This window comes from Somniosus microcephalus, chromosome 8 (genome assembly GCF_052327205.1).
Source record: "Somniosus microcephalus isolate GS21.2 chromosome 8, FLI_Smic_1.0, whole genome shotgun sequence".
Taxonomy (NCBI): Eukaryota; Metazoa; Chordata; class Chondrichthyes; order Squaliformes; family Somniosidae; genus Somniosus; species Somniosus microcephalus.
The window spans coordinates 241,916,658-241,987,870 of NC_140994.1; the positions used below are offsets into that span (position 1 = coordinate 241,916,658).

The following is a 71,213-nucleotide window of genomic DNA, read 5'->3' on the forward strand; positions in this document are numbered from 1 at the left end:
GGGAACTACTTTAGGTGTGGCACTATTTGTTTGGCTTCTGTATACTGTAATACCGATAGTGACCACACCAGTATATAAGTGTTGTAGCAGGATTGCTGGGGCAGATTCGCCCGGACCTTCGAATAGTAAAGACCTGTTTGTTTGTTACTTCTGAAGTCTGTGTATTTATTAACTGCACAACCCACAGACTTTACAGGGACCTGTACAAGTCGGACAGGTAGCACCTGAACCAGAATGGGACCAACATCCTTGCGGGGAGGTTTGCTTGTACTTTTGGGGGGGTTAAACTAACTTGGCAGGGGGATGAGACACGGAGTGGAGCTGTAGTAGAGGGTGATGCACAGCCAAATATAGAGGAAAAAACAAGTCAGCCTGGAAGGCAGAGCAAATATGTAATGGCACAAGGGAGTATGGCAAGGCTGGATGACATTTATTTTAATGCAAGGAGTCTTGCGAGTAAGGCAGATGAATTGAAGGTGTTGATGAACACATGGGAGTATGATATTGTTGCTATCACAGGGACATGGTTGAGGGAGGGGCAGGACTGGCAGCTCAATATTCCGAGGTATAGAATCTTCAGGCGAGACAGAGGGGGGGTGTAAAAGAGGGGTTGTCACAATATTAATCAAGGAGTCAATTACTGCTGTAAGGAGGGATGGTATCTTAGCAGGTTCCTCTAATGAGGCCATATGGGTAGAACTTAAAAACAAAAAGGGGGCAAGCACATTGCTGGGAGTGTATTATAGGCCCCAAAACAGTCAGGGGTAGATAGAGGAGCAGATATGTAGGCAAATCTCAGAAGTGTAGAAATAATAGGGTAATAATTGTAGGGGATTTCAACTTCCCTAATATTAACTGGGATAGTCAGAGTGTGAAAGGCTTAGAGGGTGCAGAATTCTTAAAGTGCATCCAGGAGAGCTTTTTGAGCCAGCATGTAGAAAGTCCTACAAGAGAGGGGGCAGTACTGGACCTAATTCTAGGGAATGTAGCCAGGCAAGTGGTAGAAGAGTCAGTAGGAGAGCATTTTGGTGACAGTGACCATAATTCAGGGAGATTTAAGGTAGTCATGGAAAAGGACAAAGATGGACCGGAAATAAAGGTTCTAAATAGGGGGAAGGCCGATTTTAATATGATAAGGCAGGATCTGGCCAAAGTGGACTGGGATCAGCTACTTGTAAGAAAATCCACACCAGAACAGTGGGAGTCTTTCAGAAAGGAAATAGAGAGAGTACAATGCCAACATGTTCTCGCAAAGGTCAAGGGTGGGACCAACAAACCCAGGGAACCCTGGATGTCAAGGGATATACAAGAATGGATTAGGAAAAAAAGGGAGGCTTTTGACAGATACAAAGGACTAAAAACAGTGGAAGCCCTAGGGGAGTATAGAAAATCCAGGGGGGTACTTAAAAAAGAAATGCGGAGAGTGAAGAGGGGGCATGAAAAAACACTGGCGGGCAAAATAAGGGAAAATCCCAAGATATTTTATAAGTATGTTAAGGGCAAGAGGATAACCAGGGAAAGAGTAGGGCCCATTAGGGACCAAAGTGGCAATCTGTGTGTAGAGTCGGAAGATGTAGGTGAGGTTTTAAATGAATATTTTGCATCTGTGTTCACTATGGAGAAGGACGATGTAGGTATAGAAATCAAGTTAGGGGATTGTGATATACTTGAACAAATTAGTCTTGAGGGAGGATGTACTAGCGGTTATAGTGGGCTTAAAATTGGATAAATCCCCAGGCCCTGACGAGATGTATCCCAGGCTGCTGTGTGAGGCAAGGGAGGAGATTGCAGGGGCTCTGACACAAATTTTAACAACCTCTCTGGCCACAGTGGAGGTGCCAGAGGACTGGAGGACAGCTAACATAGTACCATTATTCAAGAAAAGTGTAGTAGGGATAAACTAGGGAATTACAGGCCAGTGAGCCTATCATCAGTGGTAGGGACATTATTGGAAAAAATTCTGAGGGACAGAATTAGTCTCCACTTGGAGAGGCAATGATTAATCAAGGATAGTCAGCATGGCTTTGTCAGGGGGAGATCAAGTCTAACCAATTTGATTGAATTTTTTGAGGGGGTGACTCGGTGCGTGGATGAGGGTAGTGCAGTTGATGTAGTCTACATGGACTTCAGTAAGGCTTTTGACAGTCCCGCATGGGAGACTGGTCAAGAAGGTAAGAGCCCATGGGATCCAGGGCAATTTGGCACATTGGATCCAAAATTGGCTTAGTGGCAGGAGGCAGAGGGTGATAGTTGAAGGTTGTTTTGGTGACTGGAAGCCTGTGTCCAGTGGTGTACCGCAGGGATCGGTGTTGGGTCCTTTGCTGTTTGTAGTGTACATTAATGATTTAGATACGAATGTAGGAGTTATGATCAGTAAGTTCGCAGATGACACAAAATTGGTGGAGTGGTAAATAACGAGGAGGGAAGCCTCAGGCTACAGGATGTTATGGACGAGTTGGTCAGATTGGCAGAACAGTGGCAAATGGAATTTAAACCGGAAAAGTGTCAGGTGATGCATTTTGGGAGGACTAACAAGGCAAGGGAATACACAATGAATGGTAGGACCCTAGGAAGGACAGAGGATCAGAGGGACCTTGGTGTGCATGTACATAGATCCCTGAAGGCAGCAGGACAGGTAGATAAGGTGGTTAAAAAGGCATATGGGATACTTGCCTTCATTAGCCGAGGCATAGAATATAAGAGCAGGGAGGTTATGATGGAGCTGTACAAAACGCTAGTTAGGCCACAGCTGGAATACTGTGTGCAGTTCTGGTCGCCACACGATAGGAGGGATGTGATTGCATTGGAGAGGGTGCAGAGGAGATTCACCAGGATGTTACCTGGGCTGGAGCACTTCAGCTATGAAGAGAGACTGGACAGGCTGGGATTGTTTTCCTTTGAGCAGAGAAGGCTGAGGGGGGACCTGATTGAGGTGTACAAAATTATGAGGGGCATAGGTAGGGTAGATAGAAAGGAACTTTTCCCCTTAGTAGAGGAGTCAATAACCAGGGGGCAGAGTTTCACGGTAAGGGGCAGCAGGTTTATAGGGGATTTGAGGAAAAACTTTTTCACCCAGAGGGTGGTTGGAATCTGGAACTCACTGCCTGAAAGGGTGGTAGAGGCAGGAACCCTCACAACATTCAAGAAGCATTTAGATGAGCACATGAAATGCCACAGCATACAAGGCTACGGACCAAGTGCTGGAAAATTGGTTTAGAATAGACAGGGCTTGATGGCCGGCGTGGACACGATGGGCCGAAGGGCCTCATTCTGTGCTGTATGACTCTATGACTCTTTACTGTTTAATCAGTGGTAAGATCAACAAGGCTTTAAACATTTCTAACTAATTGGTTTTATTAACGTTAAAATACAAGTAGTTTTCCAGAGAGAGATTCATACAAGCTTTAAGTCAGTAGTAGAACTCAACTCAGAATGGTCAATTCTTCTGCTACGGGAGACTGAGAGGTTAATTCTCCATCGGCATCCTGTGTGGTGATCTTCTGGTCTGTCTCATGGACTGTCTCCTTCCATCTTACTAAAATGGCTGGTTTATACGCTTCTTGCTGGCAAAATCACACAGTTGGTACTTTTCCACTCTCTCTCTTTCCCACGGTTAAAAACAAGTTGATACGACAGCATCTGATGTTTACAGCAGTTTCTCAGACCATCAAGGTCACGCGGCTCTGACCTTTAACCTTCTAGACAGTCTGCTGAATAAGACTTTCCCAATGTGGCCAACCTTCCCAGCATACCCCTCAACAGGCAGCTTAACAATTCCTTGGCTGAATTCATACTGTTAAACAAACTCAGCTCCTTTAACAGGAAATTAATAACTGGGATTTAGAATTCCAAAATCCATCAGTCCTCCCTCAGTGAGTGTAAGAGATCAAACAACTCCCTTTAAATCATTCATGGAATCTGAATTGTGCTCACCACAATCGGGCCCCGCCCACAGCATCACCAGGGGGAGGGGCCTGAGAACCCAGACCACAGCATCACCAGGGGGAGGGGCCTGGGAGAGCCCCACCCACAGCATCACCAGGGGGCGGGGCCTGAGCGAGCCCCGCCCACTGCATCACCAGGGGAGGGGCCTGAGAGAGCCCCACCCACAGCATCACCAGGGGGAGGGGCCTGAGAGAGCCCTGCCCACAGCATCACCAGGGGGAGGGGCCTGAGAGAGCCCGGCCCACAGCATCACCAGGGGGAGGGGTCTGAGAGAGGCCTGCCCACAGCATTGCCAGGGGGCGGGGCCTGAGAGCCCTGCCCACAACATCACTAGTGGGAGGGGCCTGAGAGAGCCCCGCCCACATCACCATCAGGGGGAGGGGCCTGAGAGAGCCCTGCCCACCACATCACCGGGGGGAACATAAGAAGTAGGAGCAGGAGTAGGTCATTTGGCCCCTCGAGCCTGCTCCGCCATTCAATATGATCATGGCTGATCTGATCTTGGCCTCAACTCCACTTCCCTGCCCGCTCCCCATAACCCTTGACTCAGTTAGCATTCAAAACTCTGTCTATCTCCACCCTAAATATATTCAATGACCAGCCTCCACAGCTCTCTGGGGAAGAGAATTCCAAAGGTTCACGACCCTCTGAGAAGAAATTCCTCCTCATTTCCGTTTTAAATGGGTGCCCCCTTATTCAGAAATTATGCCCCCTCGTTCTCGATTCCCCCATGAGGGGAAACATCCGTTCTCTCATTCATTCCTCCCCAGTTTGTGTTTCTCTCTCTCTCTTACCCAGTTACTCTCTCAGGACTTGGAGTTTCCCGGTGAACTTCATTGGCCCTGATGTCGTCATCTTCATAACTGGCAATGAAGCGGTGTTTCCAGATAACGGGGGTGTCAGCAGGGCTCAGGCATCGGCGACTGGTTACAAGCCACGGTAGCCAGGGTACTGTGCAAACAATAAATAAAACACTGTGCAAACAGGGGCCCTTTCACCCGAGTCACCAGCAGGAGCACTCGGGAAAACAATTGCCTATCCCAGTAGACTCCCACCAAAAACGGGAGGGTTGGGAACCCTACTCCTGGTCCAGCGATGCGTCGAATTTAAAATTCTCATCCTTGTTTTCTCATCTCTTCATTGCTTCACCTCTCCCCATCTCTGTAGCTTCCTCCAGCCCTACAACCCTGCAAGAACTCTGACCTCCTCAACTCTGACCTCCCAGGTATCCCCCACTTCCCACATCTCACCATTGGCAGCCATGCCTTCAGCCATCTAGGCCCCAACCTCTGGAATTCCCTTCCTAAACCTTTCTGCTGCTCCACTTCTCGCTCTTCCTTGAAGACCCTTTTCAAAATCTACCTCTTATGACCAAGCTTTTAGTCACCTCTAGTAATAGCTGCTTCTTTAGCTCAGTGTCACTGTTTGCCTGATTACTATTCTGTGAAGCAGCTTGGTACGTTTTCCTGCATTAAAGACACAAAATAAATGTAAGTTTTTTTGGGGTTTTACCTCCACCTGAACAGGCAAACTAGTTTAATCTCTCATTCGAAGAATGAATTCAACTGAACCCAAATTCGAGGTAATAGTCATTAGTATCTTCCCCAAACCCTCATAAGATTGCCCGCAAACAATTTCTATCTGTAGCTAATGGGTCCACTAGAAGGCCCAACACAGCTTGTTAATAATAAGGTAATGAATAACGCCGAGGTGTCTTACCGCCCCTCCACAGTTATGTCAATACCAGATGCCCTGTAGTCAGACGCTTCAGATTTTACTGTGTGAGGAGAGGTAAGTTGTACTAATTACTCATCAGACACAACTAATGAGCTACCCACTGAATCTCAAGCTGTGAATGAGAGCTAGATGCTGAAGCAAGTTACTGGCAGCAATTGAGATCATTATGTCACGACATGTCCTCTTTTGTCACCATGGAGACAGTAATCAGTTCACAGAGCATTTTATCAGTAAGATTGTAAACATCAGCTTTTTGAAATGGTCGGTAAAGTTCATGCAGTCAAATCTGCTTCTGTAATAACATGATCTCACCTCACTCAGGCATGTCAGATGTACAGTGCATCGCAGCAATTATCATTGAATGGATTTACCAGAATCAGTGCACCAACAATTTATAGGTTATTGATACTTACTTTGATTTTACAGAGGACCCTGCTATGAAAGTACAGTTCCACAAAAGCCTCTGGGTATTTAAGGAGTATAACACAAATTAATATATTTAACAGGTTTGCATTTTCTAATAGCAAGATGTCTTATTAAAAACAAATCATCCACACTGACAAGGCTTAATTAAAGTGCTTAAATATTCTTCGAAATACAGATTAAGAGATGAAAAGCAGTGAGCGTATCTCTGATCATAATTTTTCAGAATGTAACACAAACATATTAAAATTTGCATTAAAATAGTCCCTCTTCACCTCAGAAAGTTTCTTTCTGCAGTGCAGCAATGCTTATGTAGCTGGACAGCATTATTAGAACACTAAAACACTAATGGACAATTAAAATACTGCAAAAGAAATAGCCCACAGCATCACCGGGGGAGGGGCCTGAGAGAGCCCCGCCCACAGCATCACCAGGGGGAGGGGCCAGAGAGAGCCCCACCCACAGCATCACCGGGGAGGGGCCTGAGAGAGAGCCCTGCCCACAGCATCACCGGGGAGGGGCCTGAGACATTCCCACCCACAGCATCACTGGGGGAGGGGCCTCAGAGAGCACCGCCCACAGCATCCACAGGGGGAGGGGCCTAACAGAGAGCCCCACCCACAGCATCACCGGGGGGGGGCCTGAGAGAGAGCCCCGCCCACAGCAACACCAGGGGAGGGGCTTGAGAGAGAGCCCCACCCACTGCTTCACCAGGGGAGGGGACTGAGAGAGATCCCCGCCCACAGCATCACAGGGGGAGGGCCTGAGAGAGCCCCGCCCACAGCATCACCAGGGGGGGGCCAGAGAGAGAGCCCCGCCCACTGCAGCACCAGGGGAGGGCTGGAGGTAGAGCCCCGCCCACAGCATCACCAGGGGAGCGGCCTCAGAGGGAGACCCGCCCACAGCATCACCAGGGGAGGGGCCTGAGAGAGTCCCGCCCACAGCATCACCAGGGTAGGGGCCTCAGAGGGAGCCCTGCCCACAGCATCACCAGGGGAGGGGCCTGAGAGAGAGCCCCACCCACAGCATCACCAGGGGAGTGGCCTGAGAGAGCCCCGCACACAGCATCACCAGGGGAGGGGCCTCAGAGGGAGCCCTGCCCACAGCATCACCAGGGGTGGGGTCTTAGAGGGAGCCCCGCCCACAGCATCACCGGGGGGGGGAGGGTGCAGAGAGAGCACCACCCACAGGAGCACCAGGGGGCGGGGCCTGAGAGAGAGCCTCATCCACAGCAAAACCAGGGGAGGGGCCTGAGAGCCCCGCCCACAGCATCACCAGGGGGAGGGGCCTGAGGGAGAGCCCCGCCCACAGCATCTCCAGTGGGAGTGGCCAGAGAGCCCCGCCCACAGAGTCACCAGGAGGAGTGGCCAGAGAGAGAGCCCCGCCCACGACCTCACCAGGGTGTAGACCAGGAAGTGACATCAACAAGGAACCCCCAACCCACCAGGAAGTTATCACTGCCCCAACCAGGAAGTGACATCAGAGACATTTCCGAGGCCCCGCCCCAAACAAGTGACGTCACCCGATTCCCGGAGCCGGAAGTGATGTCGCCGAGTCTCAGTTATGGGGCTTAATTTACCAGGGGGAGGGGTCTGAGAGAGCCCCGCCCACAGCATCACCAGGGGAAGGGCCTGAGAGAGAGCCCCACACAGCATCACCAGGGGGAGGGGCCTCAGAGGGAGCCCCACCCACAGCATCACCAGGGGGCGGGGCCTCAGAGAGAGCCCCACCCACAGCATCATCAGGGGCGGGGCCTGAGAGAGCCCCGCCCACAGCATCACCAGGGTGCAGACCAGTAAGTGACATCATCATTGACCCCAGCCAGGAAATGACATAATCAGTGCCCTAGCCAGGAAGTGACATCATAGACCCGTTTCAGAGGCCCCACCCCAAAGCAGAAGTGACGTCACCCGATTCCCGGAGCCAGAAGGATGTCGCCGAGTCTCTGATATCGGGATTCATTTAACAGCTTTAGGGATTTGTTCACACAATTAAATGCTGGAAACACGGGTTCAGTGAATGTGGTTTGAAATGTGTGTAAATGTGTCAGTGAGTCAGTGACCTGGTGAAATGACACAGTCCCAGCCTCGCAGTCCAACTGAACTCGGATCCTGATCCCAGGCCCGAACCGTCCGAGGTGAGTGAACTGGGAATTGTGCCGGGCCCTGAGAGAACCAGAATCACAATATAAACCCCAGGATTTACTGTTGTACCCAATGAGAGAGTTTACCCCTGCCCTCTCGACGCTCCCACACACAATCCCGATTATCCAGTTATTCCCATCAGTCTCCACATCCCAGGAATGGGATCCTGAGGAGAAGCTCTGGGAGCAGAGGACTTGGGGCCGGTCTTTCAACCTCTCTGGGTGAGGTGGGTAGGGCTGTTTCTGTTCAGTCCGTGTCACTGATCTCAGATCATCAGACAGAACCAAGTTCCAGTTTGCTGTCTTTGGATCCAGGCTCATCGGTGAGCTTTGCCCTAGAGAGGAGAGAAGAGATTGGTCAGACAGGGCTATTCCACTCAGATCAAGGGTAGGAGTGTCAGTATTTCCCAGACAGTGTCAGCCCCATATTACCGGTTAGACTGGATTCTTCCCATGTTAAATCAATGGCCTTCAATCAGAATCCCTGTTCAATAGCAGTGTGTGGGCCCCAGTGCTGTACACTCAGAGCAAACACTGCAGTGAGACACGCAGTAGCAGTCAGTTTAATCACACAAGCCCCTGGCACTGTGCACACGTTCTCCCAGACACAATGGAGGAGATTCACCGGCACACAACACACCCAACAGCCTCACAGTTACAGCCCCACAATCTCAGCACTGGCTGTACTGGGAACGCACAGCTCACAGGAGTGTGCCCGGGGCTCACTCCCTCCTGTTACTGTTTATCCTGACTACAGGAATGTTCCTGGGCTCCCTTCCTAATGTTACTGTTCATCCAGAATACAGGAGTGTGCTCTGGGCTCTCTCCCTCCTGTTACTGTTCATCCTGAATACAGGAGTGTGCCCGGGGCTCTCTCCCTCCTGTTACTGTCCCATCCTGAATACAGGAGTGTGCCCGGGGCTCTCTCCCTCCTGTTACTGTTCATCCTGAATACAGGAGTGTGCCCTGGGCTCTCTCCCTCCTGTTACTGTCCCATCCTGAATACAGGAGTGTGCCCTGGGCTCTCTCCCTCCTGTTACTGTCCCATCCTGAACACAGGTGTGTGCCCGGGGCTCTCTCCCTCCTGTTACTGTTTATCCTGAATACAGGAGTGTGCTCTGGGCTCTCTCCCTCCTGTTACTGTTCATCCTGAATACAGGAGTGTGCTCTGGGCTCTCTCCCTCCTGTTACTGTCCCATCCTCTATACAGGAGTGTGCCCTGGGCTCTCTCCCTCCTGTTAGTGCCTTATCCTGAACACAGGTGTGTGCCCTGGGCTCTCTCCCTCCTGTTACTGTCCCATCCTGATTTCAGCTTTATTAAAGCCTCCACCATTTTACACACAGCAGTGAGGATTCAGTTGTGAATTGAGATGAATCTGAGGACCCTTCTGTACATTAAACTGTTGCTCCCTGTTCACTCTGAATTCACCAACACCCCCTCGGCCCCAGGTTCTGAGACTCTGTGAGGAGGGAACAGGTGCAGGAACTTGACCCTCAAATCCCTCACACTGAACCCTGACTGACGAAACAACACAGAAAGACAAAGGGTTAAATAGAAATTTAAAACTGTCAGAGTGATCCCCGTTTCAGATTCTAAACACACATTGGGATACTCCCTCTCTCCCCCTGATCCCAGTCTGTGGCGCTCTGTGGGACAGGGGCTGCCCCAGAGGAGCTGTGTGGGGGAGGAGTTACGTTCGATGGGCCCCTGTATTCGGTGGAAGCTGGCACTGTAAACAATTGCAGACGGTGATTGGGAATTGTGACACAGCGAGGTCCCGATTCCTTCATATTACTCGATGGGGGGGTTATATATTCCATACTTAGATATTCTGACATTACAACTGTGACTACACCTCAAAAATAGAACTTCATTGGCTGTAAAGCACTTTGGGACCTCCTGAGGTTGTGAAAGGCGCTATATAAATGCAAGACTTCCTTTTTACTTTACTCTTCAATAATACTGACGGCCCTGTGAGGAACGGTGCCCCTTTAATGGACACTCTGATTAACCATAAGAACATAAGAATTTGGAGCAGGACTAGCCCCTACGGGCCTTCGAGCCTGCTCCGCCATTCAATAAGATCATTGCTGAACTTCGACCATTTGGGGTAGAGAATTCCAAAGATTCACAACTCTGAGTGTCGAAATTCCTCCTCATCTCAGACTTAAATCCTGAGATTATGCCCCCTAGTTCTAGACTCTCCAGCCAGGGGAAACAACCTCTCCTATATGTTTCAATGAGATCCCCTTTCATTCCTCTAAACTCCAGAGAGAATAGGCCCAATCTACTCAATCCCTCCTCTCATCCCAGGGATCAATCGAGTGAACATTCGTTGCACCTCCTCTAAGACATGTATGTCCTTTCTCAGATAAGGACAACAAAACTGTGCACAGTACTCCCGGTGTGGTCTCACCAAAGCCCGATACAATTGTAGGAAGACTTCCTGACTCTTGTACTTCAACCCACTTGTAATAAAGGCCAACATGCCATTTGCCTTCCTAATTGCTTGCTGTATCTGCATGCTAACTTTCTGTTTTCCCTGTACGAGGACACCTAAATCTCTCTGATCACCAACATTTAATTGTTTCTCACCTTTTAAAAAATATTCTGTTTTTCTATTCTTCCTACCAAAGTGAATAACCTCACATTTCCTCACATTATACTCCATCTGCCACCTTATTGCCCACTCATTTAACCTGTCTCTCTCCCTTTGCAGGCACTTTGTGTCCTCCTCACAGCTTACTTTCCCACCTAGCTTTGTATCATCAGCAAACTTGGATACATTGCACTCGGTCCCTTCATCCAAGTCGTTAAAATAGATTGTAAATAGCTGAGGCCCAAGCAATGATCCTTGTGGCACCACACTAGTTATAACATGCCAACTGGAAAATGACCCGTTTATCCCTACTCTCTGTTTTCTGTCCTTTAACCAATCGTCTATCCATCCCAATAAATTGCCCCCAACCCCATGAGCCCTTATCTTGTGTAGTAAACTTCTATGTGGCAACTTATCGAATGCCTTTTGGAAATCCAAATATACTACATCCACTGGTTCCCCTTTATCTACCCAGCTAGTTGCATCCTCATAAAACACTAATACATTTGTTAACCATGATTTCCCTTTCATAAAACCATGTTGACTCTGCCTAATCATACTATGACTTTCTAAGTGCCCCATTATCACTTCCTTAATAATAGATACCAGCATTTTCCTGATGACTGATGTCAGACTAACTGGCCTGTATTTCCCTGTTTTCTCTCTCCCTCCTTTCTTGAATAGCGGGGTTACATTTGCTACCTTCCAATCTGCTGGGACCGTTCTAGAATCGAGGGAATTTTGGACGATCACAACCAATGCATCCACTATCTCTGCAGCCACCTCTTTTAGAACCCTAGGATGTCGGCCATCAGGTCCAGGGGATTTGTCGGATTTTAGTCCCATTAGTTTCTCAAGTACTTTTTGTTCACTGATATTAATGACTTTAAGCTCCTCACTCTTATCAGTCTCTTGGTTCCTCACTATTTGGGGTATGCTTGGCAGAGTATAGCCCGCCCCTACCTGGCCCATGGGGGGTGAAGCTCTGGCCCATTACAGTGAGGAATGTTTAAAGCAGGTGTTACTGGGGGCTGAGGATTAATCTCAGGCTCCTGATCCACAGACACAGGGAGCTGATATTAAAGTTCAGGATATTCACTGTCTGAACACAACTAACCCGACCTGCTCCCAGTCCCTTATATTGGAGAAAAGCTGCATGTTCTTACTGATGATTCCCAATATGTCTGAGTGGTACTTTTCCCATCCATTCAGCCTCTTCTGGATAAGTTGAGATATATTGGACAGGTTGAGGGTGAGCGCTGGAACATCTGGGTCTGTGATTCTCTGAGTCTCAGTCACTCTAGAATGAAAGAGGAGAGAATGTTTTTATCAGTGGGGACATTTCGATCAGAAACCCAAAGGGGAACGAGTGATCAGTGCAACAGCCTGCAGCCCTTCTAATGCTCGTACTGACATCCTGCAGCAACCCATCCTGAAAATGGCAGAATCCCGGGATTGTCAGTCTCCCTGCATTCACACTGATCTCCACACGTGCAGTGGGATCCTGCTTTGCTGCCACTTCAGCTCAGTTTGTGATTTTCAAAGCTGTCTGTGTTCAGTCCAGTGTCTCTGTACTGGAGCCTCATCTTTCCATTATTAATTATTATTATTATCCCGAGGGTCTCCAGTCCGTGCTCCCCCTCGCTGCAGGAACACACTCACGACAATCACGTGAAGTGAGGAGAGGAGAAGGAACAGCCTCCCAGGGACCTGGGATCGGTGGGTTTCCCTCAAAGACGTCTCGATTTTAATCCCCTCACACCCCGATGGGCGGGAGAGGGTCGGGGGTTAAAACATCCAGATCGAGTAACCCGACCCCAGCCCGACCCCGTTCCCAGCTATTTCAATTTAAACAAACACAAATCAGGCCATCGACGAGGCTCCTGCGAAAGGCAGGCGGGGCCTCATTAACATTCGAAAGTCACGGCCTGATGTCATAATCAGGGTGGTGAGTGAAATGTGAGTGTGGGTCAGGGGGAGGCCGGCGCTGTCGGCTGCCCCACAGCAGATCTGAGGCGGGAGGAGCCGACTGGCCAAGGTAAGTGCGAAAGATCAGATCATTTTAGCACTCCTTGTGGGCCAGGAGGAGCAGGAGACCCCCAGGCCTCACAAGGAAGCATTGGGCCTGCCCCAGCCCCAATCTTTCAGTCTTCGTCCCCAGCCCCCCGCACCTCCCTCCCAGTGGGCCCCCGGTCCCTCTCCTCTCCCCCCCTCCCTTCCCTCTCCCAATGGGCCCCCGGAGCCTCTCCTCTCCCACCCTCCCCCTCCCTTCCCCCCCCGCAGTGGGCCCCGGAGCTTCTGCTTCCCTCTCTGAGTGACGGGGAACGCCCCCACGGGCCCCCGGCTGCAGCCTCCTGTCGCTTGTTTTGCTCCTGTCCGCCGGCCAGGCCGTCAATCAATAGGGCCTCCATGTCCCCGGCATTCCCACGTTAACGGCCTCCCCCGCACCCACCCCACCTCCCCGTTAATATCAGGGTCATAGTGTCCAGTGACACTGACATTCCTGGGAAATCTCAGCACCCACTCATTTCTCTGTTAGTGGATAGAATGAGCCAATCACAACACATTTTACTGTTACTCTGACACTAGGACCAGCTCCTCTCCTCATTCTCCATGGGCTGTTTGACAGAACAAGCCAATCACACAGCACTTAATGACCCAATGGAATAAAGATGTCACTGACACACATGGAGCCTTTAGGAAGCCTCGGTTAGATACAGGTCACTGCAGCTTTAACTCTCTCTCACTTCCTGTCTAACAGGTTCCTGAGAAGCTCAACACACCGATGGAACAGCTCATGTCACTCAACAACAACAACGTGCTTTCATATCGTGCCTTTAATGTAGTAAAACATCCCAAGGCACTTTACAGGAGCTTGGTCAAAGAGGTAGGTTTTAAGGAGCATCTTAAAGGAGAAGAGAGGCGGAGAGGTTTAGGGAGGGAATTCCAGAGCTTGGGGACCAGGCAGCTGAAGGGGCGGCGGACAATGGTGGGGCGAAGGAAATCGGGGATGTACAAGATGCCAGAATTGGAGGAACGCAGAGATCTCGAAGGGCTGTAGGGCTGGAGGAGGTTACAGAGATAGGGAGGGGCGAAGCCATGGAGGGATTTGTAACACAAGGATGAGAATTTTAAATTCAAGGTGTTGCTGAACCAGTGGTCAATGTAGGTCAGCGAGCACAGGGGTGATGGGTGAACAGGACTTGGTGCGAGTTAGGATACAGGAAGAGTTTTGGATGAGCTGAAGTTTATGGAGGTTGGAAGATGGGAGGCCGGCCAGAAGAACATTGGAATAGTCAGCTCAGGGTCACACAGGACACTGAGGTTACAAACAGTCTGGTTCAGCCTCAGACAGTGAGCAGGGAGGGGGGATGGAATTGGTGGCCAGGGAACGGAGTTTGTGGCGGGGACTAAAAGACAATGGCTTCAATCTTCCCAATGTTTCATTGGAGGAAAGTTTGGCTCATCGGAGACTGGATCTCGGTCAGGCAGCGTAACCAGACAGATGCAGTGGAGGGGTGGAGAGAGGTGGTGGTGAGGTAGAGCTGGGAGTCCTCAGTAGACATGTAGAATCTCCCATTTCCCACAGGCTGCCTGAGCCAATAACCCCTCAAACCCCAGTTACACATCACTCAATATTCCCACCATTGGAAAGCTCCTTATCTGGGAAGGTTTCCAAGCCGTGATTCTACTTTCACTCTTCTCCCAGATACAGCTGAAGGTTCCCTATCAGCAGCAGCTACTGTATGACTGAGAGGAACTTACCTGGAAAGGAGCTGCTTCGAGTTCTGTGAATAAAGACAGGAGATCAAATCAGTCAATGAACAAACCAACACCCAATGGACCCAAACCGTGAATTTGGGATTGAGAGTAAAGAGTTCAGTGTGGGACAGTAGGTGGGGCCAGTCACAAGAATGGGGACTAATCCCACATTTCACTGCACTCCATCCTGGGGCAGCACCAACACTCCGAGGGCAGGGCTGAGGGGCACCAACACTCCGAGGGCAGGGCTGAGGGGGCCCCAACACTCCGAGGGCAGGGCTGAGGGGCACCAACACTCCGAGGGCAGGGCTGAGGGGCACCAACACTCCGAGGGCAGGGCTGAGGGGCACCAACACTCCGAGGGCAGGGCTGAGGGGGCACCAACACTCCGAGGGCAGGGCGGAGGGGGCACCAACACTCCGAGGGCAGGGCTGAGGGGCACCAACACTCCGAGGGCAGGGCTGAGGGGCACCAACACTCCGAGGGCAGGGCTGAGGGGCACCAACACTCCGAGGGCAGGGCTGAGGGGCACCAACACTCCGAGGGCAGGGCTGAGGGGCACCAACACTCCGAGGGCAGGGCTGAGGGGCACCAACACTCCGAGGGCAGGGCGGAGGGGGGCCACCAACACTCCGAGGGCAGGGCGGAGGGGGCAGCACCAATGCTGGGTCCCACCAACAATCTTCAAACAATTCAGCCCTCACACCAGCCTCACACAAACGCCCCATTCCCCAGCCATGGCCCTGTTTATATTGAAGATGTACCTGAATAAAGGAGAGAGGGTCCCTCTGTACCAGACTCTGGGTTTCTCCATCTATTAATGAAATCTGTTCCATCCTCTTGTTTAATGCTTCAGAACAGCTTCTAATCTGTGAGAGAGCTCGGAGCCCCTCCTCATCGATCAGTTTCAGTGCGTATTCTTCATCTTCTTCCAGCTGTCTCCTCCATTCAGAGAAGCTCTTCGATAGCTTTCCTTTCAGCTCATTGATTCGTGTCTGAAACCCAAACCAACTCTCATTACAAACGTCCCTTCCACACAGCTGTTACCCTGAGCACACGGCACTCTCCAGGGACGGGACAGTTTGTTTAGATCACAACTCGATCACCCGTTAAAGATAGACAAGCAGTGGAGGGTGTCTACTGGGAGAGAAAACAGAGTTTAACCAGAGTTACCGTGAGCCTTCTTAAAAAAAAACCTGCAAAGGAGTTAACCCTTTCCACTGACAGCTGTTTAAGTTCACCAAGCAGCAACTTTAGTGTTGCTGAATGAAATTTAAAGATATTGGACATTATTAAATTTAAGTTTCTTAATTTTAAGTTAATATTTCCCAACAATGAATGAAGGAAAATTATGATTTGATAAATTAACCCCTTGGGTTCTTAAGCAGAGCCACAATGGATTCTCTGCTTTCTTTTGTTATCTGGAAGTCACCTTGTAAACTAATTGTAGCACTTCTGTCTCTAATGATCAAACTCGGTGTAAACCACCTAGCCTGGGAATCACTGGTTTCTGAAATTGGAGTTAAGATAAATTGATAGAAATGAAATTGAACATTGACAGAACCGGTCAGTTCAACAGTACTGCTTTTTGGATTTTGGGATAATTTTGAAATGACAAAATGGACCCAGGCACTATATATTGGGTTACTTTCGGGAAAATAAAAGATCCTCTAAATTAATGATAAATAAGAAGTGTTAATAACTTGGACCAAGTGAGAACGTGTGATCTATGCTTTCTATCTTAAATATTGTACTGGACAGTAAAGTTCCTCCAGGGCTGATGAATGAGATATGAATGGTAATTAATGGGATGTGTACAATGGAGAGAGGAAGTGATTGAGGGTGTAAGATAGAAGCAGGAAAATTATACCACCAAATGAGAATGTTCCTAGCTTTCTATTGAAAGGCAGAAAAGTGTAAAGAGTAGTAAACGGATAGCTTTCTCTCGGAGACATTAGTGTCCCTGCATTGACACATACTCCACCGAGAAACTATATAATTAATGAAACAATCAGAATAGAGTTAAACACACTGGTATCTGTTAGAGGAATTGAAATTGAAGTTTAAGTGAAGAGATACATGGAATTTGGATTGGACGGCTGAGGGCGTCTTTGGGCTTGTGTGTTCCCAATTTCCAGAGGTAAGGGCTAGACACAAACAGGATTGTGGGAGGGTCGATATGACACCCTTCATGATCAAGAGGGAAACCCACAAACCACATAAACAATATCCTACTTAATACTGGATGGTTAAGAGCAGTATCAGATAGCCGAAGAGCAGCGTGGGAAGCCGTACTTATCCCAAAGGATAAGTCCGTACAGATTGTTAAAGACGGTGGATTAAACCCTGTGGGCGGCATATTAACGGAAGGAGAAGAACATCAGTGTGAACTAGCGGTAGAGGATAAGGAAAGTTGTGGGGTAAAAGATAGCCCACTTGAAGGGGAATGTGAAGTAATGCTTGTCGATGGTTCTGGGGAATTTAGAAGTGGTCCACCCCATACGGGATGGGCAGTCGTGAGGAAGGATGGTCGGGTGGTCCGACAAGGGGCTCTGGAAGGAGGGGACTCCGCCCAGGTAGTGGAACTGGTAGCTCTTATCGAAGAATTACAGGCTTGTCAAGGGAAACGAGTGAATATTTACACCGATAGTCTGTGCGCATTCAGCGTAGTCCATGATTATATGGCCTCATGGGCTTGAAGGGGATTTATAACATCCTCAGGGTGGTCACATTATACATGAAGTGCTAGTAAAGGCATTGGTGGAGGCTGCAGGGCTCCCACTGGAGGGAGCAGTAGTCAAGGTAAAAGCACATCAGAATGGGGGCGATTGGATACAGAAAGGATACGAATGAGCTGATATGGCGGCTAAAGGGGCCACAGGAAATATGCCCCCTTCTCCGGCCCCGGTGGTAGCTTGCGCCATCGGACCAGAGGAAATAAATATGGTGCAACTGCCCGAAGATACGTTAAAGGAAGAGAGAGAGGTTTTGGAGAGTCACGGGGCAAAGGGAGATGTGACTGTGCTATGGGAGAGTCACAGGGCAAAGGAAGATGTGACTGGGGTATGGGAGAGTCACAGGGCAAAGGACGATGTGACTGAGGTATGGGAGAGTCATGGGGCAAAGGAAGATGTGACTGAGGTATGGGAGATTCACGGGGCAAAGGAAGATGTGACTGGGGTATGGGAGAATCATGGGGCAAAGGAAGATGTGACTGAGGTATGGGAGAGTCACGGGAAAAAGGAAGATGCGACTGGGGTATGGGAGAGTCATGGGGCAAAGGAGGATGTGACTGGGGTATGGAAGTTAGAAGGGGCAGACCAGGTGGTAGCCCCCGAGTGTATCAGGCAGAATTTACTAGAAATCTATCATGGGGATATACATCAGGGACGTGGCAAAGCACTGCCAGAGGTGCCTGATCTGTGCGCAGTATAACCCAGGAAAGGGGATAAAGGTTCTTATGGGAAATCACCCGAGACCGAAGGGACCATGGGAAAACCTACAAATCGATTTCACCGGTCCCCTTCCAAAGAGTAGGGGAAACACCTACTGCCTGGTGATAATGGATCACTTCACTCGCTGGGTAAAGGCCTTCCCAACACGAGATTGCACCGCCGTTACGGCCGCAAGAATTTTGGCAAAGGAGGTGATACCCCGGTGGGCGGGTCCTCCTACAAATAGATACAGACCAGGGGACCCACTTTACTGGTAGGATCATGAAGACGGCATGTCAGTTACTGGTGGTAAAGCAGACGTTCCACATACCTTACCACCCTCTGAGTTCCGGAATACTCATAATGGCGGCCTGGTGGACGGCCGTGTTGGCGATCACCCTCCTGACAATTGCAATAGCGTGGGAGGCGCCCACCGTGCACATCGATAAAAGTACTTGATTACATCCAGAACAATACATGCAACTGCCACAGGGGGGGAAAGGGGAATGGATAAAGAAACCCAATATATGGATCACGGACCGGGTCACCGCACGTACCCATACGACCAAGGTATGGAAAATAAATCCCAAATGTAAAATGGGACAAGGATACTGGGACACTATCTGTGGCAGCAACCGTGAACTGTCCGCCCCCGGTCAACCAGTCCGATTGGAACCGCCTCCCTGCCCATCACAAAGGGAAAGTTCAGTGTCCGGCGCGCCGGGCGGTTGGTCCTACGGCACCACGTAAGCAGACTCCTTCAACTCAGTCTGGATCCCTGTTATCGGACCCAGAAGTGACAATTATACACAACTACAAATTAGCGTGAATACTGATGGAGATATAACAGTCACCGGCATATATGATGACGCCAGACTGTGACGTTGGTTATACTCCTGCTCGCTGCACAAAGGACAGCGCGGAAAAATGAGGGGTGTGGTCATCAGTACCGTCAACATTATAGCAAGTTGGACTAAATTTCCCCCATTCATTTGGGAACCAGGACTTGTGGGACAATATTGCCAAGAATTGTGTAGCGATGTTCTTAAGCGGTTGCAATGTACTGATATAAGATGCATTGATTTAACAACATGTGGATATCAAAAGCCGTCGCGATGTCCCACCACGGTGCCATCTCCAATGGATGGCATGATCAGTGTCGGGGGTCCAAAGGCACTGTTACATGATGTAACTATGGTCACTTTAGAAGTAATCTATAACCTGAGCAGTATAGTGCCAGCGTTAGAGGCCAATGGTGGTGATCACCCAGCATCAATTACTTGGGCTAAGCATAAATTGCAGCGATTACTTAGTGATTATAAGGGCCACATAGCCCCTGAAGTAGAGGCCCCCAAGGGGCGGCAGAGACGGAAAATATTAGGGGACGTGGGGGGCTTGTTTGGAAGTGCCAACTTGGTCCTAAATTCATGGCAAATCACGGGCCTGGGTAGCTATGCCTCCTGGGTGGCGCAGGAAAGCGCCAAGGGTCTGCGGTTCACAGCTCAGGGAATGGAGTATGCGCTTACGGCAGTAGAAGTGCAGGGAACCTGGTTACAGAGAGGTATAGAGGTCCTAGGGAAAGCCGTAATGAAGGCGAGTGATTTACAGTCCAAGGGGCGAGCATGTGATATGCTGGCTTGGGACTTGATTGACAGTGTTGAATCAGACATTGAAGACATCAGGATTGGGACGGTGCCCCGGCAGGTGCAGAAGGAAGTCAGCCGTCTTAATCTGATTAACTGGGAGGAAGATAGACAGGAACTCCTGGTAACCCGACCAGCAGGCAGGGGGGCCTGCAGATGCATTTAGATTTCTAATGCTGATGCCGCAGGGGCACAAGAATGGGACATATAAATGGGGATGTAAAGTAGAGTCTCTGGGAGTGGTCAGAAGTGAATTGGCGTACCAGGTGGGTACCCGCGGATACGTAGCACCTGGCAAGAATGGCAACCTCCTTATGACCACGGATGAGTGCTGTACTGTGTAGATTTCAACAAACCCAGTGCAATAGCAAAATGCTGGAAGCCTGTTTGGCCCAGTGGTAGGGGCGAGGTGCAGTTGGACCTAGAAGCACAGACACACCTGTGAGTTTCAATTTAACTTTGGAAAAGACATTTACTTTGGACAATGAGCATCTCGATAGGTGATTTAACGGTGAATAGATGATTTAACTTTGGACATTGAGACTTCGTGTTTTAATGGGTTTCGATGGATCTTCAATGGATAAGACAACAATGCCAATTTTGCCGGAATAATGGACTTCCTGGCCTCAATGAAAAATATTTTAACCTTGGGCAAAACACATCAGCAGTAAGACTAAATCACATCAAATATGTACCACAGGGAGGGGGAGAAAAGATAAGTTGTCTTCCATCCCCCAGCCCTGTACGTGTCCTGTGGTTTGGATTACTGGGTGTGGATTGTTGGGGGAAGGCCCAGACTCGAAAAGGCGGGACGGAAGAACTGTAAGAAGGAACCACACACAGCTCTCTCTCTCTCTCTTTCGCTCAGAATCTCTCTCGGAAGCTCTCTCGGAAGCTAGCTCTGACTACAGCGACTGCCAAGTGTAAGAAGGAAGGGAAGACGGTCATCTCCAGCTCCCAGCCTGCAATCGACGTCGGACACGACTAGCCGGACGGGTGATTTTAAATATCAGTTGACTCTACAAGGGGTTTGTGCTGTGTAGGCAGCTGCAGCCAGATAAAGGAGGACGGGGACATGTCATCTCCGATCCAGGCCCACAGTCCACAATGGGAACGACTGTCCGGATGGGTGATTGTAAGTTTCAGCCAAATCTGAACAGGTTTTTGTCTGTGTTTTGTTGGTTTCAATAAACTAACAGTTTTGGGTTGAACCTAATCCTTTGTGTCATCTACGATTTTGTTCCTGTAAAACCCAGAGTCAAGGTACCCTTGTAAGGACGAGGAAACCAAACACCTTCCATATCTTGGCGACTGTGGCAAGGACTCTTGAGGTGTGGAGCAAAATAAGGCACAAAGTAAGGGCAACAAACTCTTGGGAGGCTAAGGTAGTCTCAGGGATGCTAAAGTAGTCTCAGGGAGGCTAAGGTGGTCTCAGGGAGGCTAAGGTGGTCTCAGGGAGGCTAAGGTGGTCTCAGGGAGGCTAAGGTGGTCTCAGGGAGGCTAAGGTGGTCTCAGGGAGGCTAAGGTGGTCTCGGAGGCTAAGGTGGTCGCAGGGAGGCTAAGGTGGTCTCAGGGAGGCTAAGGTGGTCTCAGGGAGGCTAAGGTGGTCTCAGGGAGGCTAAGGTGGTTTCAGGGAGGCTAAGGTGGTTTCAGGGAGGCTAAGGTGATCTCAGGGAGGCTAAGGTGATCTCAGCGAGGCTAAGGTGGTCTTAGAGAGGCTAAGGTGGTCTCAGAGAGGCTAAGGTGGTCTCAGGGTAGCTAAGGTAGCCAGAGTAAACATTTCTGAGCCAGGGGCAAATGAAATGATGTACTCTCCGCAGGAGAAAGCGGCAGAGTGGGCGGTTAGATGTAGCCATAGGAAGTCTATGGGGGCTAAGGTAGCCTCGTATATATGTAGCAAGTTAGACATTTCTTAGCCATGGGCACGAGAAATGTTACACTCTCAGGATCCGCAGGAGAAAGCGGCAGAGTGGACGGTTAGTGTTAACCATAAAAGAACGAGAGAGAAGGTGATTTGGCTACTGTGTCTACAGAAGCAAACCTCAATTCTCAGGGAAAAGGTGAAACAGCTGGAAGATGAGAAAAGGGAACTAGAAACCAAGGCAAGCGATAAGGACGCCGTCATAGAGCGACTGACGAAAGATTTAAGTGAAGAAAGGCAGGAGAGAAAGGTTAAGGAGGAGAGGGTGCAGAACAATTTTGAATACTTAGTGTCAGGTGTCAGAGGGGAAGAGGCTGTGTCAGACTCACTGCGAACAAAGTGAAAGGAATCTAGAAAGAAGCGAAGAGGCGGAGGAACGATTGAAAGGTATCAGGGTAGCGAATAGAGTAGCCCAAACTCCGGGTTATGAGGGAGCAGATCACAGGCCTTGTAATGAAAAGATCTGTAAGTTGACCTTAAAACTATCCAGGGCCAGAGGGATGGTTCATCTCATGTCGCCTGGAGAGGTTGTGGAAGACTGGGATATGGAGAGTAAAGAATCAGATGATGGGCCCCCGTACAGCGAGCATCGGCCGGCTCCCGAAGCACCGGGACCACCGAGACCAATGTGTCCCCTACGACAGCAGAAGTTCGGTCCGCCACCAGTGCGTGGTGGCCCGGTGCCGTTGCAGAACGATTATGTGCTCCCATTTACACCGCTTCAGCTCCAGGGAATGCTGACGAGTGTGGCTAAATTAAAGCAGGGAGGAGACGCCTCCGTTCATTTCACCAATGTAGAGCAGGTAGGGGGCATTAATAACTGCAACAAGCAGGAGATGAGGAAGTTGATGCTGTTCTCTCTAGAAGGGAAGCTATATCAGAGTTTGTCGGCAGCCACCAAGTTAGGGGGAGGAACCATGCACGGCTTAAAAGATGAGATCTTGGTAGCACTGGGGCACAGCCAAGGTAGTCCGTTCTTGCAGGTGGAGCAGACGAGGCAGCAGGCAGGCGAGTTACCAGATACTTTTGTAGATAGATTGTGGCCGACTTACGTGAGGGCCACTGGCGGAGATCTAGTGCGCGCAGAATTAAGAGGGGCTCCCAGGAATCATTGGCTGAGGACCGTAGTGTCCAACAGTTTGCCGTGAATCAGCGCAAAGGCTGAGTCATGGTTTGACCCAGAGGGCCTCCACAATACGGAGATGGGTGTGCTGAGGAAGCTGACTCTAGCTTTCAAGTCAGGACAAGGGAGGAAGAGGAGAAACACAGGGGGAAGGTGCACGAAGTGAAAGGGAATGTGAGGAGTAAAAGGGAATGGAGACAGGAGGGAAGTAATGCGGGTCGATCCCAGGCGTGTTGTAACTGTGGGAAGTTGGGACACTGGAGTAAGGAGTGTAAGCTCCCGAAAGGGGGGAAACCAGGGCACGAGGGTCCCAAGGTAGAGACAAACCGAGGGAAGGTAGAAGACGACCCAATAAAAATCTTAGTGGCCGCATTACAGCAGGTTCTGGGCAAGGATAAAGGGAAACTGGATGCTGCTGTGGGTGACAGAGGACCCAGCGTGTCTGCACCCTCACTGTGACGGGGCCGCGCCCAGCCCGAGTACCTGTGTCCGCTCATCTACAATGAGTGGGGCAGACCATGTGTAGATGTGAAAGTGGAGTCCGTTAGGGGAAGGTATTTGGTAGATACAGGCGCCTCTAGCACGGTGGTCCACTCACCGAATCCGACCACTTCCCCATGGTCGAGCGGGGTCCCATTTACACGAGCAGGTTTCACAGGTAATGAACAGGCTGGGGCGGTATCGAAACCCTTAACGATAGAATTAACAATAGAATTAGGAGCCAACGTAACAATATGGGAAGGGAATCAGAAGACTGATGTACCTGCCAAAATGGGGGTAGGGGAAGGGATACCTTGGGACCCGTACCGATCTGGACAGATCATGGCTGTAAAAGGGAAAAGAGAGACCCAAGGAGGTACAATTGCCACCCGATTTGAAACAGGCTCAGCTGCAAGATGCAGTCCTTAAAACGGTAATTAAGGATAAGGAATGTGGGAAGCCTGTAGAGGGACCTTTGGAGCAGCAGACGTAGCAGTGAAACAGGGGATGTTAGTCAAGGGCAATAGGTGGGTCGTGCCCGTGCAGTACAGGGAAGAATTTTTGCAGCCAGCTCATGGGGGTCCGGGGGCCGGACATACAGGGCCAGAAACGACTTGGAATAAAGTGGAGGCTGTGGGATGGTGGCCCCAGCTCAGGGAAGATGTAAGGGATTATTGCGAGAACTGTTTAGTGTGCGCGGTGAATAATCCAGACCCCCACCGAAGGAAGGTTCCGTTGGGACACACAAGGAGGGTAGGGGGACCATGGCAGTCTATACAGGTAGATTTCATTGGGCCACTGCCCAGCACAAGTAGGGGCAATAAATATTGTCTGGTATTAGTGGATACTTTCTCGAAATGGGTGGAAGCTTTTCCTTGTAGGGCAGCGACAGCGTTAAACACGGCGAAGATTCTAGTGAAGGAAGTGTTTTCCCGGTGGGGACTGCCCCGATAGTAGAGTCAGATCAGGGAAGTCATTTCACCGGACTAGTAATGCAGGACACCCTGAAGCTGCTGGGAATACAGGGAAAATGGAATGTGACGCATAACCCCCAATCATCGGGTATAGTAGAGAGGATGGACCGGACCTTAAAAGAGAGGCTTAGGAGAGAGATAGGAGAGGTCCCGAAGAGATGGGATGAGGTCCTACCCCTGGTCCTAATGAGCATCAGAGCCAGTCTCTGTAAAAGTACGGGACACTCTCCGCATGAGTTAATGACAGGGGGGTCGCTGAGAACCCCGACTCATGTGTTGGTCCTGGTCCTGACCCAAACACAGGTTCAGCAGGTCACACGGGACAGGTTTGTTAGAGATCTGTACCATACTCTAAGGGGGCTGCATTGGGAGGCAGCTAACAATATGGGAAGGCAGCACCAACAGAATAAAATGCTGTTGGAACCACGAGTGGAAGGTAGGGGACCAGGTAATGGTCAGGAATTATGCCAGAATAGGGGCATTCGAGCCATTATTTAAAGGACCCTATAACATCGTGGATAAGGCAAGTCCTATGGTCGATGCGATCCAGCTGCCGAGGCGAGTAAAATGGTTTCACATTAACCAGTGCAAGCTGTACGACTCCGGAGAGAGAAGCACAAAACGGGCCAAGGCCCAAGGAACCGTAATGAGTTTGATCAATGTGAGCCTTTCTCCCGTGCTGTGGGATGGTGAGGATGACTCAGAGGGCGGAGCGGTGAGACGAAGTAGTCGGGTGCCGAGACCCAGGGTGCTCTGGACACCTCCTCCTACTCCACCCCCGGGCCTCAAGAATCCCAAACATCGGGACAAGAAAAAACAAAAGCAGTGATTGAACCAAAGTGTAAATATGTGTATCAGTTAAGTGTGACCTGTGAAGGGGAGACCCCTCACAGAGCAGTGTTATTCTTTTGTTTTGTTTTTATAGAAACGAATCGAATCAAGGACGCGAGATGAGGTGGACGCTGCGGCTGAGCGTGTGGATGATCCTGCTTAAAGCAGGGTGGGGAGATCGGGGAGACACCGAGACATTCTTTACATACGGGTGTATGGGAGGAACTGGCCCCACCGTAACTCAGCGGGGGCAACACGGGGTGATAATGGTACAGTTACATACTCCCACGTTGGGAATTGGCCGGGTTGGCTAAGGTCGAACTCGGCCAAGTATTCAAGGCGAACTGGAGACAAGATTTGGGAAGTGTCAGTGTCCTGCCCAAAGGTAAACATCGGGACTAAGAGGGTGTGGTGATTATTCTTATTTTATAGGAAGCATTGTAATTGGTTGCCTGTTTTCCTGCCTTGAGATATATGCTGTAAACTCATTGGTAGTTGATGTCATGTGATCTGTGGTGGCCATCTTAAATTCAGTTCTCTACAGCTTTGGTTGAGACTGGGTGTTGAAGATGTGCTGCTGGTTTTTTAAGGTTAATAAAGCCTAGCTTTAGAAAGGCAATCTACTCTTCATTTCAAGTTATTAACCTTTTGCTATAATGGAACGATATCTTCAACCGGAATGATTTAATGCTGACCCTAATTCTGCAGGAGTGGATGATAAATGGAAACATTGGTATCGTACATTTAAAAACCTTTTGGGTGTGTTGGATCAGCAATCTCTAAAGTTGGATATACTAATCAACTACATTGCTCCGGATGTGTACAAGTATATTTTGGACTGTGAAACTTATTAATTGGCTATTGCTACATTGGAATTTTTTTTTGTTAAACCCAAAAATGAGGTATTTGCACGTCACCTTCTATCTGCCCATAGGCAGCAGGCGGGAGAATCTTTGGATGCTTATTTACAAGCACTCCGGCGCCTTGGTGCTAACTGTAATTATAAGGCCGTGTCGGCAGAAGAATATAAGGAAGAGTCGGTACGGGATGCATTTATTAATGGATTACTGTCTAGATCAATTCGTCAGCGGTTATTAGAAAATAAGACTTTGGATCTCAAGAGTGCTTTTGAGCAAGCCTCTACATTGGATTTGGCTCAGAGAAGCTCGGATTCTTATGCTCTTTTTAATCGGCCTGCGACCGTGGTTTTGGCAGTTCCGGATGAAAAGGAGTTATATGGACTTAATAGGAGTGGTTTACCAGATTCCGAAACAGTTTCTACTTCGGCAGCTGTTGCCTCTAGGATTCAGAAGTGTTATTTTTGCGGGAACGCCCGGCACCCCCGTCTGAAGTGTCCTGCTTGGGAGGCTGTGTGTAGTAAATGCGGCAAGAGAGGTCATTATGCACGTGTTTATAAATCGGTTGCCTCCTCTGCGACCATTCAGCCTTTAGATAGGGCATTTATTGCATCAGTTTCTGCTGCCTGTGCCCATGGTCTAAATAAAGCTATAGTTATGGCCCAAGTTAATGGGTTAGAAGTGAAGGTCCTTATAGATACGGGCAGTACTGAGAGCTTTATAAGTCTTCAGTTTGCGAAGGAGAAGCATTTGAAGATTTCGCCTGTTACCTATCAGGTGTGTATGGCTCAGACGACTCTCACCTCACAAGTAGCTGGTTGTTGCCTTGTGAAATTAATTCTTCTAGGTAATACGTATACTGATATACGCCTATCTGTTCTGCCTAATCTTTGTGCGGATATTTTGATTGGTCATGATGTGCTTCAATTACACGAGTCTCTCAGTCTTTCTTTTGGAGGAACTAAGCCACCTTTGTCTATTTGTGGATTAACTTCTTTATCTATTTCTCCATTATCACTTTTTTCCAATTTGATGCCGGATTGTAAGCCAATTGCTACCAAGTCAAGAAGGTATAGCAGTCAGGATAAAGAATTTATTAATTCTGAAGTTCAACATCTTTTTTCAGAAGGAATCATTGAACCTAGTTTTTCGCCCTGGCGGGCACAGGTAGTTGTCACCACTAATGAGAGACATAAGAAACGAATGGTGATAGACTACTCTCAAACTATTAACAGGTATACTCAATTAGATGCGTACCCCTTGCCTAAGATTGATGAGCTTATCAGTAAAGTATCTCAATATAAGGTTTTTAGCACTATTGACCTAAAGAGTGCTTATCATCAGATTCCTATCGTTAAGAGGGACCAACCATATACGGCCTTTGAGGCTGGCGGAAAGCTGTATCAGTTTTGCCGAGTACCATTTGGTGTTACTAACGGTGTCGCCTGTTTTCAACGGGCAATGGATGCTTTTATAAGTGATAACTCTCTCTCTGACACCTTTTCATATTTAGATGACATCACGGTGTGTGGCAAATCAAGGGTGGAGCATGATTTTAATTTAGAAAGATTCCTTCAAGCTGCGGAAAAAGTTGGCTTAACTTTCAATAAAGAGAAGTGTATCTTTTCAACCACCGAGGTAAATTTACTGGGGTATATTATCTCGGGAAACAAGATTAAACCAGATCCAGAACGCCTGCGACCACTGATTGATTTACCTTGTCCTACTAATTCTAAGGCTTTGCAACGAGTTGTTGGACTGTTTTCTTATTATTCTAATTGGATTGCAAACTTCTCGCAGAAGATCCGGCCCCTTATTCGGGTTACGACATATCCTCTATCATGGGAGGCCAGGATGTGTTTTGATAATCTTAAAAAGGATATCCTTGGAGCAGTTGTGCATTCTATTGATGAGCAGGTTCCCTTTGTGATTGAGACGGACGCTTCCAATTTTGCAATTGGGGCTACTCTGAACCAAAATGGAAGACCTGTGGCCTTTTTCTCATGTACTTTGAACAATAGTGAGAAAAGACACTCATCAATAGAGAAAGAGGCGTACACAATAGTAGAAGCACTGCGTAAATGGAGACATTATTTATCGGGGCGACATTTTACGTTGGTAACTGACCAAAAATCTGTGTCCTTCATGTTTGATGTCAAACATTTTGGAAAGATTAAGAATGATAAAATAATGAGGTGGAGGATTGAGTTGGCATGCTACCATTTTGATATAGTTTATCGTCCGGGGAAGGATAATGTTGCCGCTGATGCGCTGTCGAGGGCTTATTGTTCTGTGATTCACGGAGATACGCTTATTAATCTTCATAATGCTTTGTGCCATCCTGGTGTTACGAGGATGATACACTTCGTACGCAGTAAGAATTTGCCCTTTTCAGTTGAAGACGTCAAGTGGATGACTTCATCATGCTCTGTCTGTGCTCGGTGTAAACCAAATTCCTTTAAGCCTCAACGAGCTCATCTTATAAAGGCTACTTCTCCCTTTGAACGTCTGAGCATTGATTTTAAGGGGCCGCTTCCTTCAACGACTCAGAATCAATATATATTTACTGTTGTGGATGAGTTTTCAAGGTTCCCTTTTGCTTTTCCTTGCGCAGATGTATCAGCTGCTACAGTTATCAAATGTCTGACTCAACTTTTTGTCATCTTTGGGATGCCTGCGTATATCCATTCGGATCAGGGAAGTTCTTTTATGTCTTCCCAGTTGAAGGAATACCTCCAGAGTCGGGGAATTTCTACTAGCAGAACTACCCCATATAATCCCCAGGGTAATGGACAGTGCGAACGATACAATGGGGTGATCTGGAAGGCAGTTATGTTGGCTTTGACATCCCGGAACCTTAAGAATACACAGTGGGAAATGGTATTGCCTGATGCCCTGCATTCCATTAGATCATTGCTTTCAACGGCTACTAATGTGACCCCCCATGAAAGGCTCTTCAACTATCCGCGGAGATCCACTACGGGATATTCGGTACCTTCATGGCTTACTATGCAGGGACCTGTGCTGCTCCGACGCCATGTTAGACTGTCAAAGTATGATCCTTTAGTGGAGGAGGTGGAGCTGTTGGAGGCAAATTCCCAATATGCTCACATTCGATTCCAAGATGGGAAAGAAAGTATTGTTTCAGTTAAAGACTTGGCTCCTTGTGGTGGCCAGCCCTCTTCTGAGGATATTAACAATAGTCATAATTCAGATAATGTTGATGTCGTCACAGATACTACGAATATTTCCAATCCTATTGCAGACAATTACAATTCTATTAGTCAGCCCTCGATGGATGTTCATGACCCTCCCAGTTTACCTTCTAATGGGATTTCCAATCCGGAAACCGTTGATAATCGGGATATTGATAGCCTCCCTGCAGAAGATATTTCTGTGTCTCCTGGCGTGGGAGGGCAAGGAATTTCACCAAGGTTAAGAAGGTCGACACGAACAAGATATCCGGTCGACCGATTAAAAATGGACTTTTAAAATAATTTGATAGTAATATTTTAAAATTGTTGAAATATTATACATGTATTGTTTTCGTCATAAATAACTAATTGTAAATTGTAAAGGCTACCTAGGTTGAAGTATGTTTTAAAAGGAGGGGTGAATGTGGTGATTATTCTTGTTTTATAAGAAGCATTGTAATTGGTTGCCTGTTTTCCTGCCTTGAGATATATGCTGTAAACTCATTGGTAGTTGATGTCATGTGATCTGTGGTGGCCATCTTAAATTCAGTTCTCTACAGCTTTGGTTGAGACTGGGTGTTGAAGATGTGCTGCTGGTTTTTTAAGGTTAATAAAGCCTAGCTTTAGAAAGGCAATCTACTCTTCATTTCAGAGGGTACGGGTGAAAGAGGGTAGACGGGTTTGTCTGGAATGTAAGGGAGCACCCCCATGGGATGGTGGTGGTGGTTGCGGAAAACAGACAAAGGTAAAAATAATGCATCCACGGAATGGGAAAAGTTGGATAATAATTCAAACAGACGGACCATGGGAACTAAGGAAGGGGTAAAATTGTGTTGGGATAAAAGGTGGAAGAAGGAGCAAGGAGTTTATGTGTTCATGGTCGGGTCGGGGCACAACTGCAAAGGGGGGGTTGCCATTACTTTCAAATGGCAGTGGCAGGACTCCGGGTCAGGAGTGAATTGGGCTCAGAGTTTTGACTCTTGCGTGACCCCGGATCCTCCAAAAGCACTCAATGCGACCGAACTGGTCGCGAGCAAAAAGAAGCCTCTACCGAAAGCCCCAAAGACTCAGGGTACAGAGGTCAAATGTCCCGTAACAGCACCCGGGCCTAAAAATGGGCTGGTGTTGATCCCAAAAGGAAAAATAATGGCCCAGAAATTCGGGTCTCCACGGGTGAGTACGCACGGGGTAATCGCCCGTAAGCCCAATGGAAGTGCCGGTTTCATGCATGCACTGCGCATGCGCGGGAAACCGACACTTCCGTTCCCCTGAAAGAAGGGGTTCAGAAGTCGAACGCGTGCACAGGAGAGGCAGCGCGTGCGCATCTAACCTACGTTTTTTTTGCAGGTTTTCCTGGGAGGGTAAGTTTCCAGAAGTTAGACATGTAAAAAGCAGTCGCAAGGCCTGCTTTTTACAAAGTAAGTGGTGAATTAATTAAAATTAAAACATTTTTTCCACAGGTTTATTATTTTTAAATACTTTGAAGAAAGGTAAGTTTATTTTTAGCCCCGTTAGAAAATGTAATTAATTTTTTCAAAATTTAAATTACTGTATTGTTTAAAATAGTTATTTCATGTAATTTATAGTTTATTTAAAAAATGTGATTTTTAAAAAATGTATTTGAAGATTTAGTGATGTTTTGGGGCTTATAGTATTTATAGGTTTGGCAGGTCTTCCTGTCAAACTAATGAATGAAGCATTCCCTGCTACCATTGGCTCTCCATGGCCCACGTGATCCCAGGGGATGCATCGAACTAACTGCGTCCCTGGGATACGCAAGCACTGTGCGCCGGCAGTTGGAGGAGGCCCAGGATCGGAATCCCATGCGGGCCCACAGCTCAACAGCCGGCGCGGTAGGTAAGTGCAGGTCGGGGGCTTGCACACGTGGGAAGCCCCTGACCCGAATTTCTGGGCCGATGTATCATACCGTATATTACGAAGTAGCGTCGGTTATTCTTAATTTAATGGAGTTACTGTTGCCCCGGTGGTGCCCGCCAAAAGTTGTTTGAAAAGTTGTTAAAAGGAATGTTCAGGCAATTCTACTAGAGGAATTATGGGGACAAAAGTCAGGTGGGAGCATACATACTGGTAAATAACAGCCACACGGGGCTGGGGGAGACGAAAAAGGGGACTGATTAATGATGTGGCCACGGTGTTTAATGCAGCGACGTCACTGGTCAACAGTATGGACAACGTGCAGTTGCAATTACAAGTAAATACCCTAAGGGACCAGCTGAGGAAAATACTGGGGGGGCGGGTAATGACATTGAGGGTCAGGAATTGCAGGAAGACCAGGTGATGATGATTTATCTAAAGGAAATGGTAGCTAAGCTGGAGACTCATGCTCAGACCATCAATGTATTAATAAAGGAGGGCCGAAATGCGTTGGATCGGGCTGCCCAAAATGATGTGTGTGTCATGTACGGGGCCTGGTTGTTAAACGAGGGGCGCAGTAATTTAAAGGATAATCCCCATCTCAGACCACAAACACATCGGTATCACAGTTAACGGTACTTCACCAAACCTCCAAGAATACATATCACGTTTTGGCTACGATATCCTGCCGTTACCCGAACATTTGGTTAAGCTATTACTTGTCCCTAAAACATTATTACGTGTTACAGCAAAAGAATGAGAAAGAAAGGGAGGAAATCGAAGAGATGATTAACCCTCCGTGGTGGGATGTGGGACTCAACATTGAGATCCCTCCTTGGATTCGAATCGCATCGCATGTGTTGGTAATTGTACAATTGTGTATTATGTTGTATCTATTAATCTTGTCATGTAAATTAAAAAGGAAGACAAGAAGGGGGAAACTTAAAAGATTGAAACGGGAGGTTCAGAGTGTTTGAACCGAAATGTATGTATGTATGTAATAAAAGTGAAATGTAAAGGTTTGGTTGAGACCGGCAATGCACCCAAAGGCAAAGAAGGAGTAGAATTCGTCAAGAGTAATGTCTCTAGTTTAAAAAGAGACATTAAAGGGAGGAATGTAGATTTCAAAAAACCCAGTACAATAGCAAAATGCTGGAAGCCTGTTTGGCCCAGTGGTAGGGGCGAGGTGCAGTTGGGTCTAGAAGCACAGACACACCTGTGAGTTTCAATTTAACTTTGGAAAAGACATTTACTTTGGACAATGAGCGTCTCGATAGGTGATTTAACAGTGAATAGGTGATTTAACTTTGGACATTGAGACTTCGGCCTAGAAATTCAGTCTGGACACTTTTGGGGCGCTAAAGTCGGGCGCTCGCTAAAGTTAGCGCCCGCCGGAAAGTGTAGGCCACATCGCCGAAATTCAGTAGAGTTGGCCCTAAGTTTGGCCGAGCGCTGAAACTGGCGTTGAAATGCTGTGTTCCGGCGCTAAGCCGGCGATGCGGCCTAATAACGCCGAAGCCGGGCGCAGCGCAGGTGCGGTCATGTTTTGATTGACAGCAGACACCCTGACGCCGGCCAGCTCTTAAAGGGGGAAGGGTCAACTTTGACTGCTGCCACACCCTGCATACTGGAGCCCTGCAGCTAGGCCTCAGCACTACTGGTGTGCCAAAATAGCGCCTGGAGCAATGGAGAGGGCCCGTGAGCGAGCGCAGCGCTTCTCAGAGCATGCTCTGAGTGTGCTCATTCATGGTGTGGAGAAGAGAAGAGAGATCCTGTGCCCGGACAGTGGCAGGAAGGCTCCCAGGAGCCAGTACAGGAGAGCCTGGGGCAAAATCGCCCGCAGGGTGTCATCCACCTGTGATGTCCCCAGGAGTGCGGACCAATGCCGCAAGAAGTTCAACGACCTCACTCGGATGGTGAAGGTGAGTACCCTTTCCAGTGTCCCCCTCATCCTTGCATGTGCACCTCACCTTATGGGCAAAGGGACCTCAAAGGCCTAATGGGCAGCCCTCCTCCCGCAGCAATGGCACTTGCATGTTCATCAATAGCACTTTCTGCACTTAACACACTGGCCAAGCTATTCCACCATGGGAGGCAGTGCACACAGCAACAGGGCACCACACTGGCCAAGCTATTCCACCATGGGAGGCAGTGCACACAGCGACAGGGCACCACACTGTACTTAGAGGCCGTCCTTTCTCTTGCAGGCCAAGCTGGCGAGCAATGTAAGGAGCCAGGCTGTCACTGGTGGAGGCCGTCCCGAGTACCAGGCGCTCACTGATCTGGAGGAGAGCGTGGCACGACTCATGCGTGGCCGGGTGACTGGCCCTGTCGCGATCGGCGAGGCGGACCCTGTACTGGTACCCACTGGTAAGGACATGACCGGTTGCACCTCTCTCGTTGCCCTCGCGCTTCAGATCTACATCCTTTCCCACTGACCGACAAATGCGCATAATGCACCACTCAGGCCTCCCTCGCTGACGGCCTGTCCTCACTCTAAAGCTACTCTTGTGCCTTCCTGCTTTCAGCTGGTGAGGAGGAGGTGGTCCCTGAAGCGCAGAGAGCCAGGCCCTTGGAGGAGGAGGACGTCGAGGACCAGGAGGAAGGCGGCACATCGGGGGAACCCTCCTCCGCGCCAGGGGATGGCAATGGAGGGGAGACGTCTGGCCTGCAGGAGAGCCAGGGGGAGGTGTTGGAGGGGAGGGCCGAAGCTGGTCCCAGTAGGGTGGACGCACGCGGGAAGGGTCCGGCAGCACGCCAGCCTTCTCCCCAGAGGGGGGAGGTGTTGGAGGGGAGGGCAGAACCTGGCCCAAGTGGGGTCGACGCACGCGGGAAGGGTCAGCCAGCTCAGCGGCCTTCTCCCCGGAGGGAGAGTCCGCCCTCCAGTCCGGACACGGTCCTCGCCCAGGAGGTGCGCGTCCTCGATGAGATGTCGGCGGCATCTGAGCGGCGCCACCAAGAGTTCATGGGGGTGGTCGAACAGATGCCTCACGCCATTGAGTCCCTGGCTCAGAGTGTGGTGGCTTTCGGGGAATCACAGGCCAGGGGGTTCGAACAACTCACGGCAGCGCACGACAGGGGTGTCCAGCAACTGGCCGCAGCGCACGACAGGGGTGTGCAGCAACTCGCGGCAGCGCAGGACGCGGGTGTGCAGCAACTGGCGGCAGCGCAGGACGCGACTCGCGAGATGAGTGGTGCCGTCCACACACTGGCAGAGCTGATGCGGGCACATACCAGGGCAGTTCGGGCACTCACTTCTGCCACACTCGCTGTGGCACGGAGGCATCACCATGGCACCCGCCGCCCTGCTGCAGCACAGCGGTGTGGCCTCCCCCACATTGCTGCGCTTGCTACACTGCCAGCCCGGCCGAGTGCCAGTGTCTCTGGCGAGCAGCGCGCACCTGCCATCAGCCAGCTTGCCCCCAATGGTGCTGCCGACACTGCCAGTCCCCCAGCCAAGGTGCGACGAGCTGCTGCTAAGACTGATGCTGCCCAGCCACAGCTGCAGCAGTCAGCAGCCGGCCCCTCCTGGGCCAGGCCTCGTCTAGGCCGACCCCCAAGGGCATCTGCCGACACACTTTGTGGCCCTCATGAGCCTTCCCCCAGCCTCGCCACACCCGCAGGGCCCAGGTTGAGGCGGAGCAGCAGGTCGGCCAGGGGCCGGAGAAGCCTGTCTAAGGACTCGCCCTCTCGGAACACCCATTAGAGTGTGCTGAGAGCGGTTTCTTTTATATTGGGGGGCTTGTGTTGTGGGGGGCATTATTTTGTTAAGGCCGAGGATCAAGGCATTTTTTGTTTTCATGGGGGTGTCTCTGTTGTGCGGGGGGGGCTTATTTTTGTAAGGCCGCTGTTGAAGGCCTCTTGGATGGGCAAGTTTTGTTAGTCCTCCCCACGTTTTGGGAGTGACAGATGTTTTTGACTGTTTTTTGGGGGTCTTGTCTGTTTTTCTGTTTCATGTGGGAAGGGCCCTGAGTTTGTGAAATAAAGCTTTTGATTTATTCAGCATGTCCAGGTGTCATGTTTGAAGTGGTTGTTGCGTTAACCGGCTGAGGGCTTGCGGAGCGGCTGCCTCAGGTGCGTTCATTGCCAGAGGCCATTCCCTCACAGGGGGCCTAGAAGTGTCGATCAATAAGCCCCCGGCGGACGGCCCTTGGCCCTTGTCGCTCCCTCCTGGGCTGGTCCTCCTCCTCCTCCTCCTCCTCCTGCTCGTCCTCCTGAGGTGGTGGTGCAATGCCAGGTGGCAGTGCCTGAGTCCTGCGGATAGCCAGGTTGTGCAGCATGCAGCACACGATGACGAACTGGGAGACTCTATCCGGCGAATACTGAAGAGATCCTCCAGAACGATCCAGGCAGCGGAACCGTTGCTTGAGGACGCCTATCGTTTGCTCGATGATGTTCCTTGTGGCTTGATGGCTTTCGTTGTATGCCTCCTCCGCTGGGGTCCTGGGCGCGCGGAGCGGGGTCATGAGCCATGTACACAAAGGGTAGCCCTTGTCCCCGATAAGCCATCCCCTTGGTGGAGGCTGTGCCTCGAACATGTCAGCCACAGTAGTCTGGCGCAGGATAAATGCATCGTGGCTGCTTCCTGGGAAGCGGGCATTGACAGCTAGGATGCGCTGCCTGTGGTCACACACCAGCTGTACATTTAGGGAATGGTAGCCCTTCCGGTTGCGGTAATCCTCGGCATTGTGGATAGGTGCCTGCATAGCCACATGCGTGCAGTCAATGGCGCCCTGCACCATGGGGAAGCCCGCGATCCTGCCAAATCCGACTGCACGCTGCTCCTGCCTCTGTCGGGTCATGGGGAAGGAGATGAATTGGTGTCTCCTCGCGTAAAGTGCATCGGTGACCTGCCGGATGCAGCGATGCGCGGCGAACTGGGAGATGTTCGCTATGTCCGCAGCAGCGGCTTGGAAGGAGCCGCTTGCATAAAAGTTCAGAGCCACCGTGACCTTCACTTCCACCGAGAGAGATGTCCTGCACATCAGCTGTGGACGCAGATCTGTGTGAAGCAGCTGGCAGATCTCTGCAACCACCTCCCTTCTGAAGTGCAGCCTCTTCACACAATGCGCCGCAGTCATGGTGAGATAGGACACCTGCTGCCGGTATTGCCTGAGTGGGTAAGGCCTACGTTGCCGACGCCTGATGGCCCCTCTGCGTCTAGGCATGGCTGGCCCTCTTTCACAGCGTCTGCGAGCCCTTCGCACATAATGCTGCAACTGAGGGTTGGCCCCCCATACAGCCCCCATAATAAAGTGGAGAACAGATAAATCACAATGAATCAAATGTCAAAGCACTGGCCAGAAGCCAAAAATACCTCTCCTATGTTGTCCCAAATCTGTAACCTCTGTCCCTTGGTCTCTGTCCAGAAATCCAAAGCAGTAAAGTCATTGCAGCAAAATGGCTGGGCTTTATAGGTCAGTGTAAGTGCCCTTTAATTTGCGCTCCCCGAGGCCCACAGGGCCTCTTTTGCGTTCCACCTCACACTTCTTAGCAGCGCCACGCCCACATTGGGCGGGCGCCACTGAATTTCCGGTTTGGGGCGCACAAACAGCGTTGCACGACGATATGACGTCATAAGCTGCGCGCGCACCTGAGCGGGCGCAAACACTTTGCGCCGGCGCTAAATGTCAACTGAATTTGGGCGTCGGCGCAGATCGGTCTGCGTTCAGGCGCTAAGTGGCTAGCGCCAGAAATATAGCCCTTTTATGGCGTTAGCGGCTGGCGCAACCCACTGAATTTCTAGGCCTTCCTGTTTTAATGGGTTTCGATGGATCTTCAATGGATAAGACAACGATGCCAATTTCGCTGGAACAATGAACTTCCTGGCCTCAATGAAAAAAACTTTAACCTTGGGCAAAACACATCAGCAGTAAGACTAAATCACATCAAATATGTACCACAGGGAGGGGGAGACAAGATAAGGAATTGTCTTCCATCCCCCAGCCCTGTACGTGTCCTGTGGTTTGGATTACTGGGTGTGGATTGGAATACAAGAGTTGGGGGAAGGCCCAGACTCGAAAAGGCGGGACGGAAGAACTGTAAGAAGGAACCACACACAGCTCTCTCTCTCTTTCGCTCAGAAGCTCTCTCGGAAGCTCTCTCTCTCGGAAGCTAGCTCTGACTACAGCGACTGCCAGGTGTAAGAAGGAAGGGACGACGGTCATCTCCAGCTCCCAGCCTGCAATCAACGCCGGCCACGACCAGCCGGATGGGTGATTGTATATAACAGTTGACTCTACAAGGGGTTTGCGCTGTGTAGGCAGCTGCAGTCAGATAAAGGAGGACGGGGACAGGTCATCTCCGATCCAGGCCTACAATCCACAACGGTAACGACCGGCCGGATGGGTGATTGTAAGTTTCAGCCAAATCGCAACAGGATTTTGTCTGTGTTTTGTTGCTTTTTATAAACTAACAGTTTTGGGTTGAACCTAAACCTTTGTGTCATCTACGATTTTGTTCCTGTAAAACCCAGAGTCAAAGAACCCTTGTAAGGACGAGGAAACCAAACGCCTTACAAATGCGTCAGAGCACTACATCATATGTACCTGTAACACCCTGAAACCGATAGATGAGGACTCAGCAGTGGTGGTGATGGTAGAGCCTTTAGGGCAATTCAGGCATCTCCAACTCAGTGGTGTTCTCTGAGTGATGAGAAGAACTACCTCTGCAGAGGATTGGTTTGTGCAAATAATCATATGTTTTGCCTTCAAGTTTCAGACTCACCTTGGGTGATTTCCATCTCCCAGGCAGAACCCTCGCCGGCCTGGTCTAGAGCTCATGGTGGGATGACAAGTTGAGTGTGGATGATACACCAGGGAGGGCCACTAGGGTGACGGTGGAACAGGCCTTGAATGCTATTGCATCTTGACCGAACAGTAATGAATAGAGGAGACGGAACGTACCTTTACTATTTATTAAGTAAATGGTTGGACATTGCAGCACATTGTCTACATGGCAGAACCGAAACTGAAAGTGAAAGTCAAAGTAAAACCGAGCCCCCCAGCACCCCCTTCAGGTAACACCCGGGCACTGGGACAAACTTAATTGAAGCAAAACTCAAAACACAACACTCCTTTCCCCCAGATAAAACCCCTTAGTCCTCCAGGCGTCTGGGACAGAATCTAACCCGACTTGAGCGCCGCTAGACAGGCATAGTCGGGGTGCCACTGCTAGCTGCAGGAAAACCTTCCTCCGTGGCTGATGACTCCATGACACCTTCTGTCGATGTGGCTTCCGTCGTTGTTGCATGAAGCAGGCCGTCACTGCCTGGCAGAGGTGGTGGAGACAATGGCCTAGCCTGTGACGTCTCTGTTACTCTCACCGGAGTACGACCCTGTAGCTGGTCTACGTGGCGTCTGTGTAGCTGGCCATCAGGTGTACGGATGCTGTACGACAGGGGACCCGTGGCCTGCTCCACCACGGCAGGCATCCATTTGTCTCCTTCTGCATAGCAACGGGCAAACACAGTCTCTGACGGCTCGAACTGCCTGGCGGTGCCCTGGTGCTTCTTAGCCAGCTCCTGTTGCTTTGTGTGCATCTCATCCCTGTAGTCCGGGTGTAGCCGGTCCAGTGCAGTCGCCAGCCGGCGACCCATCAGCATCTCGGCAGGACTCTTCCCCGTTGCTGAGTTTGGTGTGGTATGCTGTGATAACAGGAACCTGGCCAATCTGGTTTGCCAGTCCCCCACCGATATCCTCACCAGTGCCTCTTTTGTGGTTTGCACCATCCTCTCTGCCTGCCCGTTAGAGGAGGGGTGATAGGGCGCTGTGGTCACGTGGCGGATCCCGTTTCTGCCTGCAAAAGCCTTGAACTCCGCTGACGTGAAGGCTGCTCCATTGTCCGAAACCAGCACGTCGGGGACCCCATGTGTGGCAAACAGCAAACGCAACGCGTTGATCACTGCACTGGATGTCATGGAGCTCATGATAGCCACCTCCAGCCATTTCGAATGAGAATCCACCACTATCAGAAAGACCTTCCCCTGAAATGGCCCTGCAAAGTCAATGTGGAGTCTTGACCATTTACGAGTGGTCCACTCCCAGGGGTGAAGGGGAGCCTTGGATGGGCTATGGTGAGTCAGCTGACATGTCTCACAGCTCTTTACCACCTCTTCCATGTCTCGGTCCAACCCCGGCCACCAGACGTAGCTTCTCGCCAGCGCCTTCATGTGCACAATCCCAGGGTGTGAGTCATGCAGTATTTTCAGCACCTCCTCTCTTGCGGCGGCAGGAACCACCACACGGCTTCCCCAGAGCACGCAGTTCTTGTGTGCAGACATTTCATGGCGCCTCTGAACGAAGGGCTTGAAATGCTCCTCCTGGACCTCGGAGGGCCAGCCATGCAGCAGCCAGCGTAGCACCCATGATAAGACTGGATCTTTCTGTGTGAGGCTGCCAATCCACTGGGCATGGAGTGGGGCCTCCGGAACCTCCTCCAGTAGCAGCACCTCCAGGGGTGGTGGTGTCTCAGCCATCGGCCGGTTCAAAGACAAGCGACTCAGAGCATCAGCATTAGCCAACATCTTCCCAGGCCTGTAGCAAAGTTCATAACTGTAGGCCCCCAACATCAGACTCCACCGAAGCATACGCGGTGATATGATCTGGGGCATGGGCTTGGAGTGATGCAGGAGCCCCAAGAGTGGCTTGTGGTCTGTGTAGATGACGAACTGTCTCCCTAACAGGTACTGGCTGAACTTCTTTACCCCAAATATGATGGCTAGGGCCTCCTTGTCAATCTGGGCGTAATTACGTTCTGTTGTTGTTTACAATTGTGAAAATGGAAACGCTGCACAATCTCTGAGGGTTTTGGGTTAAAATGTTTCTGCAGCTTCTCAATCAAATCAGCATAATCCACCTCACTAGGTTTACGAGGAGCCACCAATGAACGCAGGACGGAGTAAGTAGCAGCTCCGCATACACTTAGCAACACTGAGCGCTTCTTCTCTTCTTTGTCAATATTATTGGCCTCCAAGAAACACCCCAGTCTTTCTGCGTATTCCTCCCATGAACTGTCCTTATCCCCAGAGAACTCTTCAATACGTCCCAAGGTCGTCATAGTTTTAATGTGCACTGTCCCTTTAAGATCCACAGACTTTTTTTCTTTTTTTTTTAAAAACATTCTTTTTCTCCTCCGGCCAGAGTTACGGTAGCTACACTCACGGTAGTTGCCTGGCCCGCACAATACTCTGTCTGCCATCTACGTCGCAACTAGCCAACTATCAAAATGCCGTTGATGTTGCTAGCTGAGTGGCCCGCTCGTCGCAATTTCCAATATCACGGCTGTAGGTTCGCATGTTTATCTCCGTCCTTCTAGAGAGTTCAACAGCCGCCTCGTCGCCAGTATTGCATCTTGACCGAACAGTAATGAATAGAGGAGACGGAACGTACCTTTTACTATTTATTAAGTAAATGGTTGGACATTGCAGCACATTGTCTACAGGGCAGAACCGAAACTGAAAGTCAAAGTCAAAGTAAAACCGAGCCCCCCAGCACCCCATTCAGGTAACACCCGGGCACTGGGACAAACTTAATTGAAGCAAAACTCAAAACACAACAAATGCCACAATGGAATAAATTGCACGAAGTAAACAGGCCCTCACGGGGAAGAACGGAAGTGGACTTGGCCAATAGAACGGCTAGAAGGCTGGAGGTAGGACATTTAGGACTGAGATGAGGAGAAATTTCTTCACTCAGAGGGTGGTGAACCTGTGGAATTCTCTACCACAGAAGGCTGTGGAGGCCAAGTCACTGAATATATTAAAGAAGGAGATAGACAGATTTCTAGACACAAAATGCATCAAGGATTATGGGGAGAGAGCGGGAATATGGTACTGAGATAGAGGATCAGCCATAATCATATTGAATGGCGGAGCAGGCTCGAAGGACCGAATGGCCTACTCCTGCTCCTATGTTTCTATGTAGGCTTTGCAGTTATGGAAGATTTCAGGATTGTTATACGGTGCTTGCAAAGCCACGTGGGTGCAGTCGATGGCGCCCTGCACCATGGGGAAGCCCCTATCCTGGCAAAGCCACATGCGTCCTCGTCCTTCTCTCTGCTCAGTGAGAGGACAACGTAGTTCCTTCTCCTGGTGTAGGGAGCCTCAGTGACCGCCCGGATTCAGAGATGGACGGTGAGCAGTGAGATGTTATCTCTGTCTCCTGCTACAGGCTGGAAGGATCCGCTGGCGAAGAAATTGAGGGCCACGGTGACCTTGACTGTCACTGAGAGCCGTGTTCACCCTGCTCTCAGGCTGCAGGAGATGGCAGAGTTCTGTGACGACCTCCTTGGTGAAGTGTAGTCTCATAATACACTGCTCCTCACTTAAATGGACATAAGAGGAGTGCTCTGGGAAGACCCGAGGTGGGTAAGGCCTCCTGTTGAGAACTCTCATTGCCCTCCTCCTCCTCCCTCTGCGCACATTTTCTCCACTTTTTCACTTCCACCATTCCCTCTCCCAAAGATACTTGACTGCGAGGCCCCCGTGACTGTGAGCAGAAGCCTTTAAATAACAATAGCAGCATTTTCCACTTGCAGCAACTTCAGAATCACATATAGGCCAGACCAGGTAAGGATGACAGATTTCCTTCCCTAAAGGACATTAGTGAACCAGATGGTTTTTTTTCATTAACAGAATTTAAATTCCCCAGCTGCCGTGGTAGGATTTGAACTCACTTCTCTGGATCATTAGTCCAGGTCTTTGGATTACTAGCCCAGTGACATTACCACTACGCTACCATTCCTGATTGTGAGTCAGCCCCAACAGAGCCAGCCTGGTTTGGAAGGCCTGTTTCTGATGTGCTCATTGACTCAGTGGGGAGAGAAACCCTTTCGAAATCCAGTTTCACTTTTCCCTACCTTTATTTCAGCTTCTGATCTCCCCAAGTCTCGCTCTTTGCTGGAACAATTCTGCTGGACTCGCCGAAGCTTCTCGATTTCTCTCTCCAATTCTTCCTGTAAAGTTGATTGGAAAGTTATTAAATTAACAACCTGCATTTATATCGCGATTTTAACGTAGTAAAACATCCCAAGGTGCGTCACAGGAGCGTAATCTGACAAAAATTGACACTGAGCCAAAGGAGGAGACATTAGGACAGGTGAGAAAATGCTTGGTTAAAGAGGGAGGTTTAGAGGAACGTCTTAAAGGAGGAGAGGGAGAGGCGAAGAGGGTTGGGGAGGAAATTCCAGAGCTCAAGGCCTAGACTGATGAAGGCGGGGCTGCCAATGGTGGGGCAAAGGAAGTTGGGGATGTAGAAGAGGCCAGATTTGGAGGAACATCGAGTATTCGGAGTGGGATTGGCTGGAGGAGATTACGGAGATAGGGACGGGGGAGGCCACGGAGGGATTTGAACACAAGGGTGAACATTTTGAAATCAGGGTGTTGCCGGACCAGGAGCTAATGCAGGTCAGTGAGCACAGGGCTGATGGGAGAACGGGACTTGGTGCGAGCTAGGATACGGGCAGCAGAGTTTCAGATGAGCTTTTGTTTATGGAGGGTGCAAGGTAGGAGGCCGGTCAGAGAGCTTTGGAATAGTCGAGTCTGGAGGTAACAAAAACCTGAATGAGGGTGTCAGTAGCTGATGGGCTGAGGCGGGGCGGAGACGGGTGATATTACAGAGGTGGAAGTAGGAGGTCCTCGTGATGCTGAGGATCAGGGGTCGGAAGCTCAGCTCAGGGTCAAGTCGACCACCGAGATTGCGACAGGCTGAGACAGTGGCCAGGGAGGGGGATGGAATCGGTGGCTAGAGAACAGAGTTTGTGGCCGGGACCAAAGACAATTGCTTCGATCTTCCCAATATTTAGTTGGAGGAATTTCTGCTCATCCAGTACTGGATGTCGGAGAAGCAGCGTGACAAATCAAAGCCCATGGAGGGGTCGATAAAGGTGGTGGTGAGGTAAAGCTGGGAGTCGTCAGTGTACATGTGGAACCTGACGTTGTGACTTTTAGATGATGTCGCCGAGGGGCAGCATGTAGATGAGAAATAGGAGGGGGTCAAGGATAGATCCATGGGGGACTCTAGAGGTAACGGTGCGGGAGCGGGAGGAGAAGCCATTGTAGGAGATTCTGTGGCTATGACTGGATAGGTAAGAGTGGAACCAGGTGAGGGCAGTCCCACCCAGCTGGACAACAGAGGACAGGCGTTGGAGGAGGGTGGTGTGACACCGTGTCAAAGGCTGCAGACAGGTCGAGAAGGATGAGGAGGGATAGTGCACCAGGGTCATCGTCACACAGGAGGTCATTTGGGACTTTTTAGTCGGGCTGTTTAAATACTGTGGCAGAGGCAGAAGCCTGATTGGAGAGGTTCAAACATGGAGTTGCTGGAAAGAGGGGCACCGATTTGGGAGGCGACAACACATACAACTACTTTGGAGAGGAAAGAGAGGTTATGATGGGGCGGTAGTTTGCAAGGACCAAGGGGTCAAGGTGAGTTTTTTTGAGGAGTGGGGCGATGATGACAGATTTGAAAGGGAGCGGAAGAGTACCTGAGGAGAGAGCCATTTACACTATCGGTGAGCATGGGGCCAGGAAGGGAGGTTGGGTGGTCAGTAGTTTAGTGGGAAGAGGTTCAAGAGAGCAGAAGGAGGGTCTCATGGACAAGATGAGCACGGAAAGGGCATGAGGGGAGATAGGAGAGAAATTATGGAGAGATGTGAGTTCAGGGCTAGAGCAGGGGCAAACTTGGGGATGGTTTGGTTTGGTGCGCTTGGAGAAAGGAGGGAAGTGGCAGAGGGAGCTGAACGATGGCCTCAATCTTGCTGACAAAGAAGTCCCTGAGCTTCTGGCACTTGTTGTTGGAGGTGAGGGAGATGGGGCAGAGGAGAGTGGTTTCAGGAGACTGTTGGTGGTGGAGACAAGAAGCGGGGAAGGTGCCTCCTTCCGGTTTAACGGCGGCGGGTTGGGTCTGGGCCGAGTAACCCGCTCAGGAGAGGCGGGCCGGTAATTATAATATTTAAATGAGGCTCCGTGCCTCAGATTTTGGCAGTGATTGGATTTAACGGCTGCGGGCCGTCTATCCCGGGGCTCGGGAATCCCCACAGCTGAAGGGAGGTGGGAGCTGCCAGATCCAGCAGGCAAGTGTTTTTCCAGCACTGCGTGTGGGCCTGGAGGAGCAGGAGAGCTTCCCCCGAACCCTCAAACAAACCTGCCCTTGACCTTCTAGGTGGAAGAGATCGCGGGTTTGGGAGGTGCTGCCGAAGAAGCCTTGGCGAGTTGCTGCAGTGCATCTTGTAGATGGTACACACTGCAGCCACGGTACGCCGGTGGTGGAGGGAGTGAATGTTTAAGGTGGTTGATGGGGTGCCAAACAAGCAGGCTGCTTTGTCCTGGATGGTGTCGAGCTTCGTGAGTGTTGTTGGAGCTGCACTCATCCAGGCAAGTGGAGAGTATTCCATCACATTCCTTACTTTTGCCTTGTAGATGGTGGAAAGTCTTTTGGAAGTCAGGAGGTGAGACACTCGCCACAGAATACCTAGCCTCTGACCTGGTCTTGTTGCCACAGTATTTATGTGACTGGTCCAGTTAAGTTTCTGGTCAATGGTGTGCCCAGGATGTTGATGGTGGGGGATTCGGCGATGGTAATGCTATTGAATGTCAAGGGGCGGTGGTTAGACTCTCGCTTGTTGGAGATAGTCATTGCCTGGCACTTGTGTGGCACGAATATTACCTGCCACTTATCAGCCAAAGCCTGAACGTCGTCCAGGTCTTATTGCATGCGGGCATGGACTGCTTCATTATCTGAGGAGTTGTGAATGGCACTGAACACTGTGCAGTCATCAGTGAACATCCCCATTTCTGACCTTATGTTGGAGGGAAGGTCATAGATGAAGCAGCTGAAGATGGTTGGGCCTTGGACACTGCCCTGAAGAACTCCTGCAGCAATGTCCTGGGCCTGTGATGATTGACCTTCAATCACCACAACCATCTTCCTTTGTGCTAGGTATGACTCCAGCCAGTGGACAGTTTTCCCCCTGATTCCCATTCACTTCAGTTTTACTAGGGCTCCTTCATGCCACACTTGGTCAAATGCTGCCTTGATGTCAAGGGCAGTCACTCTCACCTCACCTCTGGAATTCAGCACCTTTGTCCATGTTTGGACCAAGGCCATAATGAGGTCAGGAGCTGAGTGGTCTTGGCAGAACCCAAACTGGGCATCAGTGAGCAGGTTATTGGTGAGTAAGGGCCGCTTGATAGCACTGTCGAAGACACCATCCATCACTTTGCTGATGATTGAGAGTAGACTGATGGGGCGGTTATTGGCCGGATTGGATTACATTGACAAGTCCTGCCAGTCCCACAATACTGCTCTCTGGATTTGGGATAATTTTGAAATGATATAATAAACAAAAATGTGTTGATGACTTGGCCCAAGTTGGGAACGTTTACTCTGTGTTTTATGGGTTGATGATAATATTGTATTGGACAGTAAAATTCCTCCAGGGCTCAGGAATGAGATGAAATGGTAATTAATAGGATGAGTGAAATGGTGTGAGAGGCAGTGATTGAAGGGATGTGATGGAAGCAGAGAAAGTGCCCCACCAAATGGGGTCGAGGGGCATTGCCCCAGGTGATTGAAAGATGTGTGAGGGCACCCACGAGTACATTATAGTGAAAGTCAGGAAAGTGTAGGTGAGAATCGTTAATTGATAGCTTTCTCTTGGAGATGTTTGTGTCGCCACCTAAAACAAACAATAAGAAAAGTGCATTAGATAGCCTGGCCGCTACCGAGACATCGGGACCACACGAGGCAGATAAGCAAAGACCTCCAGACACCCCCCCCCGATCTTCTGATCAGATAATCTGGAGAGAGAGAAAACCTGGAGAGAAAACCTTTTCATCAAAGCCCAACAACAACAACTTGCATTTATAAAGCGCAGTAAAACATCCCAATGTCTGAAAAGGAGACGTCTACCCTTGGGAATGTTGCATGGTGGGAGATGGTTAACAACACAGCTCAGCACCCAGGGGCTAGAATAATATCAGTGAGTTTTGCCACAGCCCAGATAATTGTCCTCATCATTCTAATTGGTGCAGTGTGTTGGTTCAAACGGTTAATTAAGAGACTGTCACAGAAAACCCAGAGCTTGGAATTGTCTGCTTTGATTAAAGGATGAGGGGAGTTGGAACATCCTGAACCCTCCCTACCTGAGGAATAGGTGAGAACCATTAAAAACACCAAGAGAAGGACTTGGAGTTGGAAATTCCCAGTGTACATGTGTGTGTGGGATTGAAAGGGTTAATTTCAAACCAGTCTGTGAGCCGCCAGCTCCAACACAGAGAGAGAGAGAGAGAGAGAAGCTCGAGTCTCTCGCATGTTGCTGGCTGCTCGCCAGCTCCAAGAGAGAGAGAAACCTCGGGAGATGAGGCGGAGCGAGTCTCTCGCAGGTTGATTTCAGGTTTTGTCTCAGTTACAGAGATTGTCCGACAGGGTCAGGGAGCCGTGTGTATGGCCGGGGCACCGCAAATTAAAGGGCAGGTGCCGGGTGGGCATTTTATTTTGGGCTGCCTGCCAGCACCTGCTCCCTCTCGCCGCCTCCTGCGGGGTGCCGGCCGCGATCGGTCAGCCCGACACTCCTCTTGAGTGCCGGGCTCTTTTGCCGACACCCCACTCCCCGGTGGTCCGGCAGGGCCCCGGTGCGCTGCGCTGCGCTAGGCCCCTCCCTTTAAACAGGGGAGTGAGGCCTGCAGTACCGCCTCGCTCTGGGCCGACACACATGGCGTTGTTACACGTGGTGCCGCGATACTGAATGGGAGCCCCGCCAGAGGGAGGGGTAGCGCTTCCAGGAGCCCCGCCTCCTGCTGGGGGCTGTTACCATTCAATCTCCGGCAAGAGGGCAATAACTTTATTGAGGGGCTAAAAGCAGCGACCCGGCGAAGTTAATGCTCCAAAGGGGGCGCGACCCAATTGTTCCCCATTATTCTTTAAATTAGATCATTTAGTGAGATTGATGCCCTGATTTAGTCAATGATTATAGATATTTTACGCTTGCAACCTAAACAATCACTGATGTCAGATATTAACCAAGAGCATATATTCCCTCTTTCAGATATATTCCCGCGGTTGACCCATGACCTTATTGCTCGTTGGCGTGTTGGGCAGCGTCGTGCCCCTCGGTGAATCGAGAAGCCTCTCGGGCGACTGGCACTGTGTTGTCACGAGTTATACCAGCAATGAGACCCGGCCATGGTCAACACGGGGCGGTTCACACATGGACCAGCAGGGAAAGGGCTTCGATTGACGCGTACGTGTATCGGTAAAGGGATCGCCAATGGCACAGCATCAGCTATCAAGTGGTCTCAGACAGAGTGAACACCAGTAAAGACAAGGACGTTGAGCCTTTTGCCAAACCCTATATGGGAGACACTAAGAACACTTTGCGTTTCCTAATGGGACACGGGCAATGAGCAGCTCTCTCAATTCCCCTCGGGTCTGGAAATAACATGCTGACTGAAAGGGGGTGAAAGAACAGAGAGCCCATGGGGTATATGTGCACAGATCATTGAAGGTAGCAGGGCAGGTTGAGAAAGCAGATAAAAAAGCTTAAGGGATCCTGGGCTTCATGAATAGAGGTATAGAGTATAAAAGCATGGAAATTATGATGAACCTTTATAAAAAACTGGTTCGGCCTCAACTGAAGTATTGTGTCCAATTCTGGGGCACAGCACTTTGGGAAGGATGTGAAGGCCTTAGAGAGGGTGCAGAAAAGATTTACAAGAATGATTCCAGGAATGAGGGACTTCAGTTACGTGGATAGACTGGAGAAGCTGGATTTGTTCTCCTTAGAACAGAGAAGATTGAGAGGAGATTTGATCGAGGTGTTCAAAATCATAAGGAATCTGGACAGAGTAGATAGAGAGAAACTGTTCCCATTGGCGGAAGGGTCGAGAACCAGAGGACACAGATTTAAGGTGATTGGCAAAAGAACCAAAGGCGACAAAAGAAAAAACTTTTTTATGCAACGAGTGGTTAGTATCAGGAATGCACTGCCTGAAAGGGTGGTGGAGGCCGACTCAATCACGGCTCTCGAGGTGTGACTGAACAGGACCGGGCACAGTACTCGAGGTGGGACTGACCAGAACTGGACAAAGTACTCGAGGTGGGACTGACCAGAACTGGACACAGTACCCGAGGTCGGACTGACCAGAACTGGACACAGTACTCGAGGTGGGACTGACCAGAACTGGACACAGTACTCGAGGTGGGACTGAACAGGACCAGACACAGTACTCGAGGTGGGACTGAACAGGACCGGACACAGTACTCGAGGTGGGTCTGACCAGAGCTGGACACAGTACTCGAGGTGGGACTGAACAGGACCGGACACAGTACTCGAGGTGGGACTGAACAGAACTGGACACAGTACCCGAGTTGCGATTGACCAGAACTGGACACAGTACCCGGACACAGTACTCGAGGTGGGTCTGACCAGAGCTGGACACAGTACTCGAGGTGGGACTGACCAGAACTGGACACAGTACTCAAGGTGGGACTGACCAGAACTGGACACAGTACTCGAGGTGGGACTGACCAGAACTGGACACAGTACGCTGTGCATGGCTGCTAACCACCTCCTGAATTTTGCCCGGGCGCTAACAAGAGGCTTCATTTTGTTGTGGGTAGTGAAGCGTCAACCACGTTGCTGTGTGTCCGGAGTCACATATAGGCCAGACCGGGTACGGACGGCAGATTTCCTTCCCTAAAAGACATTGGTGAACCAGTTGGATTTTTACGACTATCCGATAGCTTTTTATTCCCGATTTATTTATTGAAATTCAAATTCACAAACTGCCATGGTGGGATTTGGACCACATCTCGTGATTATAAGTCCAGGCATCTGGATTACTGGTCCAGTAACATAATCACTATCCTACCGTCCCCATTGGCTGAGGGCTTGACATTAAGAATGCTACGAATGTTTAGCAAGCTGCAGCTTTCCTTTTGTTTGAAAGTCTCTCTTAACAATGTGTCTGTGTGATGTTTGTTTGTGGTGTCAGCTCCGCCCTCTTTTCCCTTCACAGAGCGAAAAGCAGTTTAACCCTCTGTCGTCTTGTCCATCATGTTGGGAGTATTTCAAGCATTTTAATCAATGTCTTTTCTATAAGCATAGGCTGTCTTCAGTTTGTTCATTGCTTTCTCTGTGTGTGTACACACGCGGGTATTAGTTTTGAGATATTGAGTCCTTCTGTTTTGAATTCATAAATTCAGTGGTAGCGCCCCCAGCAGGAGGTGGTGTGCTACTGGAAAGTGCTCCCCCTCCTGCTTGGGGAGCCACGACTGAATTTCACGGCGCTACGTGTAGCAGCGCCACGCATGGCGGCTCGTAGCACCGCGTCATTGTTCGCCTCCCCCCTGATTAAAGGGGAGGGGCCTAGCGCTGCGCGCACCGGGGCCCTGCTGGACCACCGGGGAGCGGGGTGGGTGAAAACAGCCTGGCACTCAAGAGGAGCGATCGCGGCCGGCACCCCGAGAAACAAAGGGAAAGGGGGCAGGTGCTGGCAGTCGGCCAAAATACAAATGGCCGCCCGACACCTGGCCTTTAAGTAGCATCACCACCGCTGCAGAAACACCCCCTGATCCTGTCGGACACATCGTCCGGCGATAGGTCAGGGGGTGAAAGGGAAGTTTGCGGCCGGAGCGCGAGCGGGGCGCTGCGCACGGCGATGAAGTAATTGCCGGCGGTGCAGCTTCGCGGGGCGCTACCGGCTACCGCCGCCGCTAACCACCCGCTGAATTTCGCGGGAGGCGTTAGCAGCACCGTGCCCGGGCGCTAACGAGCGGCACAAACCAGCCCAATTTTCCCCCCAAAGAGTTTTTCTACAAAAGAAGATAAAATGCAGCTTTGAAGAATCCCAAGTTCCAGGTGCAGGACGGGTTCGGGTTGTTCATCAATTGGAATTTCTTCAAAGCACTTTGTTTGAATTGGATTACAGCTCAAAACTGCTCTTGCTTTCTGCAGTTTAAATGAGATGAACCAACTGAAAAGCTACCTTTCCTGACAAGACTGTGTTTAAAGTTAATCCAGAATTGAATTGTATCAGGATCTTTGTGCAGGTTTTGACGGCACTGAGACTTTTGGAGTTTGGTTCCTTTTCTCTGGGCGATGTTTTGAGCTTCAGGTGAAAGCTGCGTTACACAAGCTGCGCCAATCTGACCATATCTGGCTCCGCCTCCTTATAAACACACAAAGCACTTAACCCCTTCCGCTGACAGCTGCTTTAATTCACCAAGCAACAACTTTCACATTGCTGAATGGAAACAGGTTTGGGGCTTTGTTAAATTTGAAGTTTCTTAATTTGAGTGGATATTTCCCCAGGGTGATAGAAGGAAATCATGGATTGACTAATTAACCCCTTGGACTCTCTAGAAGAGCCACAGTGGATTTTCTGTTTTTCAGGACTGCGAGTGTTAATGGTGCAGGATTACCGAGAGTAGCCTTGACATAAAAATGGTTTCACAGAGTTACAGAGCGACCTCTGCTGGAAAAGTGTTGGTGCGGGCGGAGATCCAGCAGTGTTTAGAGTTCCAGACCTCATCTGCAGACATCAGTAGACATCAAATGTCACATCGTGGTGACGATTTGGACCAAGACTTTGCCTCTCAAAGGCTCGGCTTCAACCCATTCATGGCCATTTTATGATTTGACCTGGCCATCTCACGTGGCCTCGCTACTCCCATCGTGTCAATGACAGATAAGGCCATCTCTGACCACTTCCTCGTATCACTCTCCACCCACATCCGCCTTCCACCCCTGTCCCCTCTCCCTGCAACTCTACTTCCTTCTGTGTCCGCCCCTTGAAAAAACTCTCTCCCAACTCACTTACAACTGCACTTCCAAAATCCCTACTGTCCAGCCTTTGGCCCTCCATTCACCATGTTATTTCTGCAGCTACCGATCTGTTTAATCACACCCTCACCACCCCCTTTGATGCCCGAGTCCCTATTAAAACCATTACTATCTCTCTCACCCTGGTCATTCCCCCAGTACGGCCCTCATCACAGCTCCTTTAAGTCCATGGGATGCAGGCTTGAACAGATATGGCGGACAACTGCCTTAGGATTCACTGCCAGATCTGGCTGGAACACATAAAGCACTATCGGGAATAACAACAGAAAATGCTGGAAAAACTCAGCAGGTCAGGCAACATCCGTGGAGAGAAATTTGAGTTGACGTTTCGGGTCGAACCCTTCTTCAAAACTGGAAAGAGTTTTTCCAGCATTTTCTGTTGTTATTTCGGATTTCCAACATCTACAGTATTTTGCTATCGTAAAGCACCATCGGGTCCTGCTCTCATCTGAAAAAACTGCTTCCTATTCCAGGATTATTTTGGAATGCAAAGATAACGCCCAGCTTCTTTTCTCTGCTGCAAACTGTCTTCTTAAACCCCTCTTCCCATCTCCTCCACACTCAACTCCAATAACAAGTGCGAGGAGCTCATGGGCTTCTTTGTCTCTAAGGTTGAGACCATCCAATCAGCTGCCTCTGCCACTTCCCTTCCTTCTCCTAGAAAACCAGGCCAAAATTTGTCTAAGGTTCCCCCTGCCCGAGCCCTGAACTCACATCTTTCTCCAGTTTCTCTCCGATCGCCCCTCCTGACCTCGCCGACCTCATCTTGCCCATGAGACCCACTTTCTGCTCCCTCGACTCTATCCCTACTAAACTGCTGACCACCCTCCTTCCTTTTCTGGCTCCCATGTTAGCTGTTATTGTTAACGGTTCTCTCTCCTCAGGTATTGTCCCCTCTCCTTCAAATCTGCCATCATCACCCCTCGCCTCAAAACATCAACCCTTGAACCCTCTGTCCTTGCAAAACTACCTCCCCATCTCCAACCTCCCTTTCCTCTCCAAAGTCCTGGAATGTGCTGTCGCCTCCCAAAACCGTGCCCATCATTCCCGGAACTCCATGTTTGAATCTCTCCAATCAGGTTCCTCCCCCTGCCCCAGTACCGAAACAGTTCTTATCAAATTCACGAATGCCATCCTCTGAGACTGTGACAAAGGTAAACTATCTACGCTGTGTTTGCGGCCGCGGCGGAACAAATTAAAGGGCAGGTGCCGGGCGGACTTTTATTTTGGGCTGCCTGCCAGCACCTGCCCCCTCTCGCCTCCTCCTGCGGGGTGCCGGCCGCGATCGGTCAGCCCGACACGCCTCTTGAGTGCCGGGCTCTTCTGCCGATACCCCGCAGCCCGGTGGTCCAGCAGGGCCCCGGTGTGCGCTGCGCTAGGCCCCTCCCCTTTAATCAGGGGAGCGAGGCCTGCGGTACCGCCTCGCTATGTGCCAACGCTCGTGGCGCTGTTACACGTGGCACCGCGATACTGAATGGCAGCCCCCCCAGAGGGAGGGGTAGCGCTTCCAGGAGCCCCGCCTCCTGCTGGGGGCTGTTACCATTCCATTTCTGGCGCGGGGGCGATAACTTTTTTGAGGGGCTAAAATTAATGACCCGGCGAAGTTAGTGCTCCAAAGGGGGCGCCACCCAATTGTTCCCCCATTATTCTATAAATTAAACAACCACTGCTGTCAGATATTAACCAAGAGCATATATTCCCGCGGTTGACCCATGACCTTATTGCTCGCTGGCATGTTGGGCAGCGTCGTGTCCCTCGGTGAATCTCTCTCCTCCACCATCTTTCTCCTTCTCCATCTCTCTCCCCCGCCATCTCTCTCCCCCGCCATCTCTCTCTCTCTCTCTCTCTCCCCCCCCCCCAATCTCTCCCCTGTGCTCCGAGCCCACTCCACAAGCCCTGATCTTTGATTCCCTGTCCCCAGCGTTCCCCGGGCTCCTGCCTTGTCCCGCAGGATTTCCCGCCCGGCAGTGCTCAGCCTCTCCGTGTGGCTCCGCTGCTGGGAGGGAAACAGAGTCAAACAATTCTAATGAGGTTCTGCTGTTAAATTCGGCCGGACCCCCGTGTTCCCGGAATTTCCGTGTTTCCCGGTCACTGGCAGGCCCCCTGCTCCCTCCCTGCCTTCCCGTGGATCTCGGGCCTTCTGTGTCTGGGCCCTGAGCAGAAATATTGCCTTCTGTGTCTCTCAGTAAAGAGGCTCCTGCCCTGTATAAACTGAGTGAGCTCACACACACCGGCTTCTTTTCACAGTGACACACCGTGTGCTGCATTTTCACACCGACTCAGCTCCTCCATTTCCAGCAATCAGCCGCGGGGAAAGGGAGACAGACTCAGACACACCAGCATTTCTCAAACAGCAATTCCCTCTTGTTGTGAGGAACAGTTTCTCCACCCAGCCCCTGAGTCTCCCCCTGTGGGTGTCCCTCACTCCCCCACCGGTGATGGTCCTCTCCCTGCTGCTCAGAGGGCAGAATCCCCCAGCGTTACACAGGGCCACAACATGCTCTGCTCTCCAGCCCTATGCCATGGAGTGCCAGTTCTCACAGGTGCCCACACAGTGAATTACTGAGCTCTACAGTGCCCTACCCAGGAGGGGCTGAGTGTGGGTGAGGGGCAGTCACCTGGGGCCACTCTTACACCCCTCCCAGTGCCCACCCTGCTCTCTCAGACAGACTGTAAGAGAAAGGGGAGGGAGCAAATCTGACTGACAGAAAACAAACACCCAGACCCAGGGCAGCAAGAAAACACTGGGCTAAAGCAGCACTGTCTGCAGCCAGTGGGTATGTCCTGTCCCACCTGACTTTGGAATATATCGCCGTTCCTTCATCGTCGCTGGATCAGAATCCTGGAACTCCCCCACTAACAGCACTATGGGAGTACCTTCACCACACGGACTGCAGTGGTTCAAGAAGGTGGCTCAGCACCACCTTCTCACGGGCAACTAGGGATGGGCAATAAATGCTGGCCTTGCCAGCGATGCCCACTTCCCAGGAATGAACAATAAAAAAAAGGAGAACTCGCGCTCACTGTATATAATATCGGGAATTGTGTCACTCACCTTAATTGCAGCGTGTGCCTGATCTAGGCTCAGCAGTGTGTGGGATTTATGTTTCCCTATTGTTATACAGGATCCACACACACACTCTCCATCATCTTTACAGTAGAATTCTAGGATCTTCTTATGTTCCGGACACTGTCTCTCTGTAAGGTCAGTCACGGGTTCGATTAGGGTGTGATCTTTGTAGGCCTCTTTCAGTAAATGTGGTTTTAAATGAAGGGAGCAAAATGAAGCTAAACAACTAAGACACGTCTTCACAGCTGGGGTTGGATTCTCGATGCAGTATTCACACATGACACGGGCTGAATCAGCAGCAGGCTGTGAGCGGCTGTATTTTTCCACTATATTACACAGCGTGAAGTTTCTCTCCAGTCTGGGCCTGGGGTTGAATTTCCGGCGACACTGAGGACACTCAACACCTCCTGGGCCTGCTGTCTGGGCCCAAACTCCCTCAATACATTTCAAACAGAAACTGTGCAGACAGGGTAATGCCACAGGATCCTGGTACACGTGGAGACACACAGCACAGGTTAATTCAGCCTCTAAAGCTCTGGGCTCCATTGTTACAGCACCTGAAGAGTTTTCACACAGCACCGGAGAGAGCGAGGAGCCAGAGCAGGAAGTGAAATTCTTATAAACACTCGGTGCAGGGAGTGACAATGTTAGTTTCACTTTTATGACTCACTTTGGCTGAAGATTAACACTTTCAGGCCTGCAGTAGCAGTTCAGAAACAAAATCAGAAAAACAAGATTGCAATTTTACAATATGGATCCAGAATACAGCAAACTGGGCCCAGGAAACACAGACCCAAAACTAATCAGCTCAGACCAGACCCAAAATAGTTCAACAAACAAATTAAAACTGATATAAAGAAAAAAAATAACCTTTACAAACCCTGCAGAGAGGAAGGGGGAGGAGCTCTCTGGGAGGAATAGAAAAATATACAGAAAAAGTTAAACGTTCATCAGAGGGGCAAAGAGAGATGGGAAAAAGCAAAGCAGCAGAAGCTACAAGTCTCAGTAAACTCAACACGAAACATGTCCAACCAACGCAGAGCTGCAACAACAAAGACAAAATAACGTTGGACTAAAAATCAAAAAAGGAGAATCCAGTCAGAAGAACCCTTGATAAAACTGTACAGGCACTGGTCAGTCCCACCTCGCGTACTGTGTCCAGTTCTGGTCAGTCCCACCTCGAGTACTGTTTCCAGTTCTGGTCAGTCCCACCTCGAGTACTGTGTCCAGTTCTGGTCAGTCCCACCTCAAGTACTGTGTCCAGTTCTGGTCAGTCCCACCTCAAGTATTGTGTCCAGTTCTGGTCAGTCCCACCTCGAATATTGTGTCCAGTTCTAGTCAGTCCCACCTCGAGTACTGTGTCCAGTTCTGGTCAGTCCCACCTCGAGTATTGTGTCCAGTTCTGGTCAGTCCCACCTCGAGTACTGTGCCCTGTTCTGGTCAGTCCCACCTCGAGTACTGTGTCCAGTTCTGGTCAGTCCCACCTCGAGTACTGTGTCCAGTTCTGGTCAGTCCCACCTCGAGTACTGTGTCCAGTTCTGGTCAGCCCCACCTCAAGTACTGTGTCCAGTTCTGGTCAGACCCACCTCGAGTACTGTGTCCTGTTTTGGTCAGTCCCACCTCGAGTACTGTGTCCAGTTCTAGTCAGTCCCACCTCGAGTACTGTGTCCAGTTCTGGTCAGTCCCACCTCGAGTATTGTGTCCAGTTCTGGTCAGTCCCACCTCGAGTACTGTGCCCTGTTCTGGTCAGTCCCACCTCGAGTACTGTGTCCAGTTCTGGTCAGTCCCACCTCGAGTACTGTGTCCAGTTCTGGTCAGTCCCACCTCGAGTACTGTGTCCAGTTCTGGTCAGACCCACCTCGAGTACTGTGTCCAGGTCTGGTCAGTCCCACCTCGAGTACTGTGCCCTGTTCTGGTCAGTCCCACCTCGAGTACTGTGTCCAGGTCTGGTCAGTCCCACCTCAAGTACTGTGTCCAGTTCTGGTCAGACCCACCTCGAGTACTGTGTCCAGGTCTGGTCAGTCCTACCTCGAGTACTGTGTCCAGTTCTGGTCAGTCCCACCTCGAGTACTGTGTCCAGTTCTGGTCAGTCCCACCTCGAGTACTGTGTCCAGGTCTGGTCAGTCCCACCTCGAGTACTGTGTCCTGTTTTGGTCAGTCCTACCTCGAGTACTGTGTCCAGTTCTGGTCAGTCCCACCTCGAGTACTGTGTCCTGTTCTGGTCAGTCCCACCTCGAGTACTGTGTCCAGTTCTGGTCAGTCCCACCTCGAGTACTGTGTCCAGTTCTGGTCAGTCCCACCTCGAGTACTGTGTCCAGTTCTGTGGTGCAGACCATGGAACCTAAAGGGGTGGGAAGCACTAATGATGTTAATTCTGCGTTCTCATCTTGAATCTTTCCCCCAAAATCCTGTTAAGACTGGAGGTCAATTGCAAACTTCAAAGCTGAAATTGAGATATTTTTGTTCCTAAGGCTATTAAGGGTTACAGAACCAAGACGGGTCGATGGAGTTAAGATACAGATCAGCCATGATCGAACTCAAAGGAGGAACAGGCTCCAGGGGCTTAATGGCTGAATCCCGTTCCTATGAAATGCCTCCTGATCCTTTTGTACTACAAGGTGGAGATCACTCTCGTGTGCGGATCCAGCTATAGATGTTTTCTGATAGTCCTTGACACAATGTGAGTCGTGCTGATTGCTCAGTCTCTGAAAGAAACCAGGAATGATCACTAATATTACACCTTGAATTCCCTGTCCGGCGTGTGCACGTGTGTGTGTGTATGTCTGTCTGCACGTGTGTGTGTGTATGTCTGTGCATGCGTACGCATGTGCGTGTAGGTGTCTGTGTGTGCATGTGTGGGTGTCTGTTTGTGTGTAGCTTTCTGTGTGCACATGTGTAAGAATTCGCAATACTTTACAGTTCTGAAGATTAATTTTTTTGATTAAAGAATCCCTGGGCATTGTGCTTTTAAATTTCCAGGGATAAAAATGGCTGCCATACCACATGGCCGAAGACAAAGGGGCTTGGAATGCAGCTTTCTGTGTCTGGAAGTAAGGTTCAATGGAGACAAAACGTTACCACAGGACAATACTTTGTTTACAAAGCAATTGAATGCTATTAGCATTTGTTTGTATATCGAGTGGATACATCTAAACTGCAGAAGAGACTTTTGGATCTTGAATGGGAACTGTTTTAAGAACTGAATGGGCTTAAATCACCTAGCATTCTGGACAATAGAGCAGTTGTGTTTCCCTTTTGTTTCAGCCCAGGGAGCTCCGGAAGACACATTAACCCAGTCCAACCACTCTGAGTTAGCCAATCACAGCTTTCTCTTGTGTATTGGACCCTTTGGGCGGGGAATTTTGCACACAGCCCTTGCAGGGCAGAACGGCAGGACCTCACCAGGTATAAAAGATAGCTGCTGAGAAGCTATCTCTCTCTTTGCTTCGCTGGACCACAGGTGAGCAGGGTGTTCTGACTCCTCAACAAGGCAACCTAGCAGGAGTTTGGGGTGGTGATTTAAGGGAATTGCTAAGATTGTTTAAATAACATTGTAGTCATTTTATCCCTCATTTTTGCCATCTGTACCCCCTTGTTATACACTTTTACTGCATTTACTGTGTTCGTGTGGTATAATTTATTCTTTTGATTGTAGTTTATTTAGGTAATAAAACTTGATTTTTCTCTCATCCAAACCACTTGTCTGTTTTAATATCATTAATTATAAGTTCCTCCACTCAGAACTAAAGGAGGGGTAGCGATTCGAAACCACTGTTTGTAAATTGGTTTAGAGTGCAGCAGCAAAAAGACTGCTGACCAGGTGAATTACCGTAAACCAGGTAAAAGGTTGGAATTGCTCAGAGCTCAGAGGCAAAGGCTGCTGGCCAGGTAAATTACCATAAACCAGCAAAAAGATGCCCCCCTTACCGTGTGTGTAGGTGTCTGTGTGTGTGTGTGTAGGTGTCTGTGTGTGTCTGTGTGTGTGTAGGTGTCTGTGTGTGTGTGTGTAGGTGTCTGTGTGTGTCTGTGTGTGTGTAGGTGTCTGTGTGCAGGTGTCTGTGTTTGTGTGTGTGTGTAGGTGTCTGTGTGTGTGTGTAGCTGTCTGTATATGTCTGTGTGTGTAGGTGTCTATGTGTGTCCATGTGCATGTGTGTGTGTGCTTGTGTGTAGTCTGTGTGTGTGCGTGTTTGTGTGTGGGTGTCTGTGTGTGTGCGTGGGTGTCTGTGTGTGTGCGTGGGTTTCTGTGTGTGTGCATGTGTGTAGGTGTCTGTGTGTGTGCGTGTGTAGGTGTCTGTGTGCGTGTGTAGGTGTCTGTGTGTGTGTGTAGCTGTTTGTGTATGTCCGTGTGTGTAGGTGTCTGTGTGTGTCCGTGTGTGTAGGTGTGAGTGTGTGTGCATGTGTGTAGGTGTCTGTGTGTGTGTGTTTGTGTGTGTTTGTGTGTAGATGTCTGTGTGTGTGTGTGTGTGTGTGTGTGCGTGTGTGTAGGTGTTTGTGTGTGTAGGTGTCTGTGTAGGTGTCTGTGTGTGTGCATGTGTATAGGTGTCTGTGTGTGTGCATGTGTGTAGGTGTCTGTGTGTGTGTGTATGTAGGTGTCTGTGTGTGTGTATGTGTGTGTGTAGGTGTGTGTGTAGGTGTGTGTGTAGGTGTCTGTGTGTGTGTGCGTGTGTGTAGGTGTGTGTGTGTGTGTGTGAGTCCTCTCCAGGGCAGTACGGAGGGAGTGCTGCAGTGTCAGAGGTGCCTTCCTTCCGATGCTGCATTAAACTGGGGCCCTGCGGACCTGCTCAGGTGAATGTCAAAGATGCCAGCGTATTATTTGAAGAAGAGCAGGGATATTGTGTTCTGCTGGACATCCTTCCCTCTACAAACATGGGGTGGGGGGGTAGGAGCATTGGGGGGGGGGGAAGCATGAGGGTGAGAGGGGGAGAAGCATGGGGGGAGGGGGAGCACGGGGGGGAGGGGGAGCACGGGGGGAGGGGAGAACGGGGGAGGGGGAGCGTGGGGGGAGGGGGAGGGGGAGCATGGGGGGGAGGGGGAACACGGGGGGAGGGGGAGTACGGGGGGAGGGGGAGCACAGGGGTGAGGGGGAGGGGGAGCACAGGGGGGAGGGGGAGGGGGAGCACGGGGGGAGGGGGAGCATGGGGGGGGGGGAAGGATCTCTCGGGCCGGGGGGGTGGTGGTGGTGTGGGTGTAGCAGGGCCACTTGCCCGACATTTGCCCCGATACTTGCCCTCTGCTCTAAGCCAGCCTGGGAAGCTGGATTCTGGTTTCTCTCTGACCACTGGCAATGCCGTGCTGTTATCTGGCAGCAGGAAGCAGGACTGAGTTAACATGAGGTCAGTTGTTCCTCTTCCTGAGATCTCCAATGTCGATCTGTCACACACCACCACAAACAAGGCAGCCAAGACCTGAGGGAACTTTCCACGCCCAGACAGCATTTATGCTTTGTCTGTTCTTTTAAAGCAGAAATTGAGAAATGAATGTTGTTTAAACCCAATGCAGAGCTGATGGGATATGACTGGGTATTTCCAGAACTTCACGTCTGAACTTTGCCGCTGGTTATCGGCATTCACGGCATCTAACGAGATTAGGATCTCCCCAATACTTCAATAAGAAATCTTTTTAAACTGAGAAGCCTCAATAAAGGGGCCAAGTTCCAAAGCTCATTGCACAGGTGTTGATGAGGTCTTGACAAAGTGTCCCAGAAAGTTTCCCGATGTGTTTCAAAAGTCCTCTTCTAACCTCCAGCAGCAAGTGAACAGTAAAAGGTGATCTACCTTTAAGTAGCGCTGGAAATCCTCAGCAAGGACGAGTTTACTGACAATCAGCTGGTCGCTGTTCGGAGAGGGTGTTAGGACAAGCGCTCACCACCAAAATTCCACGCAGCCTCGTTAATGAGCGCCGGCCGGCAACTTAAGTGGCAATCAGCAGCTTAACCATCCTGCGGGCGTCCGTTCCTAATGCTGGCTTCAACTCCTTTACCAAGATGGCGTCATGTGCTAAACGCAGGCTAAACCAGCGTTGCAGCTTAAGACACAATCTCTGGCCCTTCGGAGGCTCTTTAGCATCTAAAGTATCTGGGGAGACTCGCCCCTTGAATTTTAACATCTCACTTGACCCCAACCCACCCGTTTTTGAGGTTAAGATTCAGTCCCCAGAGTCAGCATCAAGCTCTCCCAGGTCAGATACAGCAGTGAAGGTTTTCTAGCCTGCCCCAACCTCAGAAGAACAGAACACCCCCTACTATACCATTGTGATTTTTATATCCCCATTTCCCCCATCAGCCATCCTGAAGCCTCGCTGAGTGAGGTAATTGGGGACAAATTAGGGAGAGTTTTGTGTTGTAGGCCCATGCACACTTAGAACTGGTGCTGCCCTTTTCACACCGGACCCTTGCAGTCAGCAGATAGAGGGGATTTCCATCTCATCAGCCTGCGCTGGATATGAAGCCAGGTCCCAGAGGGGAAAGGTCACTGTCTAACCCACTGCAGTACCCAGTCCCCCTAAAGCATTGGTTTAATTATATTTTAGATCCTTATTCAGCAACAAGAAGTCAGACTATTCACTGAGAGCAGATTGGATGTTGACCGAGTCGATCTTTTCCAAGTCTACACAGCATAAAAAGTCTTGCGCCTGTACCTGTGTTCCCTTTTAACCCGTTGAAGGAAGGAAGTGTTCCACATCATTGAGGATAATCACCCAGTTCCCAGGCTCATGTACTTGGCTGCAGAAACAGCAAAGTGAACTTTGACCCACCCACACCCAGTTCCAGTCTGTGCTTGTGTGACAGGCAAAGTAGGGAGTGTCGGACCAGAAGAAGTGAAGCTAATTATCGAATGATGAAATGCTGTGGTTTTCAGAATCATGAGCTTTCGATGTCATTGTGTCACTTATCACTTCATTAATTCTCTCCTGAGTCTGCCGAAAGTTGTCAACCATTTCCTTCAAAGACACTAAAACTTGTTGATGTTCATCCAACGACACTGTCACTATCCTATTCTCCCCTCTCATAATACCCTTTAATTGCTCTTGCATGTCTTCATCATGTTCCCACATGCTTTCTCTATCTATCCTGTTCCAAGCGGCCGTCCCTGCTGTAGCCCCGATACCCAACCATTCAGCTCGATCCCGTTTTCCTCGCTGTCTAACGGGGTGTGGTCTTATCCCTTGGAACTGCATCTATATCTCCACCTGAATTTCTCTCCATAAACTGTCAAAGTTTTTTGGACAATATCTGTTAGTCGAGCCTCTCATAAGTTTTATTACACAAGCCTGATAGCACAGCAATTTTTGAAAAATCAAACAGAGCCGGGAAGATTTCAAATCTCACATCGTTATATAAGGTCTGACGTGTTTTGAAATCCAATAAATCATTGCTGGGTCCCTTGTCCACAACTGGGCATCCAGTACAGGCCGAATGGGCGGTTGCCCCTGACAACTCCGCATTCTTCAACACTTTGAAGCAGGAGGCCCAAGATGAAAGAGTGTGAGTATAGTCCCAAAACCTGGCTTCACACCCACAGCATGTCGCCTCCAGACCCGAGGGGAATTTAGAGAGCTGCTCATGGCCCATGTCCCATTAGGGAACGCAAAGTGTTCTTAGAGTCTCCCATATAGGGTATGGAAAAAGACTCAACGTCCTTGTCTTTACTGGTGTTCACTCTGTCCGAGACCACTTGATAGCTGATGCTGTGCCATTGGTGATCCATTTACCGATACACGTACACATCAATCGAAGCCCTTTCCCTGCTGGTCCATGTGTGAACCGCCCCGTGTTGACCATGGCCGGGTCTCATTGCTGGTATAACTCGTGACGACACAGTGCCAGTCGCCCGAGAGGCTTCTCGATTCACCGAGGGGCACGACGCTGCCCAACATGCCAGCGAGCAACAAGGCCAGGGGTCAACCTCGGGAATATATCAGAAAGAGGGAATATATGCTCTTGGTGAATATCTGACAGCGGTGATTATTTAGTTTGCAAGCGTAAAATACATATAATCACTGACTAAATCACGGCTACAATCTCACTAAATGATCTAATTTATAGAATAATCTCTGTAACTGAGACAAACGCTGAAAACAACCTGCGAGAGACTCGCTTGGCCTCATCTCCTGAGGTTTCTCTCTCTCTCTTTTGGAGCTGGCGAGCAGCCAGCAACATGCGAGAGACTCGAGCTTCTCTCTCTCTCTCTCTCTCTCTGTGTTGGAGCTGGCGGCTCACAGACTGGTTTGAAATTAACCCTTTCAATCCCACACACACAATTACACTGGGAATTTCCAACTCCAAGTCCTTCTCTTGGTGTTTTTAATGGTTCTCACCTATTCCTCAGGTAGGGAGGGTTCAGGATGTTCCAACTCCCCTCATCCTTTAATCAAAGCAGACAATTCCAAGCTCTGGGTTTTCTGTGACAGTCTCTTAATTAACCGTTTGAACCAACACACTGCACCAATTAGAATGATGAGGACAATTATCTGGGCTGTGGCAAAACTCACTGATATTATTCTAGCCCCTGGGTGCTGAGCTGTGTTGTTAACCATCTCCCACCATGCATCATTCCCAAGGGTAGACGTCTCCTTTACAGACGATGGAATGTTTTACTACGTTAAAGGCGCTTTATAAATGCAAGTTGTTGTTGTTGTTGTGCTTTGATTAACAGGTTTTCTCTCTCTCCAGATTATCTGATCAGGAGATCGGGGGGGTGTCTGGAGGTCTTTGCTTATCTCCCCCGTGTGGTCCCGATGTCTCTGTTAGCGGCCAGGCTATCTAATACACTTTTCTCATTGTTCAGTATAGGTGGCGACACAAACATCTCCAAGAGAAAGCTATCAATTAACGATTCTCACCTGCACTTTCCTGACTTTCACTATAATGTACTCGTGGGTGCCCTCACACATCTTTCAATCACCTGGGGCAATGCCCCTCGACCCCATTTGGTGGGGCACTTTCTCTGCTTCCATCACATCCCTTCAATCACTGCCTCTCACATCATTTCACTCATCCCATTAATTACCATTTCATCTCATTCCTGAGCCCTGGAGGAACTTTACTGTCCAATACAATATTATCATCAACCCTTAAAACACAGAGTAAACGTTCCTAACTTGGGCCAATCATCAACACATTTTTGTTTATTTTATCATTTCAAAATTATCCCAAATCCAGAGAGCAGTATTGTGGGACTGGCAGGACTTGTCAATGTTCAATGTTCAATCCCCAAAAACCTTCCTTCCTTGATGCACAGCATTGGGCAGGAACCACTTAGCCTGGACCCTTTAAACAAATGATCATCCCCAGGAGATTACATGGCGGCGGAGTGAGGGGTGGGGGAGGGAAGAAGTGTTTAGTCATTGATGCTCCGGCCATCATGGTGTGGGCCAGGCTTGATGGACCAGCTGGGCTTTTCCTGCCCGTCAATTTGTAATAATGTGAGGCTTGTGTTCCGTACGTCAGAATTCTGTTCCACTTGACACCAAAACTAACAGGACAAAGGCAGGCACATTTTGCCAAGACAGGGACTTCATTTTCCAGAGGCTGCTCTCTATAGGATAATTTAACTCATTATGGACCTTGCTCATTATATTTCAGTGTTGTGTTGTGTTGCTAGTTTTTGTCTAAATATTTCCTGCTTCACAGTTTTAATGAAATATAAATACATATATTTTAGTTGCTTCAGAACTCTGTTTAAAAACCTTTTCCTCATTTTAATATTCTGCCATTTCTGCAGTAGCGTTGCACTGGGAGAGTACAGCTCATTCAGCCTGCAGCTTATTGCAAATTGGATCATTGTTAACCTTGCAGTTCATGCTGCTGTGTAAAGGCAGATTACAGTAAAGATACAGCTTCCAGATAGTGGGGACACAGCCTACTTATAGCAATTGGGTCAGGATCATGGAGTGAGAAACTGCTCTCTAAAATAAGGGACATTGGAACAATTGCAATCTGTTTTTATGGGCAAAATTAACTTGTTTTTCTACACAATACAACATCAAACAATCATTTCAGCTTAAATCCGATAAGTTTTTGTTTCTCCATAACTGATCAATATAATGTGGCTCTGGGAAAACTGTTTCCCACCATTTGCTGTCACTCTGACCCTGGTCCTGGGTCCTTGGTCTCAGGCCCAGTCTGCTGACCAATTAAATACATATTTTGGTTCTGTCTTCACAAAGGAGGACACAAATAACCTCCCAGAGATGTCGGGGAACATAGGATCTAATGAGGGGGAGGAACTGAAAGAAATCAGTATTTGTAGGGAAAAGGTGTTAGGGGAATTGACGGGATTGTAGGCCGATAAATCCCCAGGGCCTGATAATCTATATCCTAGGGTACTTAAGGAAGTGGCCCTAGAAATAGTAGATGCATTGCTGGTCATCTTCCAAAATTCAATAGACTCTGGTACAGTTCCCATGGATTGGAGGGTAGTTATTGTAACCCCACTATTCAAAAAAGGTGGTAAAGAAAAAACAGGGAATTTTGACCAGTAAGCCTGACATCGGTAGTGGGGAAAATGCTAGAGTCCATTATAAAAGATGTAATAGCAGAGCACTTGGAAAACAGTGACAGGATCGGACAAAGTCAACATGGATTTACAAAAGATAAATCGTGCTTGACTAATCTCCTGGAATTTTTTGAGGCTGTAACTGGTAAAATAGATAAGGGAGAACCAGTGGATGTGGTGTATTTGGACTTTCAAAAGGTTTCGCTAAGGTCCCGAATAAGAGATTAGTGTGTAAAGTTAAGGCACATGGGATTGGGGGCAAGGTACTGACTTGGATAGAGAACTGGTTGACAGATAGGAAGCAAAGAGTTGGTATAAATGGGTCTTTTTCCGAGTGGCAGGCAGTGACTAGTGGGGTGCCGCAGGGATCGGTCCTAGGACCCCAGCTATTCACAATATATATTAATGATCTAGACGAGGGAACTAGATGTAACATCTCCAAGTTTGCAGACGACACAAAGCTGGGTGGGCATGTGTGCTGTGAGGAGGATGCCGAGAAATTCCATTATGATTTGGACAGGTTGGGTGATTGGCCAGATGCATGGCAGATGCAGTATAATGTGGATAAATGCGAGGTTATCCACTTTGGTGGCAAAAACAGGAAGGCAGATTATTATCTGAACGGCAATAGATTGGGAGAAGGGGAAGTGCAACGAGACCTGGGTGTCCTCGTACACCAGTCGCTGATGGTAAGCATGCAGTTGCAGCAGGCGGTTAAGAAGGCAAATGGTATGTTGGCCTTCATAGCGAGAGGATTCTAGTACAGGAACAAGGATGTCTTGCTGCAGTTGTACAGGGCCTTGGTGAGACCACACCTTGAGTGTTGTGTGCAGTTTTGGTCGCCTTATCTGAAGAAGGATGTTCTTGCCATGGAGGGAGTGCAGCGAAGATTCACCAGACTGATACCTGGGATGGCAGGAATGACATATGAGGAGAGATTGGGTCGATTGGGCTTTTACTCGCTGGAGTTTAGAAGAATGAGAGGGGATCTCACTGAAAATTATAAAATTCTAACAGGACTAGACAGACTAGATGCAGGAAGGATGTTCCCGATGGCAGGGGAGTCCAGAACCAGGGGTCACAGTCTAAGTATAAGGGGTAAGCCATTTAAGACAGAGATGAGGAGGAATTTCTTCACCCAGAGAGTGGTGAACCTGTGGAATTCTCTACCACAGAAGGCAGTTGAGGCCAATTCATTAAAAATATTCAAGAATGAGTTAGATATATTTCTTAAGGCTAAAGGGATCAAGGGATATGGGGAGAAGGCAGGTACAGGGTACTGAATTTGGATGATCAGCCATGATCTCATTGAATGGCGGAGCAGGCATGAGGGGCCGAATGGCCTACTCCTGCTCCTATCTTCTATGTTTCTATGTTTCTATGTTTCAACATCAGATGCACACAAGCAGATCCTGGGCTCGGAACACTGACTCTCCGTATAAAATGGGAACACCTTGGCCTGTCTGTCACAGGCTGGCACAACCCCAGATAATGGGGCATTTAGATTTGAGAATCCAGCAGCAGAACAAAAGTGCAGGAAACAAAACAGGAACAAAATGGAAAATAGCACAAACTGAAGAGAAAGTTGGAACAGAAGGAAAAGTAATTGCAGAAATAACAACAGAAAATGCTGGAAAAACTCAGCAGGCCAGGCAACATCCATGGAGAGAGAAATAGAGTCAAGGAATTGCAGAGTCAGAATGGGCCTAAGCCGGCACTCCTCACTGACTGCACTTTGGCTTTGGACAAACACAAAACAAAATGGTCGGGTTGCACAAGAGATAATGATGCCAATGAAGACCTTACACCTGAGAAACCACAAACCAAACCATTGGAAGCCAGCTCGCTTCAGAAACTCTAACACAAGGCGACATGTTTCAGTTCAAACACAGATGTTTATGTCAGTCAGTATTAACTGTGCTCTTCATGTGAAGCTGTGTCAATCTGCTAACTATACAAAACACTGCAAGGTTTAAGGACCTTTTACACAAGACTTCTTTTGTTCTCATATAAAATGAAGTGTTTTATTTAAGTTGTGACCTTGTTTTGAACAAAGCAAGTTCTGCAGTCAATTGACTCCATGAGGAAGCCATGCAGCAGGTAGTCAAAACTGCCCAACGCATTACCGGCACCCGGCTACCGACCATAGAGCACATATACCAGAAACGCTGTTTACGGAGGTCACGGTCCATCATCAAAGACCCTACCCACCCCAGCCACAGTCTGTTCACCCTCCTGCCATCTGGGAGACGCTACAGATGCATTCGCACCCGTACGACCAGATTTAAGAACAGCTTCTTTCCCAGGGCTGTCATCCTACTAAACTCCTCAAATAAACTCTAAAGCCTACACATCTGCCAATGCACTTTATTATGGTTATGTTTATGTTAATGTATTACAAGCCAAATGTATGTTGAATGTTTAAATGTCTTAATCTAAATGTACACTCTCGGGAGCCACAAGCCTACATTTCGTTGTACTGCACTTGTGCACTAACAATGACAATAAAGTTGATTATGATTATGATTATGATAATGCTTTTGATAATAAGAGTCTGATTTAATTTTTTTAAAAGGCATCATAATGGAGACAAAATATATGGGTAAATTTTTAGGCCTCCTAGTCAGTGGAAATGGGGCGATAGAGCCCCAATAATAATGGTCAGTGACCCACTACCCCGATACCTCCATCGCTGTGTCCACGGCAATGTCCCCCGGGCCTACCACTGGCAGCCTGAGTGGCCCTCTGGGTCAGGTGGTAGGCCCGTCTAAAATGTAAATCAGGGTCCTGTGGCGTGAAGAGGACTGTGATTGTCATTTTGGACTAAACTGATGGAGTGTGATCCCAGTTCAGTGCAAAAATTGCAATCAGCTGGCAGCCTGGCTGAAGAGGATCCCGTGGGTAAGTTCCTTATTATTTTTGGGGACACCAGAGGTAACGATGTGGGAGCGGGAAGAGAAGCCATTGCAGGTGATTCTCTGGCTAGGATTAGATAGATAAGAATGGAACCAGGCGAGTGCAGTCTCACCCAGCTGGACGACGGTGGAGAGGTGTTGGAGAAGGATGGAGTGATCAACCATGTCAAAGGCTGCAGACAGGTCAAGAAGGATGAGGAGGGATAGTTTATCTTTGTCACAGTCTCTTAGGATGTCATTTGTGACTTTGATAAGAACCGTTTTGGTACTTTGGCAGGAAGGAATCCTGTTTGGAGGGATTCAAACATGGAGTTCCGGGAAAGATGGGCAAGGATTTGGTAGGTGACAACACGTTCAAGGACTTTGGAGAGGAAAGGGAGTTTGGAGATCGGGGTGGTAGTTTGCAAGGACGGAGGGGTCAAGGTTTGTTTTTTTGAGGAGAGGAGTGATGACGGCGGATTTGAGGGAGAGGGGGACAGTACCTGAGGAGAGAGAACCATTAACAATATCAGCTAACATTGGAGCCAGAAAAGGAAGTTGGGTGGTCAGCAGTTTAGTAGGAATAGAGGCTTGGCGGCAGAAAGTGGGTCTCATGGACAAGATAAACTCAGAGAGGTCAAGAGTGGAGATCGGAGAGAAACTGGAGAGAGATTATTCAACTTTTTTATTGTCATTGCACAAGTGCATGAACAACGAAATGTGATCTTGCAAGCTCCCATGACTGGGAGAAGCAAAGCCGCTGCGTCGGTGCGCGCCGCCATTCCATTTCCACCATTCCTCCTGTCCGACAATCTTCAGCCCACCGCCCGGGCCTGCTCACCAGCCGCTCATCCCGTGGCTCCTTCCGTGACCTTCTCACCAACCGCCCCTCCTCGGGGCTCCTTCCGTGACCTTCTGCACCTGGTCTTCCCTGATGGTCACCCCTCCAGGTACTAACCAGGCCTGGCTCTGCTTAGCTTCCAAGCCTTGCCAGTGACCCTGTTAGGGCAGGGGGGAACCTGAGAGGAAGTTTGGCCCGGTGGGCTTGGGGAAGTAGGGAAGTAGCAGAGGCAGCTGATTGGATAGTCCCAATCTTAGAGACAAAGAAGTCCATGAGCTCCTCGCATTTGTTATTGGAGTTGAGGTTGGAGGAGACGGGAAGAGGGGTTTAAGAAGACAATTTACAGCAGAGAAAAGAAGCTGGGCGTTATCTTTACGTTCCAGAATAATCCTGGAATAGTGAGCAGTTTTGGCAGACGAGAGCAGGACCCGATAGTGCTTTATGTGGTCCAGTCAGTTCTGGCGGTGAATTGCTAAGGCAGTTGTCCACCATATCTATTCAAGTCTGCGTCCCTTGGACTTAAGGGAGCGGTGATGAGGGCCATACTGGGGGAACGGACAGGGTGCAAGAGAGTAATGGTTTTAATAGGGACTCGGGCATCAAAGGTGGTGGTGAGGGTGTGGTTGAGCAGATTGGTACCTGCAGAAAAGTAATGGTGAATGGAGGGCCAAAGACTGGACAGTTGGCATTTTGTAAGTGCAGTTTAAGTGAGTTGGGAGAGAGTTCTTTCTAGGAGCTGTAGGAATTAAAACAAGCAGGGTTGGGGTTATTGTCTCTGGCCAGTCAGAAGCCTCTGAGCTGCTCCAGAGCCCCCGTGCGGTTTCGAATCGCTCCCCTATTCCTGGTTCTGACTGCCGGACTTATTCGGTAGTGATGTAGACAGAAAACGTGACTCGTGGTTGGGTGCAAAACAGACCAGTATTGAGACAAAAGAAACAAATTGAAACTAAACAATACAGCACACCTATGCTGAAATACAGCACTATTACTTCTTGCAGTACACTTAGTGTCCACTGCAGCACTTGTCTGCTTAGTGCAACACTGTTACTTAAATACAGCACTTTACTTCTCACAGTTCACTTAGTGTCCACTACAGCACTTTTCTGCTTAGTAGAACACTCTTTTACTTAAATGCAGCACTTTACTTCTCACAGTTCACTTAGTGTCTACCACAGCACTGTTTTGCTTAGTAGAACAATCCTTTACTTAAATATAGCACTTTTAACTAGTGCAGCACTTTTAATACAGTGCACATTGCTCACTACAGCACCTTTGCTTAGTGCAGCACTTTTACTTAAATACTGTACACCTTTGCTTACTACAGCACACCTTTTGCTTAGTACAGCACTTTTACATGAATACAGTACACCTTTGCTTAATACAGCACACCTTTTGCTTAGTACAGCACTTTTACTTCTCAGGGGAGGAGAAAACGGACACAACGAGGGAAAATTGACTAAAATCACAATTTAACAAAAATTCCCCTTAATCCCCACCCCTAAATTCCTATCTAAGTTGCCTTGTGATAGGTCAGAAAAAATATGCTCACCAGTGAAACACCTGCTCCGTGCCCCTGTGCTCTATGATCTTCACTGCCCCGAAGTAAAGAATACCCCAGTATTTAAAAGTAAACTGCTGGTATTCCACTCCTTTAGGCAGGCTTCTGAGCTATTCTTCTGTAGGCAGAGCACAGAGGCGAGGCGGCAGAAAGAGAGAGATTGCTTCCTGAGAAGCTATCTTATACCCCATTTGGGGCCAAAATCTTCCCACCCAAATCCGGATGCATCTGGGCTAAACAAAAGGGATCCAAACTGTCCCCATTGACTGTGATGGGTCTTGGATGAATTACCCATCTGTTTAAACAGGCATTTGCTCAGTTTAAATATATCTAATTCATTGTGATGGGTTGAATAAAGCTGTCTGAGTCTGAAAAAAAAGCATGTATGTTTCCTTAATTGCTGGGTAAACAGCCCTTGGAGGTTAGTGTAAACATCCTGATTGTCCTGTGGTCATGCCAAACTGCAATTGATTGGCAGTCTCAAGTGGTTCAATATTGTAGCAGTTTAGTGCAAACAATCATCGATTGTCCTGCAGGGAGGGAAACTCCTTGAACTGCCTTTGATTGACAGTTTAACTACTCCATTGCTTCAGGGCTGGGATTTTTTCTAAATCCTTTGTCAGCCATCTTTGATTTTCCCTTTCCATATGCACACTGACTGTGTGGTGTCTCTTGCCACGAGGTCGGACAGCCATCTTTGATTTTCCCTTTTTCACAGACACACACAGGCTGCATTTTCAGTCCTCTTTGTCAGACAGTGCTTTGAAGAGAGACTGTCCTTTTGTCTTCTGCCACGAGGTCAGACGGCCATTTTGATCCCTGGATTTTTAAAAGTATATTCTACCCAGGTATTTTTTAATCAAAAATCAATCTTCGGAACTGTAGGAAATTTCAAAATTATTGCGAAATCCTACAGGGCGGACACAGAAGGAAGTAGTGTTGGGTGTAGGGGATATGGGTGGAGAGCGATATGAGGGAGTGGTCAGAGACTGCCTTATCTGTCATTGACACAATGGGAGTAGTGAAGCCACGTGAGATGGCCAGGTCAAATAATAAAATGACCCTGAATGGGTTGAAGCCGAGCCTTTGAGAGGCAAAGTCTTAGTCCAAATCGTCACCACGATGTGACATTTGGGGCTCGATTTTCCAAGCCCCGAGGAGGCGGGCATGGAGACGGGACAGCTGGTAAGCTCAGAGAAAGTGGGGGCGGATGGCAAACCCACCCCCATCCCGCCTCCGTGCCCATTTGCCAGGAGGCGGGAAGATGTGCAGCTTCGGGTGCCGTCTCCTGGAGGCGGGAAAGGCATTTAATCCTTTTAACTGCCTGTTAACAGGCAGTTAACAGGCAGAAAAAAGGATTATTGCCATTTCACCTTCACAGGTGAAGGCTTCCCGACCTTGGAGAACCCCGCCAGGTTGGAGGAGACATGGAGGAGGTCTGCGGTGGTCGGAGGCACCTGGAAGTATGATGCAGAGGTGAGTGATGGGTGCAAGTGTGGAGTGGTAAGTATGCAAGGTGAGTGATAATTTTAAGAAAGTGTTCATGTACCTTGTTTTCCTTCCATAGCCT

General features: G+C 49.4%; 1 protein-coding gene and 2 long non-coding RNA genes across 5 annotated transcripts; 2 read left to right on the forward strand and 1 right to left on the reverse strand.

The window, feature by feature from the left end:
• Nucleotides 1-7,991: 7,991 nt before the first annotated feature.
• LOC147114209 (uncharacterized) lies at nt 7,992-21,100 on the forward strand. 3 transcript variants are annotated; one of them, XR_015079377.1, is made up of 3 exons: nt 7,992-8,242; nt 13,610-13,735; nt 20,556-21,100. It is a non-coding gene; the product is annotated as an uncharacterized LOC147114209 (long non-coding RNA). The 3 variants fall into 3 exon arrangements; XR_015079375.1 differs by lacking the exon at nt 7,992-8,242 and adding an exon at nt 12,670-12,886 and having other exon boundaries at nt 20,556-21,099; XR_015079376.1 differs by lacking the exons at nt 7,992-8,242; nt 20,556-21,100 and adding exons at nt 12,670-12,886; nt 14,558-15,408.
• Nucleotides 8,403-54,417, reverse strand: LOC147114210 (E3 ubiquitin/ISG15 ligase TRIM25-like). Its single transcript, XM_085995874.1, has 6 exons — nt 53,840-54,417; nt 41,800-41,895; nt 15,375-15,605; nt 14,614-14,636; nt 12,005-12,148; nt 8,403-8,583 (listed from the first exon to the last, which is right to left on the reverse strand). The coding sequence occupies exons 1-6, from the start codon at nt 54,398-54,400 to the stop codon at nt 8,523-8,525; spliced, it is 1,116 nt and encodes a 371-aa protein (XP_085852000.1). The 5' UTR covers nt 54,401-54,417; the 3' UTR covers nt 8,403-8,522.
• On the forward strand, nt 27,005-34,942 carry LOC147114211 (uncharacterized). The gene is made up of 2 exons (XR_015079378.1): nt 27,005-31,805; nt 33,150-34,942. It is a non-coding gene; the product is annotated as an uncharacterized LOC147114211 (long non-coding RNA).
• Nucleotides 54,418-71,213: the final 16,796 nt, after the last annotated feature.

Bases quoted from the DNA above. Each gene is read 5' to 3' on its own strand.
- LOC147114210 (XM_085995874.1), bottom strand. From the start codon at position 54,400: ATGGAGCCCAGAGCTTTAGAGGCTGAATTAACCTGTGCTGTGTGTCTC. The intron at 41,896-53,839 runs GTGAGTGACACA...TCAACTTTACAG, and splicing joins AGGCACACGCTGCAATTAAG to GAAGAATTGGAGAGAGAAAT. The intron at 15,606-41,799 runs GTAGGGAAAAGT...TTTGGGTTTCAG, and splicing joins GATCAGAAGCTGAAATAAAG to ACACGAATCAATGAGCTGAA.